The 72089-nt window shown below is 30.0% G+C and overlaps 2 protein-coding genes and 1 long non-coding RNA gene across 4 annotated transcripts; 2 read left to right on the top strand and 1 right to left on the bottom strand.

The window, feature by feature from the left end:
- Positions 1-1698: 1698 nt before the first annotated feature.
- On the bottom strand, positions 1699-7280 carry LOC114309998 (uncharacterized). Of its 2 annotated transcripts, XR_014335754.1 has the most exons (6): positions 7073-7280; positions 5401-5511; positions 3845-3924; positions 3036-3170; positions 2524-2687; positions 1699-1982 (listed from the first exon to the last, which is right to left on the bottom strand). It is a non-coding gene; the product is annotated as an uncharacterized LOC114309998 (long non-coding RNA). The 2 variants fall into 2 exon arrangements; XR_014335751.1 differs by lacking the exon at positions 2524-2687.
- A 22697-nt stretch (positions 7281-29977) lies between these two features.
- LOC114310033 (ethylene-responsive transcription factor 2) lies at positions 29978-30995 on the top strand. The gene has a single exon (XM_028255941.2). The coding sequence runs from the start codon at positions 30112-30114 to the stop codon at positions 30859-30861; it is 750 nt and encodes a 249-aa protein (XP_028111742.2). The 5' UTR covers positions 29978-30111; the 3' UTR covers positions 30862-30995.
- Positions 30996-45736: 14741 nt separating this feature from the next.
- On the top strand, positions 45737-46159 carry LOC114309999 (oleosin Cor a 13-like). The gene has a single exon (XM_028255880.2). It carries the CDS (start codon positions 45737-45739, stop codon positions 46157-46159), a length of 423 nt encoding a protein of 140 aa, XP_028111681.1.
- Positions 46160-72089: the final 25930 nt, after the last annotated feature.

Here is a 72089-nt window from a genome sequence, read left to right as displayed (position 1 = left end):
GAGCTCTCCAGAAACGTTGGCAGTAGCCTGATATTGATCCATGCATGGCGACGACGATGATGAGCGGTGGCAGTGGTAATGAGCAGCAGCGGTGGAGATGACTAGAGGAAGTGGCATTGTATAGTGGCGATGACTGGAGGAGGTAATGAGAAGCACCATGGCTGAGTCGCGCGAGAGTCCTTGGAAAGAGATGTATCACCGTTAGAGAGAGATGTACCGGTGTTGCAGTGGGAAATAAGACACAGAGAGAGAGAGAGAGAGAGAGGGTGGGTGTTTTGAAATTTGAAAATTGGGAGTGAGACTGAAAGACAAAGAGATGAGAGTTTATAGAGAGTTTGATGAGCGTAGGTGTTTTGAAATTTGAAAATTGGAAGTGATACTGAAAGAAAAAAAAAAGAAAAAAAAAAGGAGATGATGATGGGTGGTTGCAAAATTGAGCGTGGGAAATTTTGAAATTAGCATAGGTGTTTGTTAGACTTTCTGAAATTTTGAAAATTTGAAATTAGGATGGGTGGTTGCAAAAAGAGGAGATAAGGATGGGTGTGTTTTGAAATTTAAAATGTGAAAAAGTGAGGTGCGACAGATGAGGATGGATGGTTGCAAAGTTTTTGGCTCTAGGGCGGGAAGTCCAGGTACAGTGAGAAGAAGGTTTTCATCTCAGCTATCCATCTAAATACAGAAATGAATCATGATCATTAAAATGTCCTAGTAGGACAATTGTCTCTAGGATAAATTCAAAAACCCTCTTCCCTTATTATATAGATATATATGTATATATATACAAATGGGTTTGCATTTGTATATGTATTTACCCACTTTTTTTTTATTTTATTTTTTTCCTTTCTACTTTTCCTCCCCTCATTATCTTATATTCTCTTATTCTTTTCTCACTACAAGTAATGTCACTTTTGGCTACCAAAATATTGGTCGCCAAAAGTCAGAAATTTGGTCGCTGAAACGATTTAGCGACTAAAAGGTTTTGTCGCCAAGTTCATTGCCTATACCCTGTCGGCGATAGTATTGGCGACTAAACTTTATTTGGTCGCCGAAAGTGTAACATTTGCCTACTAAACTTCTTTTGGTCGGCAAATGTTAGCTTTTCGCCACTAAAACCAGTAGTCGCCGAATGTGACTTTTGGCTACTAACATTCGTGTGGTCGGGGAAGGTGTTACTTTTTACTACGAAAGAATTAGTCACCGAAAGTGAACATTTGGCTACGAATCCGTACTTAGTCGGCAAACGTGACATTTCGGCCACTAATTTTTTAGTCACTAAAAGTTCTACATGAAAATTTTAACCAACTATTAGAGACTAAATATTTTGGTCACCAATAGAATACATTACTTTTTGCCACCAAATGTTTTAGTCGCCAAATGATATCCTTTTTTTTCCTTGACTAAAAAATTTAGTGGCCAATAGTTTATTTCTCTCACTCTCAATTGTTTTAGCTACTAACTATTTAGTAGCAAAAAATTTTTTGGTTATGTTTTTGCTACTAAATTATTTGTCACCAAAATATTTGATTACATATTTGGCTACCAAAATATTTGGTGGCCAAATACTTTTTTTTTTTTTTTCAAAAAAATTATAAACAACCTGTATCCATTTTTTGTACAACCTATATCCTGTATAACCAATATAATCCATCAACGCTAAATATATTATCAACCATTCAAGCATTCAACAATGTGCACACATTTTAGTTCCAACCATCCAAAACATTAATATTGAACGTCCAATTCTATATATAATACAAATTCCATACGAACCAAGTCTAATCCAACGTCAATAATTTCATTTCATACATAATACAGGACTAACCAAAACCATTCATTTCATTTCTATATATAATACAAGTCATTAGTTTGTATGTCCAAAACCATCATATCCACATTTGTATGTCCAAAACCATATCCACATTTGTTTTCCCTACCGTACTTGTCAAAAAAAATCATATCCACATTTGTATGTCCAAAACCATCTGCAAATTAAAAAAATGTCACTAGTTTGGTGCCTATAAAGGCACTTCTGGACGACATATAGCAACTGTATTAATTTTAAACATGAAAAGACAAGGAGAGTAATAGCTATTAACTAATGAAAGACACCCAAACATGGAATGGTAGACGAACATCGATTCTATGATATTTTCAACGGTGGTTCGGGGGCTGTTTCGCATTTTCGCCCCTCAAACCCCTTTTTGTCGACTAAATTAATGACATTTTCAACTCTAAATCACCACAAACTGGCATAAATCACCACAAATATTAATAATTTTGACAACAAAAACTTGTAAATCTTCTTACGATAGAGAAATAGTAAATTAATATAAGCTTCCCATTATCCACCTATTTCTCCATCCAGATGCAACATAAAATTTAACAAATAGGAATAATATATGTGTTTAACTTTTGACATCTAACATGGTTTTTAGTATAAATTGCAAAAATTGACAGGAACTAATTATCATGTTTGTCCTGAACAAAAGTAAGGAAATTTACCTATGACGAGAAACTAATTACCATGTTGGTATAAAATTCACTGCTATGAACAACCAATAGTCAGTAGTCCCAAGAATAAGAGCATTTTTCGACCCTAGAAATCGAGCCACCAATGCAGCAACCAAAGAAAAAACCATGAAAGATGAATACAAAATCCCAAGTGAAATCGTCCCTAAATCTTCCTTCTGAAACCAAAATTCAATTCAAATTAATCAAAATATTAGCCTAAAAATAATGAATTCTTCAACGGATTAATTTCACTTCTATCCCTTAAACAATCACCATTTTCTTTATTTCATCTTTAAAATTTCAATTACATTTAGTCCTTCAAATTTCTGATATCTATGGAGAATATCAGAAATGGTTGCAATTTATAGAGTTGGTTATTTAACTGTGCGTGTATTTTTGTCCTTCTTCCTGATAGTTAAGATATTTATAGTTTTCTCTTAACAGTGCTTCTATAAATAATGAATTTTAGCAATGAACTGACACTGGTTCACAATAGATGGTTGAACAGGGCTTTGCAGCATTACCAGTAATGACTCGATGTTGGGAAGACTCTATGCCTGAAGAAGATGACCAAAATGAATCAAGTGAGGTGTGGGTGTCTGGTCGAGCTACCATTGCTAGAGATTTGTCTAATCTTCTACAGCAGGGTTGGCTTAGACCTGCACAGCAAATGGTTAGTCTATAAATGTAGTTAATTGTAGTCTTTGTGAACATGGCTATACAAGAATTTAATAATAATTTCCTTGGTCTTAGTGTATATCTGTACCTGTGAAATTATATATGTTTTTAGGCTCTTTCAAGAATAAATCACTGCAGTTAATGAAAATTCCATGAAATCGCTTGGTTTCTCACCATAGCAAGTTACATGCTCAATACTATCTTTTGAAATCACTTGGTGCTGTGCTTTTTACTCCAACAACCAAACAAAGCATACTAAAAGCAAGTTTTCTCTTCAGCATGGAAAATAATATGATTTGTTTCTGGAAAATCAATTTTTGTGTGCTCCAAGAATGAACAGGATTTTATTGGAAACCATTTTTTTGTAAAATAATCTCTATAATATTGTAGTCTATACACCAAAACTAATGAGTTGCCAAATTCAGTTGCAAGAAAATAAATATAATGCTTCAAAAGAAAACAAATTATAAAATTGTGACTTTCATGTAGAGTAATGTAATCGGATTTATTTCCCGAGTAAGAAAATCCAACACCAGCTGGAGAGTCCAAATATATGATTTTGGAAACCTGGCAGACAAAGATCATCAATTTAGGAGCTTATTTAAGAAATATGGGTAATATAAATGCTATTTGACATTCAAAACAAATTTATAACCTTGGACCAACTATTTGACATCCAGTAATGTAGTTTGGGAAGGCTTCCCTTTGTCTCTCCTATTTCAAAATTGAATGGTCCTGCATAATATGATCTAAAGATTGTTTCACACATTACTTGAATTAAATGAATTGAAGAGAAAAACAATTAATTTTTCAAGAATTAAGTGCTTTCAATAGATGAAAGTAGAAGAGGGTAAACAAAACCATAAAGTCTGAAATTCCATATCTTAAAAACACAGAAATTATCCCAGATCAACGAAAATCTAAACCAAAGCACAGCTATTTTATTTGATTCAAAGGGCCATAGCATCTGAATCCACAAACTGGTTATTTGAAAACTCAAAAAGAGCCCCAAGAATCATAAAGATATGGGAGAGGTTATAGGAAAAGTTATAATTTTTGAGAGAGAAGTTGTATATTTTGTGAGACGAAAATTACGATTTTTGTGATAAAAGTTATGAATTTTGAAGTTATAATGAGCACCTAAAAGTTATGTATAACTAAAGTATGCTTTTTGTGAGAGAAGTTATATATTTTCTGAGAAGCAAAAAAGTTATATTTATAGTGAAGAAAAAAAGTTATACAAAATGAAGTTATGTTTTTTGCATAAGGTGCATACGATCACATCATAGCATTCTCCTAAAGGGATTTCAAGAATTTTCCATCCTATTTTGAAGTATGTGGCTATGGAAACAAAATACACACTTTACATATTTTGAAGTACACAGTATAAAATTTTCATCTGTGCCTCAATCCAAGGAATCCAAGCAGTTTTAGTGATTCACAAGATTAGCAAAAGCTTCAATCAAGTTTTCCTCAACAAACCAAAAAAGACAATATGGAAACCATACAGTAACACAAAGAAATAGGTCCAAGACTCACAAATATAGGAAATAGGTAACCATCAATTTGTGAGTGTTACTTCAAGAGGGAAATAGGTCCCCAAAGAGTCATTAGCATTTGAGATATGAGGTTCAATTCAAATGTATTGTTTTGTTACTGTTGATATAAATTATAATCGTGCAAAGGTAGGCTACAATTACAAGGTGCATTCAAATTTCAATTTTTATCCAAACAACAGAAACTAAATTTGCCAGTAATATATTTCTGTAATTCCACGCTTACCTTAACAACAAGAGTTCCCATCTCTTCATAATGATAGTATTTAATGCGTTTCAACCGTAACGCACTATTAGGTACTTAGCAGCAGTCCCTAATGCTGTGTTTGGTTGGGGTTTTTGGGGTGGGATTTGGAAAAGGAATGAGGAATGTAATCCTATTTATGTTTGGTTATAATAAAAAATATATGGGAAAAGAAAGGGGGTGAGAAATAAATAAAGAAATAGGAGACCTTTTAGGACATCAATTCTATTTTATAACCAACACAACCAAACATAGTTGGGATTTGGAATTCTATTAATTCTTTCTCCTTTTCCTTTCATTTCCATTTCCCTTTCCATTTCCCTTCCCAAATCCCCCAACCAAACACAGCGTAAGAGAATCTAGACTAGCTTGTTGTAGCAACTAAATATCAAGCATGGCGAGTATACTTACATTTATAAGGAAAGGTATAAACGAATTTGAAGAAGACTGCTCGGAAGAATAAGTCTGATTTAGAATAGCAAGAGTAACCAAACGTTGAGTAGGTTTAAGCATCTTCTTGTTCTGTAACAATATGTAGCTTATTAGCAATCACCAAGCAATACCACAACCCAGAAAATTCATCATTCACATTAGGTATCTATGAGGTCGCAAAATTTAATATAAAATTCAGGGAGAAAATGAGGGAGAATAAGGCTTGCATCCAACCAGATGATCAAATTTACTTATGCCAAAAAATAATTTATGATGATATGCCATCTCAATTAGACAGTGAAATGATAAATGCGAAATAACAGAGCTGCAAAGGGTCCAACAAATAAAGATATGAGGAATGGCAATCTTTTCATTTAAAATTACAAATAGATAGCATACTCAACATTTTTTCCCTAATTCATTTGTCTTCTTTTTCACTCACACAGTGTTAAACACAAAGCAAGAAAAGGGCAAGCAAAGAGCAGTCAGATTAGTACGTAGACATCTAGCAATGTTTAAGTGAAACCCTAACCAAAAATAAATTTAAAAAAAAAAATTTAGAAGAAGAAAAAGAACATGAATAAAGTGAAAAAAGAAAGCAAAGATTAGTGAAACCCCAAAATAAAGTTGAGTTGAATTAGAATTTCAATTGATACGAAAGTTATGACTAGCATAAAGAGCAAAATTAGCCCCCTTTCAGTGTTAATAAGCACCCATACTAGAAATTCCCAAAATCTCATAATTCAATTTTCAAAAACCAAACAGTGTGCATATTCGTGTTTGCGTACAAAACCTAACAACAATTCCAAGTTCAATCTCAGAACCCAACACCTCATATGGCCAATAAACAAAGCCCTAACTCTCCAAATTCTTACATCTAAACTCCAATCAGCTAAATTTAGTATCTTACGCTATGTTTGGATTGAGTGATTTGGAGAGAAAATAAAAGAAATGAAGAGATGTGTATTTTTTTATTTGTTTGGATAACTTCAGTGGAGAGAAATAGGAAGAAATGGAGAGAAACCTATTTCTCTTATAAGTCTCATTTTCAATCTTCCCAAAAGTGTGGAGATTGGGAGAGAAAAGAAACCATTATTTTCATAATACCAATTTTGTTCCTATAAAAATAAAGGAAATAAAATGATTGAAAACATAAAAAGGTTATTTTGGTAATATAACATAAAATAATTTATTTTCTTTTCTCTCAATGAAATCTAACTAAACAAGAATGAGAGAAATCGCAATCATTTTTTTTTATTTCTTCCTTATCCAAACAAAAATGAAAGAAATCACAATCATTTCTTTTCTTTTATTTTCTCTTATAACTTAAGTGATCCTTTCTTTTCTTTTCTCACCCAAGTTCCCAAACATTGTGTTATCTTAATCAAGTATGAAAATCTCCATTACAATTGATACATAAAAAAATTATATATATATATATATAGAGAGAGAGAGAGAGAGAGAGTTGCCCTTAAGAGATAGGAGAGGTGAGAGCAAAGAGTGAAATGGAGGGGGCGAGGGAAATTAGAGTTGAAATCCGCCATGATTTCATCGAAGGGCCGTTGATCTCCGGAGTTGAGCAGACCCATCAACGACTTCGAATCTTCTTAAAAAATTTGAAGTATAGGTATAGGTATAACACAAACAATACCTAGTTGAGCAGACCCATCAATTGACGGTGGTGCTCATGTGTGATGGCGGTAATGCTCCCGTACCCGACGACGATGGAGACAAAGGCGAGAGAGAGAGCTGGAGGAGGGCAGAGGCGTGAGAGAGTGAGAAAGAGAGAGAGAGAGTCACAGAGTGAGAGACAGCTGAGCGTGTGGAATTGTATTTTTTATATATAGATTTCTTTCCCGACTAATTTTTGTAGTCACCAATAATAAATAATGACGTTTTTCCGACTAACGACTTTAGTAGCCAATTAAATTTCCCTCCGAAATCTGAAGTCCAATTTTAAAATTTTTTAATTATAATCGCCGACTAAAATTTAGTAGGTAAAAGTAAATTAATACCGACTAAATTATTTTCAGTAGCTAAAGATTATACATTTAGGGACCAAAATTTTTTTAGTCGCCTATAGGGTAATTTTTTAGCGACTAAGTCATTTTTAGTCGCCTATTAAGTAACTTTTTGGCTACTAATTGTATTTTAGTCGCGTATTGCGCTATTTTTAGCGACTAACTGTTGTTTAGTCACTGATTGGGTCATTGTTTAGCTACTAAGTCATTTTTAGTCGCCTATTGAGTAACTTTTTAGCTACTAATTGTATTTTAGTCGCCTATTAGGCTATTTTTAGCGACTAACTGTTTTTTAGTCGCTGATTGGGTCATTTTTTAGCTACTAATTATGTTTTAGTCACCAATAAGTAATATACGGCTACTAAAAAAATTTAGTAGCTAAAATATGAAACATTGCCGACCAGTTCAAATTTTAGTCGCCAAAGGGCTGACTTTTGGCGACTAAATTAATTTTAGTAGCCAAATTTGATCGCTAAAAGTGTAATTTCTTGTAGTGTCTTCTTAATTGTCTTCAACAATTGGATTATAATTCTTGCAAGAGCAATTGCTGGAGTAAAACTTAGTAATCAAAGTGGGATGGGAGTTTCTCTCTCTAAATTTTAGAGAGAGAAGCTACAGAGGACCATTTACTTTATGTTTTTGTCTTTATTCCTTTTTCTTCATTCTTAATGATTGATCGTATTGGTTAGATTTTTTTTGTTCGGAAAGAGAGAATCAGAAGGAAAATGTTTGAGTTTGGATGATGATTATGAGAATATAATTATCAATTTATAACTTTTGTTAACAAAAATTAGTGTACATTTCAATTCAGTAATCACATAAGAGATATGTGATGATTTTCAAATGTCAGGGAGGTAAATCGCACACGGCCGAAACCACAGGAGATAAAGTGAAGTTTGCCCTTTATTTTATTATTATTATTCTTTATTTTTTTTTTAATTAGGTATTAACATGGTATTAATTAAACATTTGGAGTGTCACAATTAGAGTATTTGTTTTCGTCTCTAAATTAATACACACATAATACAAAAAATTAAATTCCATTTTCTTAATCACTTTTAGTTGATACACTTGAGCTAAGACTCAAAAAAAATAAAAAATAAAATAAAAAAAATAAAAAAAAAATTATCATTAAATTGTGTTAAAAAAATTATCATGAAAAAAGTTGTGTAATTAAGATTTAATTGGTGTATCATGGAGTTCATATACAAAATAAAATTATAAGGCACACATTGATATTTCTTTAAAAATAAAAATCAGAGTAAATATATAATATTATAGCTCAAAAATGCCAATTTAGTGGGTCGGATGAGAAAACACTAGAGCAAAAGATTGAAAAATAATTACAGCCAATTTAGTGCGTTGAATGAAAGGACACTTCAGCACAAGATTCACATTTAATTGCCATGAAAGATAATGAGGTTTGTGAAGATCAAGATAATGGGGTTTGTGGGTTGAGTATGACGCCACCAATAGAAGCATTTCTCATCGTACATAAGAAAAAAAAAATTATGAAAGTATTTTGGTGAGAAATTTAGGTATGTTTGGTTTGATTTTGGGAGAGTAATTTTTAAGATAAAAAGTATGAAAATTTATCTGATTTGTCTTTTTTTAGAAATGGTTTTGAAAAATTATTTTGGAAAGAGAGTTTTAAAAAAGTGATTGATTTGATGTGTATGAGAGAGAATGTAATTTTGGAAAGAAGTAAACCAAACAAAATTTTTAGATTTTTTTTGGAAAAATTTGTTTGATTTGATTACTTTTGAAAATTTGTTTGTAGAGAATTTTTCCCCAAATTTTTTCCCAAAATCAAACCAAACAGTTAAAATATATATTTTTTTCTTCTCATTTTTTTTTCCCCCTGGTTATTTGGTTTCATGATCAAATTTTAAGTTCCAACCAAAGCTTTGATTTTCATTTGAATGGATAAATTTGAAGCAAGGAAATTGAGGTCTAAATTTACTAATTTATTAAGAATATAATTTTTTCCCTATCTTCTAGAGTACTAATAGGGGTGTAATTTTAGCCCGGCCCGGCCCGGCTCATTCGGGCTCGGGCCCATGTCGGGCCTTGCGGACTCCTGCTAAAAATTGGGCCCGAGTCTGGCTGGCCCACGGACTAGAAAACTAGGCTCAGGCCTAGGGGTATTCGGGCTTTCGGCGTGTCAGTGGGTCGAGCCCCTGGGCTTGGGCTTTGGGCAGACTTAGGCTAGCCTAAACAATTTTTTTAATTTTTTTCACCAAAATTTTATTATTTTTCATTAAAAATAGCACTGGGCCTCGAGCGGGCCAGACCTCGGGCCAAGCTTTTTAGGCGGGCCTTGGGCGGGCCGATGAGCCGAGCTTCAAAACGTTGGCCCAGACTCAGGCCCAAGGCCTCGGGCCTTAACGGGCTGGGCCCATCTCGGGTCGCCCGCGAGCCACGAGCAAAATTACACCCCTAAGTATCGAATAGTTCAATCCTGCCGTGGATCCATCAAAGACTTCACTTCAATAATGTAATTCGTTAATTGTTTAGGCTCCTATGTATATTTCATCTAATTAAAAAAAAAAATTGATATAATAATTGTAACCATATGATTTAATTATATTTCTAAAATCATATTGATAAAATAATTGTAGTTCACATTTTTCTTAAAAAAGGATTAAAACTATACCTTATAAAACATATCATTCATTTTTTTTAAGACAAATTTAATAAAATTATATGATTATAATATCAAATCATTTTAATTTTTTTTTTTTTTTAATGATCAATACAGATTTAAAAGACCAAGAGATTGAATTATGAAAATACGATCGGTGTTGGTGCACAGGCCATAAATATGGCCCACAAGTGGGTTCATCGTTGTTGGGCCAGAAAAGTGACAGAGCCCATTAACCAAAAAAAAAGGTGTCGTTTACACCAATACTTTGAAGCTCTAATTTTTGAATTATAAAGCCAACTCTTATGAGCTGACAGTAAGTCTCACCTATTATGATGTGATGTTTTAGTCTTAATTTTTTTTTTCTCTCTCCTCATCATGTCATTAGTACTTCATTAGAGTATCAAAATTAATACTCTAAATCATTGTTGTATCATTTATGAGTGACGGAGCACCATGTTCAATAACCACATTTTTATTTTACATTTGGTTTATGACATCAGTTGTCACTAACAACACGTCACTTATCTCCATTTCTAATAAAAAATTGTTAGAGATTCAAAAAAAATAAAATTATAAACTTTTTTACATATATATTGATATGAGAGTGAGTCCTATATGGTGTAAGTCTTACAACATATGAGTATTGTATAAAAAATTTGATATTTTTTAGAGCATCTAATATTGTTCTTTTTAAATGACAACTCGCATGATAAATAAATAAATGAAATTCCTTCAGTATTGTGTCTTGTATATACTTTATTACGTATTTTTTTGGATACAGGTTATATAGTTTGGTAGCAAATATTATGTAATTTTTTGACAAAATTACGAGAATTTACAATATATTTGTAGTAATATTATATATTTTTTGTATAATATTATCATAAAAATGTGTGTTTTCAATTTAAATTATAAATTGTCAAAACTGTATTAAAAAATTGCGTAACATTTGTCACAAAAATTCATAACATATATCAAAAAAATACATATAAAATTACATATAATACATTCCCTATCATCCCTAAATAATATTACAATATTATATAAAAGATGAATAATAAGTGGTAGGCATGTAAGTGGGAAAGTCTTATATGCAACTTTGCTCATATGTAATCAAAGGATATTTCCTTGTTCCAACCAACCGCATGATATATATGGGCGACTTTATCATCCATTAATTAATTAATTAATTAATTTTTATTTTTATTTTTAAATGAATTAAGGATGTTTCTTACCACCTGCATGTGGTGCAAATCACTGTCACTTTCTTATAGTGATGCAAAATTCCGTGACTAATAAAAATTCTCCATTTTTTTTTTAATAAACCTCTAGAGGGTTTTATCATTCATTTTAGCAGTATTTACACACAAATTTTAATTTATGAATTTATATTTCATTAAGTCTTAATTAAAATTTTTTAGATTTTCAAGTTCCATTAAATATTTAATAGTCAGAATTGCCCTTCAAATAATAATTGTTCATCATTTATGATTATCTATAAAGGAACATGATGATTTGACATTTATTTTGATTTTCAAAACTTTAAAATATCAACTTTCAAATTGAAAAAACTAAAAAAAAAATTATGTAAGTTTTTTTTCTTTTTTGAAAAAACTGAATTATTTTTTGTGCAAAACTAAAAATTTTGTGTTTATAAAGGAACATGATAATGGAACATTGATGTGCAAAAAAAAAAAAAAAAAACTTTAAAATGAAAAAACTAATAATGTTCTCAGTTAAAAAAAAAACTGATAATATTCTCGATTTTATTGGATAGTTAAATCAAACTAATAAGTAGAATGATAAAAATATTTAATCTCATGCTTTGATTTTTTTTATCAGTTAGTGAAACAATTATCTGAAACATTACTATGCAAAATTAATAATGTTCTTAGTTTTAAAAAATAGAAAAAACTAATAATATTCTCAGTTTTACTAAATACGACTTATTAATTCAAAAAATCTTAAATAGAACCTGAGCTACCATAACATTTATAAATAAGACTTTTAGATAATTAATTCTTGATTTTAATTAGAATTTTTTTTATTCAACTCCTTAGATAATATTTTGTATTAGCTTAAGGGAAAACAATTTTACAGCTAGTGCAGATCCACCAACAAAGCACAAAAGCAATTTTGGACCAAAATTCCCTTACAATTATATTCACAATTTATTATATTCGTTGTTACGTGGTAGTGAAATTGTACTGTGAGAATTTTCAAATTTTCCCACTAAAAATTGTAAATTTAAGGACTGATTTAAAAAAGAAAAAAAGAAAAAAGAAAAGGTTTCTAATTTCAAATTTAGGACTAATAAATTCAAATTTAGGACTTTAAAATGACAAATTTTAATTGTTTTTTGTTTTAAAATAAAATATTTTATAACATCTATGAAAATTCTATTTAAGCGCTAGAAATTATAAAATTGATCAAATACAAAATTAGATCCTTGATTTCAAATTTAAGAGTAAAAAGTACAAATTTACAGCTCCAAAAAAAAAAAATGAAATTGCACAAGGTTAGTGAAATTTCACTAACTATAGTAGTTTCATTAATTTTATTCAAAAATATTTCACTGAGTATCACAAATGGTAAAAAAGAGAATAGATTGAGGAGAAAAACATGCAAAATAGATAACAATAGTCAATTTTTGTCAACTAATAACATAATAATCAACAAATAAATAAATAAAATAACATAGAAAATGAAAAACTTCATTGAAAGTAAGTAACGTCTAGATCTAAACTAGTAAGATGCATCAAAGAGAGAGATAGAATTGGTGCTTGACAGATCGGTGATGATAATGATTATTTCGAATGAATAAATCACATCTAACACTAAACGATAGAAGAGACTAAGAGATCTATGGCAGTAGCAACGATTTTGAGTGTAAATAATAGAAGTAGTGGCAGCGGCAATGAATGTAATTGAGGTGGTGATAGATGTTGAAACAGCGCCAATAAACACAGCTGAGAGAGAGAGAATGTAGAGTGATGGAGAGTTCTAGGGTTTCAAAGGCTATAAGGTTAGTTTTGACCATTTATGTTAAATTTTGTTCTTATTCTTTGTGTCCTCAAACTAGCAATTAAATTTTTATTGTCCTCAAACTCTTATACAAATATATAAGATCTGTCCTTAATTTTTTTTTTAATTATTAATATATTAGTGACATATAAAATGACGAATATTTTATGATATATAAATAAATATAATTATTGTAGCATTATTGAAACAAAATGTTAACTGCAAATTTTTGTGCTTGTGTTTTGAAAAAAAAAATATTATGAAAATTTTAATTAAGAAAATATTACACTGATGTAACAGAATTTTAATGTGAGATTACAATAAAATCCAATGATGAATTATAATAAAAAAAAATTAAGATCAAAACATAATACATAATTAAGAGAGAGAAACTCCAAAATCTATGAAAAGAATTCCTATTATTTTTTTTTTAAAAAAAACAAAAGCTTGAAAGGTCTGTCACTAGGGTTATAAAAATGGCCTGGCTCGGTTCCCCAGAGCTTGGGCTCAAGTGCAAGCTTGGGCCAGCCTACCGTCAAGTCTAATGAGCTCCCACAAAAAATCAAGTCAACCCACTCACACAAAATATCGGCACAAGACCAAGCCTAGCCCCAGGGGGTACTCGGGCCTCAGGCGGGCTAACGAGGCGGGACTCGGGGTGGTAGATTGGCCCGAGCTTGGGCTGGACCTAATCATTTTTTTAAAGTTTTTTATCAAAATAATTTGAAACTGACATTGGGCTTCAGGTGGACCTAGTATGTCAGATCTTTGAGTGGGTCTTTGAGCTGGACCCGTGGACCAAGCTAGAAAACACACATTCCAAGCTCAGGCCTGGGGTCTAGATTGAGCTCGGGCTTAGACAAACTAGGCTTAACCTGGCTACAAACGGATTTCAAACCGACAGTCATTTTCAGATCCTATTTGTCGCATCATTTTTAAAACAATTTTGATATAATTTTTATGTTTATATAACATTGTACTGAATGGTTCTGTATCAAGAGTTCAGTCTCCCTTCAGAAGACTCAATGAGTCAATCTTCTATTGAAAAATAGAGAACCAATGAACGACTCGTGTTAAAATGAGATTTAGGAGGGTTTAGAGTTACTTCTTTTTAATATTTCTTAAGAAATTAAAAGAAATTAGTATATTTAAAAATTTGATTTTTAGATAAAAATAATTTGATATGACATTTGATTTTTTTAAACCGGTTTAATAAATTTTTTGACTTTTTAACCTTTTAAACAAAATTAATTTCTTTAACACCTTAAAACACACAATTATTACACGTTTCATAATTTAAAAACTAGTGGGAGATTTTATAAATTAAAAAAAAATTATTATAATTATTTTGAAATAATTTAATATTTTGTCTTGTGGTATACATAAAATTTATAAATTAACTTTTATAAATATAACTTTTTGAATTATTAGTTTAAAAAAATTAAAAAATATATATATAAATCTATTTAGTGAAATTTTGATAATTTGGATTAAAAAAAAGTTAAATCTGATTAAATAAGATTAAATCAGTTATGACATACCTCTTCTTGTTATGAAAATATACAAATATAAAAGTTATAATTAAGACAAATGTGCAATTTTATTATTAAATGTGAAGTGAAGTGATATTTAACAATCATTAATGTAATGTTTCCATTATTAATCCAATAATGTAAGTTACATTTATTTTGATTTCAATTTCATAACTAAAAATACAATACATATATAATACACACATGAATTTCTAGTATTTAATAATAAGAAGGTTTCAAAATATTTTCAAACTTTCATCATTTTCTTTTAATTTATTTTTTATCTAATTTGATTTTAAATTTGAATACAAATTTTGATTTGATATGAATTACTTTAACTTTTTCATTAAATTTTTAACAATTTTTAAAATAAATTCATTCTTATCCCAATTTTTTTTTTCTTTTCACCAATTTTGGTGGAAAAAAAACAATATAACTTTCAACATTTCACCTTTTTAATTTTTATCAAATTATAATTTGATAAAAAAAAATATTACGGGTTAAAGATTCTCTTAATTGGAATTATAATGAAATAACATCATGAAATAGTTAAAGTTTGAGTATGTGATTGGTTGAAATGTATAATTTAATTAATTTTCTTCTCATATTTGTATAAAAAATTGGCACTTATGACTACATCATTATAATTCAGATTATGAAAAAAAAATTGAGGTGTTAAACATTTTCCATTTATAAATATCTTACATATTAAAAACATAATAAAAAAAATTGTAGGTTTTGGGTATGTGTTTATCAATTTTGTTTTATGGATATAAACAATTGATGTTCCAATTTAAAAATTAAAAATTAAAAAAAATAGATTGGATTTTTTAAAGATAAAAGAAGTCATTTAACTCTTCTATGTACTATTTAAGATGGACTATTTAATCACATAAAAAATAGAAATTATATTTAGAGATTATCCCTATATATTATGCTATTATATACAACTATAATTGTAACAAATTAACTATAATATATATGAAAAGTTATATTAATCTTTTATTTTAAATTAATTGAATTATAATTAAACTAACAAATAGCAGTAATAGTATAATGGGATAGAAAGATGATACAAATAAATAACACAATTAGGGGTGGGCGTGGGTCGATTGCTGCCACGGAACCTCCAATCCACCATCCGTCTGCCAAATTGGCAGATTGGAGAAAATCAATCCGCATCCGTCTGCCAATCCGGTGGATGTGGATTAAGCGGATTGGCAGTTTGGCAGATGGATACGAATTTGTGTGGCGGTTTGAAATTTTATAAATTTTCAACATAATTCAACTTGTGCACTTCCTCAAAAAAAAAAAAAAAAAAAAAGAAGAACAAAGTATTACAGTCAATGACTTAAAAAAGTATTACAATTACTGCATGCCTCATCCAAAGAAAGAAAGTTTGAAACTTTAGAATATCACAATCACTGCATGCCTCATCCACATATTACAATCACAGCATGCATTATCCACATAAAATATTACAATCTGTGGTTCTTAAAATATAAAAACAATTCAAACTATCAAAACCATGAACAGAACAATAGTAGAGATTGTATGTCTCTGTATTGTTACATTTATATATGTTAACAAAAATCAACTAGCATATATCATATTTTCTATTTATTACTTTTAGAGTTAGATTTAAAAATCAAAAAATATGGATAAATAATACGTTTATTTTTTTCAATTCAAAAAATATATTCAAGTTGAAAACTTTATTTAACAAAATATTGGAACTTTTTTTCAATTGAAAACACAAAGTTTTATAAATTACTAAAGGTGCTCGTGGTTTGGCGGTTCGGTTGCGGCCAAAAGAACCTTAAATCCGCTATCCGTCCGCCAAATTGGCGAATTGGAGAAAATCAATCCGCAACCGTCCGCTTATCATCACACATCAGTTCGGTCGGTTTTGACGGATCGGTATATCTGCTGTTCATCCCTAAACACAATGATATTTAAAAGTTTTAAATTTACCTAATGTTATAGTAAAATCTTGAATTCTTAATAAATTTTTACATTTTCTATAAAATAAAATGACAATAAAAAATAAAAATTTTTGATACCCATTTGTTTTACTTCAATTTTATGGTCTTCATTGAAGAAAACAAAATCTAATTAAAATCCTTGGCACAAAACGACATAGATACTTCGATTGTAACCATAATCACTAATAATTCTTCTCTACCATGCAAATATGTAAACAAACACATAAACCTTACTAAAACCAAAACTAACACTAAAACCAAACTAACAGCAGAGAAAGAGAATCATACATGAAAAAAAATGAAATTAAAAAATAAATAAATTTATGGAATAAGATAATGTTATCTCCAACAACTTAGACCTCACTTAACCCAATCTGTTAGCTCATCCGCTAGTGCCCGCGAAGTCTAAGAGTTGGGTAACTAATCGGATTATTCTTTAAATAAGACTTAAAAATTTATTAATTTGTCCCATTAAATAATTTAAATTTTTGATAGATGTACATAAAAAAAAAAAATAGATAATTATATCACTAAATCATAATTCAAATTTATATATTGTCATAGTTTTTTGAGATCCATATATAAATTCTTAACTTTTTTTTATTTTTTTATTTTTTGTGTGGTTTCTATTTTGTTTGTTTGTTTGTTTTTTTTTTTCAATTTATTTAAAATGGAATTGTGGGTTTCTATTTTTTTAATTTAATTTATCTATGGTTCCTATCTGTTTTTAATTATTATTATAGGTAAGTTATGATGTGAGTTAGATATGTGATAGATGTGTGTGTTTTATTAATTTAAAGTATGATAGTGGGAGATATTTTCAAATTAGACTTGTTTAAATAAACTACAAAGATTTTTAAATTTAAAAATTTAAAAAGAAAAAATAAAATACACATAAACAATGAGATTTTTTCTTTGTTGTTCATTTTCAATAGGGTCATGCTTAGAGTTGTCATTAAAATTTGAGAAAATATTTATTCATTAAACTTTTTATATAAAATATGGGTAAATTATACTTAGTACCCTTATACTTTTATTAAAATAGTTTCTTCACTTACAATTTTAATGGTCAATTTTTTACACTTTAAGTCAAGTTACAATCTGACCATTCTATTCATCTACTGTTAACAAAGTTGATGGCATTTGTCATTTGAAATATATATGAGATTTTTGTTATCTCATTAGTACCGTTACACTTTCATTAAAATTTTAGGCTCTATTTGGTAGAGCTTTGAAACTTTAGTTTCACCCTTTGGTTTGCACGTAGTATTTGTTTACGGTTTTCAAAAATTAATTTCACACTCATTTTTGAAAACTCTGACCAAGGCAGAAAAATTTAGGCTAACCGGTCATCCTCCCGGACGTCCGGCCGATCGTCCTCCCAGATATCCTGCCGGTTGACCGGCCGATTGACCAGAACAGTTCATTTATTTATTTTTTTATTTTTTTATAATTGCCACTTGTTATTTTTCATATTTTAAATAAAAAATTTTGAAATTTTTTGAAATTTTTTTATGAGTTTTGAATAGAATTTTGAGTTGTATGTTTGGTTACGAGTTGTAAGTTTTTATATCAAATATCATATGTCACATCAAAAATTTTCCACTCAATTCAAAACTCTTTTTAAAACTCGTTCGCTAAATAAATTTTTCACACTAAAATCATAATTTCAAAACTTACAAACTCAAAAAAACAACTCTATTCTCAAATCATATTTAAAAAACTCTACCAAACACAACCTTACTTTTTTTTAGCAAAAGTTCATTTTAGTATTTTCATTTTCAATTTTCGTTAGTTTTATTAACTATAGGTGAAATTAGAACTTGATTTGAAGTGTAGGAATTGACTATTATAATTGAAAATGATGGATTAAAGTGAGATATTGATAAATATAGAGGGCATTAGGGTTCGTTTGAAAATTAATTATTTTAATTAATATTTTGACTTTTTACTAAATAATATATTTAAAAAAATAATATAAAAATTTATAATAACTTTTCAACTAATTTAACGCCCAAAGTGTAATTTATCCATGAAACATTAAAGTTAGGGAAGTGATTGAGACCCCCTCCAATCACCACCCCCATCACCCTTACACACACGTGGCGGGTGGTGATTGGAGGAGAAGGAAAAAAAGAAAAAAAAAAAAGAAAAATTAACCAATCAAAGAGAGATGTGGTTAAAAAAAGTGTCTCCTTGAGAAGGTCTAACTCATTTTCCTTAAAGTTAAATGTAATGAGCACCCATTGAAAGGGGGTAGCATTTTACTAATTCATAGAATATAATCTTCTTTTTATATTCAAGAGTGTGTTCGATCAAAAATATATAAGAGTGTGTGCCTCGTGACATGGCTCATCGGCTGACGGTGATATGTCAGCAACCAAGTGACAAAATAAATAAATAAATAAATATCACACAAACTAATAATTAATAGGGTTTGGTTTCCCTCCAATCCGTGAGCGAATTAGAGAGTGTTGCAGGTCTCATTTTGATAACTAAATTGTTCAATATGTAAAATTTATCGAGTACTATATATTTGTAAAAAATCACGTTGATCGGATATCGATAGCTACGCAATCAAATCAGTTTTATATAAAAAATGAACGGTAAAAAAATAAACGGTTGATAGAAATCAGATCCGATGAAACAATATAATTTTTTACAAGCTTATAGTACTCGATAAATTTTACACATTGACAGTTTGAATTATCGAAATGGGACCCGTGGTAGGCTCCCATGACCCCAACGACACCCTCCAGTCCAATCACTGGACTAGAGGAAAACCAATCCCTAATTAATAATATTAAAAATAATAATCAACCGGTCTTATTGATTAGACTTATTTACTTATAATCTTGAGTGAATGCTTTTATATTTTATTTATTTATATTTGTTTTATGTATTTGCTTGCTATTTTAATAATAAAAAAATTTTGAGACTTATAAATGTATTTTGTGTTTGTGAAATGATCATTTGATATTGATAACAATTCTAAAATATATGAAAGTGGTAAGTTGGACATTTCGACTTTGGTTTTGTGAATTTTGATTTACTTTTAATTATGCATTAATTTTATATTGAAATATAATGTGAAAAATATAAATAGTTAAATTATATTTTTTTTAAAAATATTTTTACATTGATAAATTTATCAATAAAAATTGGTGTATGACTTTTTGATAAATAACATTAGGCATTGTTTAATACTAGTGTTTGTATAAATAAGTTAAAAAATTTAAAATGGTAAAAAATTAAAAAAAATTGAATTAATAAAAAATATTGTGACAATAGTAAAGACTGTTGATATAGAACAGAAAATTCGTACAAAATTTTCATATATAGCAATATGGCTAAATGTGCATTTTTCACTTTAAAATAAAATACTCATAAAGATGAATTTATTTATAAGAATGGCATTAACACATCATTAATTCTTGTAAAGTTATTTGTATAAACTTATGTATAAACAGAATTTTCCAATAATAAATTGTGTCTTTGTATTCTTCATTTTCTTGTATTTTTTTCTTATGCCTCATGGGCAGGCAGGCCTGAGGCAAGGCAGGCAAGGCCACTTCTAAAAAATAGGGTCTCAACATGCAAAAATGTTAGCATCACTCCTCAAAATAATTTGAATCTTAAGTTATGTTTGTTTAATTATTTTAATCTATGTTTGATTTATTGAAATGATTTGATTTATTAAAATGAAGTTGAATCAAATCATCATTCCATTATAATGTTTACCCTCACATTTAGCTTACCCAAAAATAATACAAACCAAATATTATTCACCATTATGAGTAAATAATCATTCTATAAAGAGATAAAAAATTAATCATTCTATTCAATTCAATTTTGTTTCGATGAATGAAACAATGCATTATAGTATTACTATTTTAAAAATGAAGTTTAATTTACTACATCAAGAAAAAAATATAAATAAATTAATGATATTAACAATTGAAATTATTTAAAATGTATATCAATAATTATGATTTACGTCAATCTCAATAACTATTATTTATGATATATGTTAGGGAAATTACATTAACGGTCTCTATAGTTTGAATATTGTATCACTTTGATCCCTGATTTTTTTAATTATGATACATTTAATCCTGAATTTTGAATCTTATTTCAAATAAGGACAATTGAAAATATCATTCCCCAATTTCAAGGGTAAAGTCATCAATTTGATAAAATATAAACTAATTTGACAAAAATAAATGTCAAAAAAGAATATTTTTGATTTTTTAAAAATTTTGTATACCCACTAAAGATAAGGTTATGTAAAATTGATAAATCTTTTAGACATTTATTTATTTTTTATCAAATTTATTTTTTTATGTGTTTGGATGATAATTATGTAATGGGTAGTTGTTTTATTTTCATTAAATTAGTTTATATTTTTCTAAAAGTCAAATATGGCGACAATTTTGATATCATTATTAAACCTAGGGGTGTGCGCGGTGCGGGTCGGTGCGGTTTGAGAGAAAAATAGAAACCGTATGGCGGGTGGCAGATTGATAAAAGTGTCACTAGAATTTGCCATTTTTCTTATCAAAAACCGGCTGTTTGGTTGGCAAATAATGGCGGATTTGCCTTGGCGGTTCGGGCGGATTGGCGGTTTATAAAAAATATAATTCAAATTACAAAACTTAAATCAAAGAGTAAAAAAAAGACGAGAGACATCGTGATGTTAAGCATCTTGCGAAGGTTTCTTCTGATGCAGCAAGTGTAGCAACAACATGATAATATCAACGACTATGCTATCAGTTCATTACAAGTATCTGTGGAAGCTGCAATGATCAAATACAATACATAAAATTCCCCTCGAGCATTAATGTAATACTATATTCTAAGGTATAGAACAACAAGCAAACTTAAGTAAAAAAGAATTTTTAGAATCCTATAAAACATGATTTAATAGCGGTGCGGGTCGGTGCGGTTTGGAAGAAAAATAGAAACCGGCGGATTGATAAAAGTGTCACTAGAATTTGCCATTTTTTTTACCAAAAACCGGCGGTTCGATTGAAAAATAATAATGAATTTGCCTTGGCGGTGCGGTTCGGTGCGGTTTTGGCGGTTTCGGCGGTTTTGGCGGTATTATGCACACCCCTAATTAAACCAATCCATTAAATCAAACAATCCAAAACTAAAAATATTTCATATATTAAATATATCGATTACATATTAAAAACCTAATAACCATCCATTACATGATCATCATCTAAACACATAATAAAAATTAATTTGGTAAAATAAATAAATGTCTAAAAGATTTATAAATTTTACATAATTTTATCTTTGGTGGGTAGAAAATATTTTTAAAAATTTTAAAAATATTTGTTTTGACATTTATTTTTGTCAAATTAGTTTATGTTTTATCGAATTGCCGACTTTGCCCTTGAAATTGAGTAATGGTATTTTCAATTGTCCTTATTTGAAATAAGATTCAAAATTCATGATCAAATGTGTCACAATTGAAAAGTCTGATACCAAAATGATACGAACCACAAACTATAAGGACTATTAGTGTAATTAGCCTTTTATGTTAACTATAAAAGACATATAAATTTCTCATAAAACATAATATTATAATTATTGTGAAAAATAAATTATAATTGATTCAATTACTAATACAATAAATTATAATTATAAATAAATTATAATTGGTTTCGTTTGGGAAGTGGGTTGACTTTTTTATTTTTTGACTTTTTTGGCTATTTTAACCTAGACTAAAAAGCTTGGTTTGGGAAGGATTTTTTTACTTTTTTGACTTTTTTGTGAGAGAATAGTGTAATGATTATGGGTTGGATGTGATATTTTATTTTTTGTGACTAAAATAGCCTATTTTATTTTTTGTGGCTAAAATAGCCAAAAAAACCTCAAATCCATCTTCCCAAACGGAGCTAAAATTAGATTTCTCACTTAATAGTTTGAGTGATTTTCATGGGTAAAAAATAGTAATTTTAGTTTTTAATTTATACAACAAATTGTGTAGGTACAAGGGGAAAATAAATCATTACTATTTTATCAATATATATATATATATATATATATATTTTATAAGTATGTATAAAAGTCTGGCCTCATTTTTTGTATTCACCATGGGCGCCAAAAAAGTCAGGGCCGGCCCTGCTCATGGCACTTCATAAGCCATTTATTTTACAATAATACTACAAATTCAAATTTAACTATTTAAAAATTATTCAAAATTATCAATTATAATTTAAATTTATTCTATACATGAACTCTATACATCATAAAATAAAATAAAATAAAAACACTTAATTTCCACCATATCCACTGAAAATTTTCTGGGTGGATATTTCTGAGCTTGCAGACTTTATTTTATTCCAATGATTTATTATGCAATCCAATCTTGTTTGGTGTACTTTCTTAGAAACTAGGGAGAATTTTATTATACACATTTTATATTATATGTATTTTTAATTATGTTATTTTTTTAATTATGATTATTTTTTTTTTTGGTTATGATATTATTTTGTGATTTTGATTATGACTTTTTTTTTTTAATTATGACTCAGAAATATAAAATTATGTCATTTTCTTATATTATTATAAGATACATATGTGTACCATAGTCTTTTCTATAAATTAAAAGTTAATAATTACTATGGGTTGTTTTGGAAAGTTGGTAAAAAATTAACTTTTGATTTTTTATCAAGTTTTTTGGTTTTTTTGGAAGTGATTTGGAAAGTTGGTAAAAAGTTGACTTTTTGCTTTTTAGTTTAACTAGCCTATCACCCGTGCTATGCACGAGATAATTATAAATATTTATATTTGTTTTAGATTTTTTTTAATATATAAATTATGTTTTTTTAAGATTTTTTATAAAAATAATTTAACAATCTTATCACTAATCATAGTGTATGAGAGATGTTGAAAACGGTGCTGTAGTAACTATACACAGATTGTATCTATAATTATTTGTATGAGGGGATTTTAAATGCTGATCAAGGGATTTTGACCAAATCAATAAATGTAGGCATGTGGAAAGACATGTTGATTGAAAAAAGTTCATAAATATTGATAAGGAGATTTTGACCAAATCAATAAATGCTGAGTTTTTTTTTTTAATAAAAAATTTAAAAATTCAAATTGAGATTATTTAGAGCCATTGAACAAACTACAATCACTTACAATTTTTTTTCAAAAAACACAGTGAGTTAAAAAAATCAATTACAATTTTTTTTTTCAAAATACAATCTAATCATTATCAATAATTGGTATTTTAAAAACCATATCAGAAAAAAAATCAAATCAAATCAAATCACAAATATTTTTATGCTATTTAACTACAATCATATTTTTTTCATAAATAATTGTAAAGAAAAACTATTAAAACAGTAAATAAAAGATTAAATCACATTAAAAAAAAGAACCATTGAACAAACTATAATCGCATCACATTTTTCTCATAATAAAATAAATAAATAAATAAATAAATAAAAGAACCATTGACTAACCGCAATCACATTTAAAAAAAACATTGAATTAACTACAATCACATTTTTTTTCTTTGTGAGTGTTTATGTTTATCTAACTTCAATCATATTAAAAATAAAATTAAAATAGTAAATAAAAAGATTAAATAACATAAAAAAAAAATCCATTGAACTAACTACAACAATCATATTAAAAAAAAGAGCTATTGAAACAAACTACAATCACATCATATTACAATCACATTTTTTTTTCTTTGTGAGTGTTTATGTTTATTTAACTTCAATCATATTAAAAATAAAATTAAAATAGTAAATAAAAGATTAAATAACATTAAAAAAAAACCATTGAACTAACTACAACAATCATATTAAAAAAAAGAGCCATTGAACAAACTACAATCACACCACATTTTTCCCATAATAAAATAAATAAATGAAAAAAAAAGAACTATTAAACTAACTACAATCACATTTTAAAAAAAAAAAAATCATTCAACTAATTATAATCACATTTTTCTCTTTGTGAAGATTTATATTTATCTAACTTCAATCATATTAAAAAATAAAATTATAATTTTTTATTCGCTAGACAAATCACAAATATTTTTATGCGCTATCTAACTACAATATTAAAACAGCAAACAAAAGGAAAAGTCAAGAAAGAAAAAACAAAAGAAGACTTACTGTTTGCATACGTGGTTACTGAAGTTGAAAGTGTGGAAGTGAGAAGTCAAGAAGGAGAAAACAAAAATGAGACTCACTATTTGCAATAGGTATGTGAAAAGTTAAGAAAAATGTGTGTATTAGAAAAATTAAAAAGACTTGGAAGAATTTAATAAATGCTAAATTTTTTTTTTCAAAAAAAATAAAAAAAAATTAAGAAATTAAGATTTAGATATTGAAACTCCCACAAAATTTGTGGGTTAGAGATAGATATAAATAAATAGATAGAGATATTTATATTTGTTTTAAATTTTTTTTAATATACAAATTATTTGTTTTGGAAAATGTACTGCAATAATTATGAGAGAAGTCAAAAAATCTTGTGGGTTGAGAGAAATTAATAAATGCTGAGGTTTTTTTTTTTTTTAAAAAAACAAAAAATTAGAAAATTAGGATTGGCATATTGAAGCTCCCACAAGCTTTGGGGGTTAAAAACTCCCTTTTGCTTAATATATAGTATAGATATAGATAGATAGATAGATACATCTTTTTATTTTTATTTTTATTTTTGTGTAGTTTCTATTCGGGTATTTTTTTTCAATTTATTTAAGATAGAGTTGTGGGTATCTTTTTTTTTTAATTTAATTTATCTGTGGTTTCCATTTTTTTTAATTATTATTATTTAGGTAAGTTATGATGTGAGTTAGATATGTGATAGGCATGCGAGTTTTATTGATTTAAAGTTTATTCAAATAAGATTTAAAGTTTATTTAGATAAACTTTAAAGATTTTTTTTTTAGTTTTTTTTGTTATGTTATAATATAATATATAAAATATAGGTAGATATCTACAACTTTAATAAAAAATATTATCTGATTTTTTGGAGAAGAGAAAAGGAATGCAAGTTTTAATATTTTTTTTTTGAAAATTTGTGAGAGAGATTAGGAGGGAGAGATTATGAAATATTTTTATTTTGTAAATTAAAAATAAATAAATCAGTCAATAGTTTTTTTAATCTATTTTGTAAATTAAAAATCAATAATTTTAGAAAATTGATTAATTTGTCCCATTAAGTGATTTAAAATTTTTGCTATTTTTTTTTTCAAAAAAAAAATTAAGAAATTAAGGTTTAGATATTGAAACTCTCACAAAACTTGTGGGTTAGAGATAGATATAAATAAATAGATAGATATAGATAGAGATATTTATATTTGTTTTAAATTTTTTTTAATATACAAATTATTTGTTTTGGAAAAGGTGCTGCAATAATTATGAGAGAAGTCAAAAAATATTGTAGGTTGAGAGAAATTAATAAATGCTGAGATTATTTTTTTTAAAAAAAATAAAAAATTAGAAAATTAGGATTGGCATATTGGAGCTCCCACAAGCTTTGGGGGTTAAAAACTCCCTTTTGCTTAATATATAGTACTAGCATATCACCCGTGCTATGCACAGATTGTGTTTACAATTATCTATATATGTGAATTGTGATTTTTAAATTTTTTTTTTATTTTTTAATGTCTTTTTTTTTCCCCTTTTTATATTATATTAAAGTTTAATATTTTGATAACAATCATATGTATTAGAGTTTTCAAGGAATTAAATGTCTTTTTATTATTATATTATATTAAAGTTTAATATTGATAATAATCATATGTGTTTGACTTTTTAAATTTTTTTTATATATGTGAATTACGATTTTTAAATGTCTTTTTTTTTTTTTTAAAATGCCTTCTTTTTTTCCTTTTTTATATTATATTAAAGTTTAATATTTTGATAATAATCATATGTGTTAGACTTTTCAATGAATTAAATGTCTTTTTTTTATTATATTATATTAAAGTTTAATATTTTGATAATAATCATATGTATTGGACTTTTCAAGAATTTTTTTTATGCTTGTTCTTAATGCATTAAAGTGTTATTATAAGGGTTAATAATCATATGTGTTGGGACTTTTCAAAAAATTCATATGTGTTGGATTTCAAAGAATTTTTTTTATGTTTGTTTTTAATACATTAAAGTGTTATTATGAAGGTAGGACTTGGGAGTTGGGATAAGTTAATAAATGTTAAGGTTTCTTTTTAAAAAAAAATCAAAAAATCAGAAAAATCAGATTGGGAGATTGGAGCTCCCACAAGGCTTGGGGTTAAAAACCCCCTTTTGCTTAATATATAGTAAGTATAGATAGATATAGATAGATAGATAGATAGATAGATAGATAGATATATCTTTTTGTTTTTATTTTTATTTTTGTGTGGTTTCTATTCGAGTATTTTTTTTTCAATTTATTTAAGATGGAGTTGTGGGTATCTTTTTTTTTTTAATTTAATTTATCTGTGGCTTTCATTTGTTTTTAATTATTATTATTTAGGTAAATTATGATGTGAGTTAGATATGTGATAGGCATGCGAGTTTTATTGATTTAAAGTTTATTTAGATAAGATTTAAAGATTTTTTTTTTAGTTTTTTTTGTTATGTTATAATATAATATATAAAATATAGGTAGATATCTACAACTTTAATAAAAAAATATTATTTGATTTTTTGGGGAAGAGAAAAGGAATGCAAGTTTTAATATTTTTTTTGAAAAGTTGTGAGAGAGATTAGGAAATATTTTGGTTATTAAATAAATAAATCAGTCAATAGTTTTTTTAATTTATTTTGTAAATTAAAAATAAATAAATCAGTCAATAATTTTTTTAATCTATTTTGTAAATTAAAAATCAATAATTTTGGAAAATTGATTAATTTGTCCCATTAAATGATTTAAAATTTTGATAAATATACATAAAAAAATACATAATTATATTATTAAATCATAATTTAAATTTAGATGTTATATCTTTTTGAGATCTATAGCTAAATTCTTATTTTTTAAATTTTTTTTTGTGTGTAACTATAGTGTATGGGAGAAATTGAAAATGGTGTTGCAATAATTATGAGAGAAGTCAAAAGAGATTGTGGGTTGGGAGAAGTCAATAAATGCTGTGGTTGGGTTGGGAGAAGTCAATAAATGCTAAGTTTTTTTTTTTAAATCAAAAAATTAGAAAATTAGGATTAGGAGATTGGAGCTCCCACTGGTAGGAATGGCAACGGGGCGGGGCGGGGCCGGGGATCACCCTCCCCGTCCCCGATCCCCGATGGCAGAACTTCCCCCCGTCCCCGTCCCCGTCCCCGACGGGGAACCCACCCCCACCCCCACCCCCGCCTCCTAACGGGGATCGGGTTTCCCCGACCCCGAAAATCCCCGGCTAAAAAACAACATCAACAAATCTCAACAACATCTCAGTCAGTCAACTCAAAAAGCAACTTAAGAAGATCAAAAAAAAAAAAAAAAAAAAAATCTGTCATAGATATATATATATATATATATAACAATCATAAAAAAAAATTATATATATGTAACAATCAGATCTATTCAACAATCAGATCTATTTTTCTTATTCAGATCTGTTTCTGTTCTTCATGAATCACGATCTGACGGACGGAGGGCTTCACGGACGGAGTGCTTCACGGACGGAGGGAAAGGGAGAGTGTTGACGATCTGATGGAAAGCTTCACGATCTGATGGAGGAGGGCTTCGCCGTGAAGCCTTCACGGACGGAGGGATCTGACGATGGAACGCTTCACGGACGGAGGGAGATGGAGAGGGAGAGGGAGAGGAGAGGGAGGGAGAGAGATGAGACAGAGTCTGAGATCGCTTCACGGACGGAGGGAGATGTAGAGGGAGAGTGAGAGGAGAGGGAGGGAGAGAGATGAGACAGTCTGAGATTTGAGGGAGAGAGAGATGAGAGCCACGGTCGGTGAGAGAGAGAGACACAGGAAATGAGAGGAAATGAAATGGGAGAGTTGACATCAAAATTAATATAATACAACTAATATTTAATAATACAACTAATCATCAGTGTCGGGGAGGAATCGGGGAAATTCCGGGGCGGGGCCGGGCCGGGGCCGGGGCTGACGAGCCTATCCCCGTCCCCGGCCCGAAATTGATCGGGGAGTGATTTTTTAATACCATCCCCGTCCCCGTGGGGATATTTTTCGAGGAAAAACCACTTATTTCGGGGTCGGGGGATCGGGTCCCCGTCGGGCCGGGTTTAAATTGCCATCTCTATCCACTGGGGTTAAAAACCCCATTTTGCTTAATATATAGTATAGATAGATATGTATTTATAGTGTCAAATCAAATTACAATGACCAAAATGCCTTTACTCAACATAAGAGATTTATTTTATTTTTTTTTTTCACAAGCCCTAATTTGTAATTTTAAGACTGCGTATTTTGCACTTTTCCAAAGGATTTTGTTACGTTTTTGACAGTCATATTTTTGGACATTTTATCCAAAAACGTGACTTTTTACTACCTTTCAAAAAATAGCACTATATAAAGTAAAAGCTAAAACACCATTGCTCTTATTTTTCAATAATAAATTGTTTAAACTTATTTAAATTATTTTTGTCTCATAAATTATTAAAACAAAAACTATGTTAAATACTCTGACATAATTTGTTAAAATTTAAGAAAATGTATAAACAATCCCATTAGGTACAAGAATTCATTGAAAGAGAATCTATTAAATACTCAGACATAGTTTGTCAAAATTTAAGAAATGTATAAACAATCCCATTATGTACAACAATTCATTAAAAAAAAATTATATTTTTTAGACAACAGGTGCCGCATTAATCACTGCAGAAAAAGTGTGACATTAATTAATTTGTACGGAGAATTATTTTGAGTAATGTTAGAGACTCTAAATATTCTATTAAAAGTTTTACCAAAGAGTAATATTAGAGGTCCAAAAATTCTACCAAAAGTTTTACCAAATGTCTCACATGGGTGGGACCCACATTGTGTGGGTCTCACACCCATATAAAACATTTGGTAAACATTTGTGGGTCCCACACCCATATGAGACATTTGGTAAAACTTTTGGTAGAATTTTTGGGGCCTCTAGCATTTTTGTTTACCAAATGTTTTATATGAGTGTGAGACACACACAATGTGGGTCCCATGTGGATCCCACACCGTGTAAGACATTTGATAAAATTTTTAGTAGAATTTTTTAAACTTCTAGCATTTTTGAATTATTTTTCAATAAAAAATTGCAGTTTTTAGACACGTGAATTGCCCACTTGTAAACAAGCAATTTCACAGAACCAACATATAAAGTTATAATTAGAAAACTGACACACATTCCACAGGTGCATGAATCTCTTTTCTCCCTCCTCCACACTATAAATTCCCCCAAACCTCTCTCCCCCAAATTCTACTATCTCACACACTCTCTCTCTCTCTCTCCAACAAAACCAAAACCCATATCTACAAACCCAAAATCACACTGACATGTACAGTCACGACTGTGCGCCGGCGAGTTTTCAGGCGACCCATTCCGGTGATCTACCTTTGTATCGCCGGAGCTCAAGCTTCAGTAGTCTTATTCCATGCTTGACTGAAACATGGGGTGACTTGCCGTTAAAAGTTGACGACTCCGAAGATATGGTAATTTATGGGTTCCTACGTGACGCCGTTAATGTGGGCTGGACCCCGTTTAATTTAACGGTGACGGACGTTAAGTCCGAGTTTGAGCCGAGAGATGAACCGGAGCCAGCTACGACTACTACGTCATTGGCGGCGGCTCAATTGGTGGCGCCACCTCTGGAGGCTGCGGTGGTGCCGCGGAAGGGGAAGCATTATAGGGGAGTGAGGCAGCGGCCGTGGGGGAAGTTTGCGGCGGAGATAAGGGACCCGGCGAAGAATGGCGCCAGGGTTTGGCTTGGGACGTATGAGACGGCTGAGGAAGCCGCGCTGGCTTACGACAGAGCGGCTTATAGGATGCGTGGCTCGCGGGCTTTGTTGAATTTTCCTCACCGAATTGGCTCTGATGAGCCTGAGCCGGTTAGGATAACGGCTAAGAGGAGGTCGGCTGAGCCATCTGCGTCAGGTTCGTCGGAGAGTGGCTCGCCCAAGAGGTGGAAGAAAGGGTTGACGGCTCCTGAACAGGCTGAGTTGGAAATGGAGAGCCAATCAAATGTGTTTGAAGTTAGGAATCAGATGAGACAATTGCCAGTTGGCGAACAACTATTGGTTAGCTAGTTTTTCTCGTGGTGCACTGTGTCGTAGGGTGGGGTTTTAGAGGAAGATAGGTGCTTGTTTGGCTGTATGCAATATCATTAACATGTAAAGCACCATTTTGTTTAGAGGGAAAAAATTCCCATGCTTTGAAACCATTCCAATTTTGTGAGGTTTACGCAAAGTTAGAAGCCAAGCTTGAATGGGGAAAGATTAATTCATTAACATTATCAAGAATCATCTATTTTGAAATTAGAGATTAAGGCCATATTTTGAATTAGAGATTAACTAACTTCCTCTTCATCGGACTTGGTGTTACACTTGTATACAAAATATTGCAGTGACTGTTGTGCGGCTCGCAAGACTCATTTTGGGTCTTATTTTGATAATTTAAACAGTTCATTTTGAAAAAAAAATTTACATAGAATATACTTGTAAAAAATTAAATTGATTGGATATTAATAACTGTTTCATCAAATCACATCTGTATATAAAAAAATGAACATGTATATATCAAACTAAATACAAATGTAATTTGATGAAGAGATTATTAATAATCGATCAACTTAATTTTTTTACACTTCTCGATATTCTCTAAAAGTTGAACAATTTCAATTATCAAAACATGACTGAAATGAGTTTCACAAACTGTACAACAGTCACCATTATGTATTACGGAGAACAGTTACACCAAATCCTTCTTCATCTATCTTATTTTGGTACTTATCATGACTTTCAATGGGTAGGTTTACAATTATTAATGGTACTTATCATGACTTTCAATGGGTAGGTTTACAATTATTAACTTTTTTTTCCACAGTAATTAAGGGGTGGCTTGGATGCACCAAGAAAACAACAAAATAATTTAATTACAGTAAAATAAATGATAGGACGATCGTATCAATTGCAAATAGGGTTAGCGTACTGGTGTGACTAAAACTTGGTTATTCTTCTTTTTCTTTTTTTCTTTTTCATTTCAATGTATCATAATGCAATATGATGAAGTATAATAATCAACAATTAAAACATAAATCACAATTAATAAACTTTCAAAATAGGAGAGAAAGATTCAAAACAAATATATAAAAATAAATAAATAAATAATAGCAACACGCATGGAGGTAAAGGAATTGAATCCAAGCGGTTTGGCTTAATTCTATTAATAAAAATTTCGCTTTAACTGGAATAATAAAGTGAGGTCAAGTGTACAACACTTTCCAATTGAGATCAATTAGAACTTGTATGTGTCTTATCTTGCAAAATTTGCTATTGGTATTTGGGACTACTACATGATCCTGTTGCAACCATCATACCTGAAAAGCTTTAGATTGGTAAAAAAATTATAAAAAAAAAAAAAAGAAAAGAAAAGAAGACCATAACTACAATTTTAAAGATATACTATTTTTTTTTTCTTAAAATAACAAATTTAATAAAGTTGTGTCTATGAATACCGAATTAATATAATTTTTTTTTAATTTTATTTAATGAACGATTTATACATAAAACTCTACAAAATGAACAAATTAAATAGTTAGAATATGAAATTAACAAATGAACAATTCAAAATAAATACGCAGTGAAGCCCATGAATTCGCAACAGATTTGGGGTGGTTGTTGTGTCCCTAACACAACAGCCACTGTTGTGCAGCTAAATGGACCCATTTCGGGATCCATTTTGATGATTCGAACCATTTATATTTTTAAATATATTAAGTAGAACATAATTACAAAAAATCAAATTAATTGAATATTGTTAACTTTTTCATTTACTCACATTTGTATTCATTTTAACATTTTAAATCACAATTGTCATGTATTTTTGTAGATACAAATGTGACTGAATGAAAATGTTAACAATATCCGATTAACTTTATTTTTTATAGGTGTATTTTATTCGCTATACTCTTAAAGATGAATGGTTCGAATTATCAAAATAATCTCATTTAGCTACACAGCAGTAACTGCTATACTAAAGCACAACAGCCACCCCCAATCCCTTTGCAACACCCCAGAAATTTAATAATGGACAGAATAGAATCCCTTTTCCTCTTAAAAGTATTTAGTGTACAGTTGTTTTAAAATCACAATCGAAAATTAAAAAACATTCACTTTATTTGATTTTAATTTCCTATATTCAATTTTCTATAAACTAAGTTTTTTCTTTTTTTTCATATATACATTTTTTGTTTTTAGGTAATTTTTTAATATTTTAAGTAAAGTTTTTACTTTTTAGATACACATAATATAAATATAATTAAAAAGTATAATATTTGTGAAATTATTTTTTAAAAAATTCACTAAATACCAAAATCACAACAAAAAAAAAAATGAAAATTTAGTTTGTTTTCATATTCTTGTATATTTATTGATTTTTTAAAATATTTTATATAAATATTTTACTTTTTAGGTACGTTTTATGTTAGGTGCATTTAAAAATTAAAAAATTTGCTTAAAATATTAAAAAAAATTAAAAACAAAAAGACACGAAAATTGAAAAATTCAATTCTCAAAAAATTGAATTCAAAAAACTAGAACCAAATAAGGTTTTTTTTTTAATAAAGAAAACAAAAGAGAGCATGAAAAATTAAGAGAAAATAACATAACGGAATAAATTTTCAAAAAAATAAATAAATATCAAATTAATAAAAAAGTATTCATAAATTTCATATGGGGAATGTTGATCTATTTAGTACTAATAGTTTTCTTATGAACCGGTTAATCTTTTTTGTTTTGAAAAGTTATATTTATTTGATTTATTGCCATTTTAATTTAAGCAAATGCTCTTTTGTGATTTATTTTTAAAATTTTTTGATTCGTTTCTGGGATGAGAATGAAAAGATGAGGTGTAAAAAATTATTTTTGGGGGAATTGGTGGATGAAGTGTTGGTTGTCGAGCATTGAAATATATATTTCTATTAGTGTGATTTTCTGGTGTTACATTGAAATGTTACATTAGAGTGCTACATTTAGAAAAAGTACACTAATTAGTTTTTATGTGTTGTAATGATTGAAGTATTCTGTTTGGAAAAAATACACTAATGTTGTGTTTGGTTGTAGGATTTGCAGAGGAATTTGAAAAAGAAAATGGAAAAGGTAGGTGAAATGTGAATAAAATATACCTACATTTCACCTAGTTTCACACATCTTTTTTTTTTTTTTTTTTTTTTTTTCAAATCCCTCCCCAAATCCTCTAACTAAACACAACATAAGGAGTTTTTTTTGAAAATGTTATGTTGTTACGTTTTAAAAAAATATACTAAGAATTTTTGTTAGTGTTTTACATTAGAATATTACGTTTGACAAAAGTACGCTAAGGAGGTTTTTTGAAATGTTATGTTGTTACATCTGAGAATAATATACTAAGGAGTTTTTAATATATTACATTAGAATGTTATGTTCGAGAAAAGTATAATAATAAATTTTTTGTATTACATAGATTGTAGTGTTACGTATAAAAAATATATATTAAGAATTTTTTTTTCGAATGTTACGTTGTTACGTTTGAGAAAAGTATAATAAGAAATTTTTTAACGTGTTAAATTAGAATGTTACGTTTGAGAAAAGTATACTAATGTGTTTTTTTTTAAAATGTTATGTTTAATAATTTTAATATTATGAGACAATTCACATTTGTCTCTCAATACATAACCCAAGCGCATTTATAGTTGGACCTTTACGTAATTCACAATAGGATGAGACTTTTGGGTCTATAAAAAAATAGAGAACTAAACAATTTATAACATCATTATTTAAAATTTATTAATGTTTTACTCTAATTTTTTTTTATACATAGTATTAATAATTAAATTTGTATTTTTTTATTTATAAATTTATACTTTTTATTTGTGACTATTCACATGTAATAATTTCAAAAATCGAACATATTGTTGTATGAATGGAATGAAAAGCATCAAATCATAGTTCACATCAAAAGTAACACAATTTTCCATGAAACGTTCCTTTCACATTCTAAAAGACAATTTTCCATGAAACGTTCCTTTCACATTCTAAAAGTCAGTCAGTCAGTCTTCTTGTAGTGGTTGGCATCTTCTCAGCCATTAGGTGGAAAAGGGAAGTGGAAAGGGTTTTCGCTTATCTCCGGCCTAAATCGGACTGAGGAGGTAATATATAAATTTTATAAGGGCAAATTACGTATACCTTTTTTGAAATTTAATTAAATTATAGATATTTTTTTGAAATTTTAGAAATTATAGATATACTTTTGAGATTTATATTTTCATAATAAATTGTTCCCTGAAATTTATATTTTCATAACAAATTGTCCCCTGAAGTTTATATTTTCATAACAATTTACTTCCTAATTTATTATGCAAATAGTATCTCAGGAGGTATCTGTAATTTCTCAAACCTCAGGAGGTATCTGTAATTTTGCTAAACCTCGAGGGGAGTATATGTAATTTGCCCAAATTATAAGGATAAATTATAAATATATTTTTTGAAATTTTATTAAAATATAAATTGTTTTATGTAGTTTTGAAAATTATATTATATTTTTTGAGATTTTTAATTTTATAATAAATTGTATTTTTTATTAATAAATTATTAAATTAATTAACAATTTTTAATGATGTTAAAAATATGTTTTAATTAATAATTTAGGTAATTTTATTATTTTATAAAAAGCAATTATGAATTTTATTTTATCAGTTAATTTTGTTAAATAAAAATTTCTAATAAGGGAGTATTTGTAATTTTTCAAACCACATGGACTAATCTGTATTTTAAACAAACCTCAGAAGTTATATTTCTAATTTACCTAAATCATAATTATACTAATAGATATTTTAAAAGATAATTTTAAAAATTAATATTTTAAAATGTAATAATTATACTATTAAAAAAATTAAATTTTTTTAAAATAAACTATTATTTTGAGACAAAAAGAATAACTTAACATAGAAATATATATCATGAAAACTCCAATTTTTCGGTTGGGAGTTTTATGAACTTTTTGTTCGTGCGCCTCTTTGTTTAGTTTTGAATTTTAAAAACGAGAAACATTAAGGATACTAATTACTTTCTTTGATTTCAGTTTTTAAAATTTACTTTTTAAAAAATTTTATTTTTTTGTTTTCACTAATTTTTTTTAATATTTTAAGAATTTTTTTAATTTTTAGACATATTTAACATAAATACGCTTAAAAATTATAATATTTGTTAAAAAAATCTGTAAAAAAATTCATTAAATACTAAAAATATATAAAAAAATTAAAAAATTAAAAAATTCAATACATTTTTCGTATTTTTGTGTATTTATTAATTTTTTAAAATATTTTTTCACAAATATTTCACTATTTAGATACATCTAAATAAGGTACATCTAACAAAGAAAAAAAAATTTCTTCAAATTTTAAAGAATATTACTAAAAATAAAAAAAATAAAAAAATTTAAGGGTAAATTACATTTACCTCCCCTGAGGTTTCTGACAAATACAGGGACCTCCCTTGTGGTTTGAATAATTACAGTAACCTCCCCTACTTTACCTGACAATGTCAAGATTCTCCCAAAATTTAACCGCCGTTTATGCACCTAGCCGACCCTGCTGATGTCATCAACTGTAAACACAAAAATACCTAAAATGCCCTCAAGTGCCTATAATGCCTGTAATGTAAATACTAAAGTGCCCAATGTAAACACTTAATTTTATTTTTTTATTTTAAATATATATTTTTTATTTAAATATTTTATTTTATTTTGTAAATATTTTAATATTTTAATTTTAATATTTTAAACTCAAAATATAATTTCACACTCAAATCGTAACTAAATACATAACTCAAAACTCAATTCAAAAATTATTTTCAAACCTCATAACCAAACACATAACTCGAAACTCCACATTATTTTCAAAACTATACACTCAAATCATAACAAAAAAATTAAAATATTTAAAAATATATTTATAAAATAAAAAATAAAATTTTTAAAATTTGTTAATATTTAAAAATATATATTTAACATAAGTTTGTATTTTTTTTAAGTTTGTGTTTGGTTATGAGTTTTGAAAATAATTTTTGAATTGACCAACACAATCATAAAACTCAATTCAAAATTATTTTCAAACATCATAACAAAACACATAACTCGAACTCCACATTATTTTCAAAACTCTACACTCAAATCATAACAAAACACATAAATTTTTTTTAAAATATTTAAAAATATATTTACAAAATAAAATAAAATATTTAAAATAAAATAAAAAAATTTAAAATTAATATTTAAAAAATATATTTAACATAAGTTTGTATTTTTTTAAGTTTGTGTTTGGTTATGAGTTTTGAAAATAATTTTTGAATTGACCAACACAACCATAAAACTCAATTCAAAAAATATTTTCAAACATTATACCCAAACACATAACTCGAAATTCCACACTATTTTCAAATCTCTACACTCAAATCATAACAAAACACATAAAAAAATTAAAATATTTAAAAATATATTTATAAAATAAAATAAAATAAAAAAATTTAAAAATTTTAATATTTAAAAAATATAGTTAACATAAGTTTGTATTTTTTTAAGTTTGTACTTGGTTATGAGTTTTGCAAATAATTTTTGAATTGACCAACAAAACCATAAAACTCAATTCAAAAATTATTTTCAAACATTATACCCAAACACATAACTCGAAACTCTACACTATTTTCAAAACTCTATATTTGGTTAAGACTCTATGAGTTTTAAAAAGATTTTTGAAAATTTCTAATTGGAATTGTAATTCTAAAAGAAAACCAAACATGTTTCTAAAAAAAATATTTTTTCGGAACATGTTTGTACTCAAAACTCAATTCAAAAATTATTTTCAAAAACTCATAACCAAACACAAATTTAAAACTCAATTCAAAACTCAAAACCAAACTTTTTCCAAAACTCTATTTTAAAAGAAAAAATTTAAAAAATATATTTTATTTTTTAAAATTATTTTTAGAGTCATGATTTGAGTGTGGAGTTGTATTTTGAGTTATGAGTTTTGAAAAGAAAAAATTTATTTTGTTATAAGTTTTGAAATTTTTCGAACTTATTTTTTTAGGGTAAATATTTTATATTTTAAATATTTTTTATTTATTTTAATGTGCATTATATTTCATACATTTATGTGTTGTATTTTTTAATATTTTAAATATATTTTTTAAATATTAAAAATTTTTTAAAAAATTATTTTTTATTTTAAATGTGTCATTTTTAATATAAATATTTTTAAATTATTTTATTTTATGGTTGTGTTGGTCAAAGCAAAAGGTTTTTTTGTCTTTTACTTTATGGCAGTGATGTTTGTCTTGAAGAAAAGGGTTTTTCGTCTTTTTGCAGGTACAAGCAAGGGTAATATGGTCATTTTATATAAAATACTAACGTCGTTTGTGCAAAATAGACAGAATGGGGGAATCTTGACATTGTCAGGTAAAGTAGGGGAGGTTACTGTAATTATTCAAACCACAGGGGAGGTCCCTATATTTGTCAGAAACCTCAGGGGAGGTAAATGTAATTTACCCAAAATTTAATTTTCAGAAAACTGAATTCAAAAAACTCAAATCAAACACATTGATAAAACTTATGTGTCTGATAGTTGATCCCACTAAAATTTATAAGTGTGTTAGTAAGATTGTTAATAAAAGTATTATCTCTAGCATTGTTGTTTTGAATTTTAAAAAATATATATATATATATTATTTTTATTAAAATTTTAAAATAATTTAATTATTTTTTTTTAGATCCATTTAATCTAGATATAAAATTTGTGAACAAAAAATTAATTTTTTTTTAATATTTATTGAATTCTCTTTCTAAAAATATTTTACTTTTTTGTAAGTATATTTAGATTGAGTGCATTAAAAAAATTGATTAGAATATATATAAACAAAATCACCAAAAATAACAAAACACAGAGAAGAGAAATTGAATTGACCGAACAACTTGATGAATTGACCCAACAAAATTTTTAAAAATTTTTTAGTGCGTGGAAATTTTATATATGTGTGATAAACACATTCACTACACTAAAAGTTCCCAGGATAGACCGCATGAGTAGAGAAGAATTGGAAATTTATGGGGTGTGTGATGATGGCTGTAGGAAAGTCGGTAGGAATTAGGATCCTCTACTTGTACTTTCTTCCTGTTTCTCTATTTGTAATGGTGGAGATGCACTCTAAAATGATCAAACGGTTTAGATTTGACTATTTTTTTTTATAAAAAAACAAAATTATTTTAAATTTTTTTTATTATTTTAAATCGGTAGATTTGGACTGTTGGACCATCTTAAGATGCATTTCACCATTACAAATAGAGAGACAATGAGAGGATCTGGACTCAATGGACGGAACCATTTCCTTTCCTTTCCTTTCCTTTTCTTTGTTTTCCTAATGGGGACCATCTCCGGTCTATTATTAGATTGGATCATCTAATTCGGCTTATGAAATTTATTTTTGAATTATATTTCGATAATTTGAACAGTACACATTTTAAAATTTATTGAGGACATAATTTGATAATTTAACTTTTTATAAAAATAATATTAATAAATTTTAAAATATAAATAATTGAATTAGATGGTCCAATCCGATAATGGACCAGAGGCCGTCCACTACCCATTGGAAAAACAAAGAAAAGTAAAGGAAAGGAAATGGTTCCATCAACTTTCCTATCCATCATCAGACACTCATTTCCAATTCTTCTCTACTCATGCAGTCTATTCTGGAAATTTTTACTGTAATGAATGTGTCTATCACACATACATAAAATTTCCACACACTAAAAAAAATTAAAAATATTTTGTTGGGTCAAAGTCAATTCATCAAGTTTTTCGGTCAATTCAATTTCTCTTCTTTGTGTTTTGTCATTTTTGGTGATTTTTTTTTAAATATGTATTGTAATCAATTTTTTAATGCAATCAATCTAAATATACTTAGAAAAAAAGTAAAATATTTTTTAAAAAAGAATTCGATAAATATTAAAAAAAATTAAATTTTTTTCACAAATTTTATATTTAGATTAAATGGATCTAAAAAAAAATTTGATTAAATTATTTTAAAATTTAATAAAAATAAATTTTTTATTTATTTTAAATTAAAAAAAAAAACAATGCTAGAGATACTACCACTTTTATTAACAATCTTACTAACACACTCATAAATTTTGGTGGGATCAATTATCAGTGAGACACATAAGTTTCATGAGTGTATTAGTAAAATTGTTAATAAAAATATTTACTGTGTTTGGTTATAGTTTTCTAGAAATTTAGTTTTTTTTTGTTTTTCATGTTTTTTTTTTTTGTTTTTAATGAATATTTTTAAAATTTCAATCAATTTTATTACTTTGTTAGATGCACCTTACTTAGATATATCTAAATACTAAAATATTTTAAAAAATTAATAAATATACAAAAATACTAAAAATGCACTGAATTTTTGAATTTTATTTTTGGTATTTAGTGTTTTTTTTAAAGGTTTTTGTTTCACAAATATTATATTTTTTTAAGTGTATTTATGTTAGGTGTGTCTAAAAATTAAAAAAAATTACTTAAAACATTAAAAAAATTTAGTGAAAACAAAAAAATACAGAAAACAAAAAATTAAAATTTTCTACAAAGTAAATTCTGAAAATTTAAACCAAACAGAGTGATTAGTATCCCTAACATTTCTCGTTTCTAAAATTCAAAACGTATAATCAGAAAATTATCTAGAATGTTAAATCTAAATATGATATTCGTAGAGTTGATTATCACAAATGATATAATTAGATCATTTTCAATTATAAATAATAAAAAAAAATTAGTAATAACCAAACACTATATAAAGTACAACCAAAAACTTTTGAATAAATCATATGATACACGGGTGATTATTCGGTAGTTTGAGAGTATGGTCTCGTGTGCTCTATGATAGTGTGAATGGTAGAGAAAGTGAAATATTAATTATTTATATTAGATAATTAAAAAATATGAGAAGAAATAATAAATGATAATTGTTTAGAGGATATGATCACGAAAACTATTGTATAATTTTCATGATACACACCCAAAAGGGGCTTGGGTATGTCATTAGTGGTCTATTTTCATGATACACACCCAAAACTCTTGTCATGTCATTAGTGGTCTATTAAGAGTAATGTTAGAGACTCCAACTAATCTATCAAATGTTTTACCAAACCTTTTACATAGGTGTAGGACCCACACACATGTGGGTTTGTATAGATCCCACATCCATGTAAGAAGTTTGGTAAAATATTTAATAGATTGTTTGAGATCTCTAACATTTTTCCTCCGTTAAAACATCAAAATTAATACTCTGAATCATTGTTATTTATTTAAATGGGATATATTCATGAATGAACATGATGCTTTGATTGTAAATTTTAAATAATTTTCTGATTGTATTTTCTTCCTACATAGACCCACTGTTTTAAAAATTCACTCCCAAGTTACGCTCTAGTCTCAATGGAAACGTGATTTTATTGAGGTATGACATTTAATTAATTTAAATTTTTTTTTATAGATAATCTGAAATCTTACATTATGAACAGTTTAAATTATTAAATTAAATTCGAGGCACACTTTTTTATTGTGAGTTATAAATACTAATTAGTTTAATTTTTTCATAAATAATCTAAAATCTTACAATATGAATGGTTTATACTATTAAATTAAATTTGAGACACACCCTTACAAACTCATAACACGGTACTATACCTTATGGCCATGTTTGATTCACAACACTAATAGTGAGGTATTAATAATCCTATCAAATTAGTGTGGTATTAACTATCCCACCCCTACCCCATTATTAATAATCCTACAAATTTGTTGGATTAATTATCCATTGGATTAATAATCCTAAACCAAAATGTCAAAACAAACATAGGATAATTGGGCCCACGGATTAATAATCCCAATCCCATGCTTTAATCCTTCCAATCAAACATGCCCTATAGAGACAGCACTAACCCAGTCCTAGCTCAACATGTTACCATCACTATAGTGAATGTTACTAATGCCATTTTTCTAAAACTTCCAATTCTTCAACTCATGTGCGGTCTATCTTGGGAATTTAGTGAATGTGTCTCACACATAAGCGCCGTGCTTCGCATGATAGTCTATGCCTATAGTTCAAGTAATCTCAAATTACTTAATTTGAAATTTACATTAATCTAAAAGGATCTTTAATATTTGATCACTAATTACTGATGTTTTTCTATTGCGCACTACTTGTAGCTTGTTATTTTTCCCGTTCAGCAATAACTGTGAGTGTTACCGATAAAAACATCTCATATTTGCAAATATTACATCAGCAAAACTATGGGAAGGTTAGGGTCCCTACAAAACAAATAGTATATAAGCAAAATAATAATAAAAATTCATAGTGCATATTGTGCAAAACTTCAAGGAGGTTATGAATTTTTTTTTTTTTTTTCTTCTAATTGTAATATATGTATTAAGTTATATTTTGAAAAAATGAATTGATTTTTTTCAACATGTCATTCTAACAAATAATTGATCAAACCCAAATTCCCACAATTTTTTCCAAGAAAGATTGTATTAAAAATAGTGAAAAACAACAAATAGAAAAGGAAGAAACATAATATAAGTAGGATGGGATAAGGCTAGATATCTATGTAAGGGGAGGATTTTTCAACATTTGGTTGGTTGGTAGGAAGCCAATAGATGCAACACTAATCGTCATTGTCAATGAACCAAATCACTTCAAGAAAAAACACTTTTCGTGACCAATATTTTGGTCGCGAAAAGTACCATATTTGGTCGTTAAAACCTTTTCGCGGCCAAAATATGTTGGTCGCGAGTTGGTCGCTAAAGTCTCGTCACAGATAGTTTTCTGCGATCAAAAAAGCCTTTGGTCACTAAAAGTGACTATTCGCGACCAACTTTTTTGGTCGCGGAAAGTCCAATTCATATTAGCAAAAGTAAACTTTTAGCGACCAAAGATAAGTTGGTCGCCAAAAGTTAGCGCCTTGACCCAAAAAAAATAATTCTTTTGTGCTACCTGAAACTTAAACTCCTGACCAAGGAGTTACCATGCACCCAATCCACTCTACCAATAACATGCTTCTTGTTCATATTTGACAAAAAATATATATTACTTATAAAAATTGGGTTATTTATTATTTTATAAAACTTTTAATGCCTAAACAGAAAAATAGCATGTAATTACAGTAGTATCATTTTTTAAAAAATTTATCCCGCCATAACTTTCCACGGCCAACTTTTTTTTGGTCGCCAAAGGGTAATCTTTTGCGACCAAAAAAGCCTTTGGTCACCAATAGTATACTTTCCGCGACCAACTTTTTTTTTTGATCGTCAAAAGGTGATCTTCTGCAACCAAAAAAGCCTTTGATCGCCAATAGTATACTTTCCGCGACCAACTTTTTTTTTTTGTCGCCAAAGGGTAATCTTCCGCGACCAAAAAAACCTTTGGTCGCCAATAGTATACTTTCCGCGGCTAACTTTTTTTTTTGGTCGCCAAAGGGTATACTTTCTGCGACCAACTTTTTTTTTGGTCGCCAAAAGGTGATCTTCCGCGACCAAAAAAGCCTTTGGTTGCCAATAGGTATACTTTTCGCTACCAACTTTTTTTTTGGTCGCCAAAAGGTGATTTTCCGCGACCAAAAAATTGTGGTCGCCAAAAGTTAAATTTTAGTCGCAGAAAGTGGACTATTTGCGACAAAAAAAAATAGGTGGTCGCTAAAAGTGTTTTTTCTTGTAGTGAATGTTGAAAAATAATGATTTTTCGACAGCTTTAATTCGAAATTAAAGTGAGACCCAACTGTTGATTGAGGTGGGTCTGAGTAGTTTTGTATTCTCTTAAGTGAGAAGATTGTTATATAAAAATAATGAGCCGAAACTATTGAGTTGTGAATGAGAATTGTCTCATAAAGTGGGCATCAATAAAGTTGTGTTTAGATTTGGACTTAATCTTAGTTTGGACTGGGTTAGGCTTGTACTTGTGCATTTGTTGGGTTTGGTCTTGGACTTGGACTTGGATTTAATCTTGAGTTTGGGCTAAGTTATGTTGTGTTGGGCTTAGCTTGTGCATGTGTTTGCGAATTGGGCTTGGATTGGGTTGTGACCCAACATTAATAACCATTTTGTGACCCATCTAATTGGTTTATTCAACCATCATTATATACATATTTATTTATATATATTAAGCACATGAGAGGTTTAGACCTTTGTAACTCTCATCTTTTGATGATGGAGTTGATGGCCATATTAGTAGCCATTGAATATATTTCAAAACTTGTTAAGCTTTGAAACAAACTTTTAACAATTTATTATCTAACTCAACCCAACCCAACTCAACTTATTTACTATCCTAAAAATAGGAACAATGCGAAATACTATTTTATTGAATGTTCTTTGTTTATACCAAAAAAAAGTTGGGCATACCCTAGATCTAAAGGAAAAGGGACATGGAATCACCCCCCGAACACCCCACCACATAAGGTTTGGCCTCATAATCACAATTATGGAGTTTGGATAACATGCCACTCTGACACAACGCCATAGGTGATTTCAATTAGTTAAAAATCTAACTTTATGTAGTTAAAGATTGCTCCCAAACTTGGACGATGCAAAAATTGTGTTTGGGCTTGGCTTTGGGTTGGGGCAGAACTTCGCCCAATCCGAAACCTTCTTGTTAGTTTTCTGGGACGGGTGAGTGTATGCCTGGGTCTGGCCCATAATAAACACAATTATACCGATCCAGTGTCTTAGGTGAACAACCCCCCCCAACACAAAAAAAAATCGAAAAATAAAGGATTGAGATTCTCTCAAATTGAAATCAACTATCATATTGGGATTCGTGAGATCATCTATGGATACAGTAGGACCTATCATGAGTCTCATTTCGATAATTCAAAACGTTTATTTTGTTAATCACTTTGTGTATATCATCTACACAAAAAATTTGATCGATCCGGCAATCGTAATCTATTAATTTATCAAATTTGTCATAAAAAAATAAATTGTTTATTTTTAAAAATACAATTATCATTAATTTTTTTAGTGACAAACGCAATAAATTAAAAAGATTACAATTATTAAATTGACTTAATTTTTGGAATGAATGATATATACAAAGTGATCGACAAAATAAACGGGTCGGAATTGAAATAGGATCCACAGTAGGCCTCATGGGCCCGAATAGCATAAAGGCAATCCTTCTCTTTTTAAAAAATATACCATTTATTTTATTTTTTTTAAGATAAACATAATAAATTAAAAGGGTTACAATAATTAAATTGATCAATATATACGAAATATTTTACAAAATAAAGTTTAAATTATCAAAATAAGATTTATAGAAGTCTGATTGGCTCTAATATGATAGTCAAGTTCAAATTTAAAACTGAATGAAAACTAAACCTAAAATGCAATATTATGAAAAAGCGTTTGACACAATTTGTGTGGCCCATTTCAGACGAATTCCTACCATGTGATGTACTCTGATCACAAAACTGCATCTACTTTGAACCACAGGATGATTGATCCATGACTGCTGATTCATCAATTCCAAGCTCGGCTTCACATCTAATTCCATGCTCTCCACCACACACGATCACAATCACCACCTCAAATAAATCCACACCAACCTCCATCTCTCTCCTCTCAACACCTCCAAAATCCGACAAAACACTACGTGTCACAAAACCACGCCACGTCATTGCATGCAACCCATGCATGACAACTCTAACAAACACGTGACACCACCCTTCTCAACACGTACCACCCCTTCTCTTCCTTCCCCACCTACATATATACATATCATCTAAATCCCAATATCACAAATACATTTATATATATTTCAATAATTTCAAATCAACTATCGTCTGATCAGTTTTCCACCGTCCGATTTCTTCTCAAAAATGGCCGAGCAATTCCAACAGCGATACCAGCAGCAGAACCAGCCGCAGGCTCACCAGATGGTGAAGGCTGCAACGGCCGTCACCGCTGGCGGGTCCCTGCTGGTTCTGTCTGGTTTGACTCTGGCCGGGAACGTGATCGCACTGGCCTTGGCCACACCTTTGTTGGTGATTTTCAGTCCGGTTCTGGTCCCGGCCACAATAACGGCGTGTCTTTTGATCATGGGGTTCTTGGCGTCGGGAGGGTTCGGGGTGGCGGGAATCAGCGTGCTGTCGTGGATTTACAGGTACGTGACGGGCAAGCACCCGCCCGGTGCGGACCAGCTGGACCAGGCGAGGACGAAGCTGGCGAGCAAGGCGAGGGAGACGAAGGACAGGGCTGAGCAGTTTGGGCAGCAGCACATCAGTGGTTCACAAGCTTCTTGAAATAAGCTTGTTTTGAATGTGTTTGTGTTTTATCTAAGTCTTCTTTCTTGTTGTTTTTGTGTTCATAATAAGGTTTCTTGAAATAAGCTTGTTTTGAATGTGTTTTATTTAAGTCTTCTTTCTTGTTGTTTTTGTGTTCACAATAAGGTTTCTTGAAATAAGTTTGTTTTGAATGTGTTTTGTTTAAGTCTTCTTTCTTGTTGTTTTTGTGTTCATAATAAGGTTGTTTTGAATGTTCTCTGTTCTTGAAGCTTTTTGTTTTTGTTTTTTGTTTTTTAAATTTTTATTTTAATTTTAATCTTGAAGTGCGTAATATGAGATTTCACTCTTTCTAGAGAATTTAGGGCCTTTCTTTCCTAAAAGTATTTGCAAAATTGTCATGAATTATGAATCATGAAAATTTATCCTGAATTTTATCCTAAAAATGAGTTTTGGTTTTGGGTGGTGTAAATTTAAAATTATTGGGGGTGTACTACAACAAATTAAAGTTTAGGGACTAAATTTTTTTATCTCTAAAATTTTATTCTTAGAAAATATTTGGAGACTAATTTCATGTTTTAAAAGTCTTCTTGAATTTTTTTTTTTTTTTATTATTTAGTGACCAAATTGTGGAGACGTCAACAATTAATGTATTTTTAGGACAAAACAATGTCTTACCTTTTTTTAGACAAAAAAAAAAAAAAAAAAAAATTGATTCAAAAGATAGTAATTTATCATTAAGTTTTGTTTGTTTAGTCATAAAATATTTTTTGGAGAAAATATTTTTTTTATGTTTGGTGGTGATGGTGGTGGTGATAATGATAAAACGAAGGTGGAGGTGGAGATCATTGCATGGTTGTGGGGCAGCACAGCGGCAACGATAGCGATGGTGATGGTGACCGTGGCTGTGATGATGGTGGTGTGATGGTGGAAGTGAGAGTAGTAGTGGTAGTGTGGTGATGTGGTAAAATTTTAGCTCGGGAAATGTTTTTGCCTTTTAAAAGTGAAAAATATTTTCTGTCTGTATAGATTTATTTTTTGTTGATCATAAAAAATGTTTTTCGTTGATTTTTTTTTTTTTCATTGTATCAAATATTAGAAATTATAAAAATGGAGCATAAGTGTTTAATTTCATTTGAATTAGCATCTTAATTTGAGAGAATGTTATTTCATTTTTAAAAATATTAGGGTTTGGATTTTTTTGAATTGACCATCTTAGAGTTTGGATTTTTTTGAATTGACCATCTTAATTTGAGAAAATGTTTGGATTTAACAGATTTATTTTGGACCTCATTTTGATAATTCGAATTGTTTATTTTCTAATACAATATTTATTTAAGAAAATTAAAATGATTAGGTATTAATAATTATATATTTAAATTTATATTAAAACAATAAATAGTTATTTTTAAAATTTAAATTGTGGTTTATTTTTTTAAAAAAATTAATGTGATTCAAATATATAATTTTTTTGATTATTTTAATTTTTTATATAAATATTTTATTTAATAAATTTGGAAAAATGATTGGTTTTGATCACTTAAATTGGTCTTAAAATGGATCCATTAAATTTAAAATTCTCACAAATTGAATGGCCAATTGAATCTATTTTCAAAAATATAATTATGATAATTTTGATAATAAAAGTGATTCTATCATTAAAATTTTAGTTTTTCGTCGTGTGTGTATCACATTCATAATGGATGTATATTATTATTATTATTATTATTATTTTTGGATTAATTTTTTGGATTTGTAACGTTGAGAATGAGATGCTCTATAACACTTTATGCAATAATTAAAATTAGAGCTTTTTACATTTCATTTTATGGATTTATATTTTGTTAAGTCTTAATTAAAAAAAATTTGACTTTTAATTTTTGTTAAATTTTTAATAGTCAGAATTATTTTTCAAATAATTATTATAATATTTTAAAACATGATGATGATGATGTGATATGTATTTTAATTTTAAAATTTTAAAACCTTATAATTTTTATAATATATTTTTCTTTTAATATTTTTGTTTTAATGAAATTCATATTATTAGAATCAACACAATGAGATCTTTCAAGTAAGATTAATTTTAAATATAAAATTATGTAAAAATATGTTTTTTTATTATAAATTTATAATTTAGACTATTTTTAATAGTGAGTTTTTTTTAACTTCTTGAATTTCTTAGAATTAATAATATTTGCTTGGTTTAATTTTTTTATTATAAAATATATGGAGTTGGTTGAATTTAACTGATTTTTTTTATATACAAAATTGAATAAAAAAAAACATATTTAACATAGGGAAGTTAAACTAAAAAAATATATTTTATTTAAAAATTGAAAAATTAGATTGTAGTTTTGAAATTTATCTAAAATATATCATTCTTAACACTAAGAATTTTTTCAGTTTCAATAAACTTCTAAATTTAAAAAATTGAGAAATAAGTCAGTTTACAATTACTTTCAATTTCTAATCATAATTTAAAATTTTGAACAAATAAAGTATTTTTCTCGCAAACAAATATACATAAATAATTTGATAAATATCACAATTATGGATGAGAAATTTTTTAGTTGATTAAACAATTATATGGAATATTTCTAAAAAAAAAAATCAGTTTTAAAATAGAAAACATTTTTAATGTTCTCAATTAAAAAAGAAACTTTAAAAATATTAATTTTATTAATATATATATATATATATATATATATGAAATAAAAGTTATGAAAATTTTAAATTGTGAAACAACGAAATAAAAATACGTTGGTATTGACAGCTTGAGTTAGGGGAAGTTTTTTTTTTTTTGATCAGCAAAGAAAAATTTCATTAACAGCATGAAATTAAAGGTACAGGCAGATGACATGCATCGAGAGAGATTCGGAAAGTACAGAATACCCCTACTACTGCTACTCGCATCCATACAACCAACCCCTTGGCCTCACGATTTTTTTTTTTTTTTTTTTTTTTTTTTCAAACAAAAAAGTTAAGAAGAACTTAACTATAAAACAAAAAAATAAAAATAAAATGAAGACTCCCCACAAGCTGGTGCTCAAAAGAGCTGTGATTGATGGAAGTTGTGGAATTTACAATTTTGTGTTGGGATACAGAATATAATATTATTAATAGATAGCATTGTCATATGGTGTATTTTTTAAACATTTAATAATTTTTTTTTAGCTCTTAATAAGTTGACGTTTTTTAATTCCTTCCGTCTGTTATAAGGGTTTACTAGTCATATATATAAAAATATTTTGAAAATAAGATCTTATTAATTAAAAACATGAAGTTGAATTTAATGGAATATTAACCTTACAAATAAGAGTTTTGAATAATTACCTCTTAAAATTATTGTAATAATGGTTGTGTTTTAAACTTTTAATATGGATAAAATTTATTTTACACTATAGGTACGTTTGTTTTGACAGACTGGATAAGGAGGATTGTAATCTATTGAACTATTAGTCTTGGGATACATTGTTCGAGACTATTTGGTTAGACTAAATTTGTATCATATGTTTGTTTAGTCATGGAATTAGATGTCTAAATTAGACTATTTTTAGTTATCCAATGTGTTTGTTTGGGATATTAAAAATATGTCAAATAAATTTTTATTTAATCTAGCTAAAAATAATTAAAATATTAAAAATATGTTTAATATTGCTATTACTTAGTAAATAATTGAAAATAATAAAATGGTCATTTGAGCATTTATCCTTTTCCATAATATCTCAAACAAATATAAGATTCAATAGAATAATCGTATGACTAAACAAACATAGGATACAAATCCAGTCTAACCAAATAATTTGGAGATAATATATCCCAGAACTAACAGTCTGATAGATTCTAATCCTCTATTATCTAATCTGTCCAAATAAACACACCCTAGAGTTTAAATGTAGGCATAGAAAGATATAATCTAGGTTTGGGGCTATAGTCTTTCTAAAGTAAAAGGGTCCAAACCTCTTCGGTATAAATAATTTTTGGAGTCAGTCTGTAGGGTTTTGTCTTGATTTTAATTGGAACCTCAACAAATGATCAGCGATGAAATTAGTTTACCAAATTAGTCAATGCAATTAATCAAATATTGAGTTATAAAATAAAATAAAAAAAGATATTATTATTAATTTTTTCGTCAAAAGTAACGAAAAGTTTCACTCCTTATTAAGTGTGGGTAATTCAAAAATTCCAAGTCTAAATTCAAAAATTATATCAAATATCAAATTAGTCTCATGTATATGTTCAATTTAGGGAAAATTAAGTTTGCTTAAAATATGGATTATTTCATGTGATTTAAAAAAAATTACAAATGTCCCCCTGTTAGAATTTTTTATAAAAATAAATTTCTTAACAATTTTTCTATACAATGATAAAATTACTTGAATTAATTGAAATAAATTTCTTATATCATAAAAAATTATTAATTGACTTGATGATTTATTCATAAAAAAAAATATGAAATTAGAAATTTTAAGAGGCAGGATGTAATTTCTAGAACTATAGGGGACAAATCGAATTTTAAGCAAATCTCAGATATTTTATTTGTATTTTACCCTTTAATTTATAATCTTATTAAATGAGAAATTGAGTTAAAAATTAAAATTAGATTGAGCTAATTTTATGGTAATAAATTAAGGTATTTAGCTTAATTATGATTTAATTTGTTAAATATATATACATACAAATATGTTTGTGTGGTTAATTTAAAATTTTATTAACCAAGAAGTTGAGTAAAAATAAAAAATTAGATTATTGTAATTTTATGTTAATAATTTAGGGCATTTAGATAATTTATAATTTAATTTGTTAAATATGCTATTAAGATAGAAAACTATATGTAATATAAATATTTAAAAAAAAAAGAAAGAAAAGAATATGGCATCGGAGCATTCAAGTAATATTGTCTCTGTAGTTTTTATTTTATTTTATTTTTTTCGGCAAAAGAGAAGCTTTATTGATGTAAGAATCTAGTACAACGTACAAAACAAAATACATCAAAAAGAAAAGAGACGTGCAAAAGTATCACAATGAGCTAAATCATCCCAACTAGGTTGACACCAAAAAGTCCATCCTATCATTTGCTAGCACCCCAGAGTTGGTGAGGAGCTAATGAGAAAACAGACCAAACACTAACTGCTGAGTAACCAAAGCAAGCACACCAACGACAGATCACAGAACAGACCAAAATAAAAGCCAACTAATCAAACAGAACAAAGTAGACCAACATAACAAACCAATAGCACAGCTTAGTAGACCAACAGACCACAACCTAAGCAGCCAAGAAGCAAAAGGCAGTAGAAGTAGAATTAGTATAGCAGACCTCCTCATAAGCTAAGTTACACGGACGCGGGTACGAGGATCGGGTGTGGGTGCGTATCTAGGGGTCGGATACTTCAAAATTAAAAATTAAAGATACGTGGATATGTATCCAAATTTGAATACGGGTACGGGGATACGTTAAATATATATATATATATATATATTTTAAATATAGTTATTAAGATGAGTTATATTATATAAATAACAAATAATTATTTTACATATATGTGTTTATTTATTTTTATTAATATATATAAGTATATATTATCTTATAAATATCTTATATGTTATACAATAATTATTATATAATATCTATATAATTTATATAATATCTATTGTATTATATAATTTTTTTTAGATGAATAATATTACATATTATTATATTAATGTAATTTATACTATATATATTATATATTAATGTAAATGTAATACTTGAATAATAATTTATAAAAATTATTATTATATATGATAAATTATATAAATTATATATATGATAAATTATATAAATTATATTATATATATTATATATGATCACTATATATGATCATTAAATCAGAGGCGAAGAGACAGAACAGATTGAGAGACGAGAGAGAGAGAGAGTAGCAGAGACGAGACGAAGAGGGAGAGAGAAGCAGAAACGAAGAGAGAGACGAAGACGATCGAGCTCGAGGTCGAGATCGACAGTGATCGAAGCCCTAGACGAAGACGATCGAAGCCCTAGACGAAGACGATCGTGATCAATAGTGAGAGCCCTAATCGTGATCGATGATCGAAGCCAACAGTGACCAGTGACCAGGTTTTCTTCCTTTCTTCTCTTCCATTTCTTTGCTGTCTGTAAAATGCCGTGTCCGAGAGAGATGAGGTGAATCCGACACAGATCTCACACCCGCACCCGTGTCGTGTCGTGTCGACACGGGTACTTCGCCCCAAAGTGACGAGTCCATGTAACATAGCTCATAAGCCCAACAGACCTCCACCAATGCAAACTTAGAACTTGAATAACTTCTAATCCTCAATAATACCTCAGTAGCAGAATTAGCACAGAATTAGCAGAATCAGTAGCCCAGATCAGTCACTGGCCTCAGCAACTAGACAAAGCCATCCAGACCCAAATTAGACACTAACCTCAGCAACCTAATGCTAATGCACACTCTACCACCAAACCTGAGGCAAATTTGACTCAAGAGACCGAAGATAACACCTCAACAACAAAAGCACAACAAGAGTTATCCATAACTTAGCATATCAGACCAATAACCAGCAAATCAGTCAAACAGGGCACCTCCTACAGCCAGCAAATCAGTTAAGCTACTAAGCCTGTTTATCAACCACCAAAACTTGTAGCTAACTGCTTCCATACAGAATCTGGACCAAAAGCAGTAGCAACACCACAAAGCAACAGCATACCTCACAGTAGACTCAAAAGTAGCGGAGCATACCTGATAGCAGACTCAACCACCAACAACTTTCGTTCAACCTCCATTTCTAATGCAATACCTCACTTTCTGGAAATTAAATACCAAATCATTTATAGAAAACTCCAGCTGAATTGGCGATGCTTTGAGCCACATAGCTAATCTGACCTTCACTAGTTCACACAAATCTGCCAAATTTGCCTGAGAACCAGAAAATACACAAGCATTTCTATGCTGCTAAGTGGACCAGAGAGTAGCCAAAGGGAGAACCATCTAGATTTTCTTCTCTAGCTTCTTCATTCTCCAACCAGACCACCATTGCAACATCACAGAACCTGGTAAGACCTATTGCAAGTCCCACCATCTTACTATACTAAACCACAACAACCAAATAAAAGGACATAAAAGTAATAGATATTCCACTGTTTCAACCTTATCATGGCAGAAAACACAAGCAAGATTAGCACTCTTAGTTAAGATTCCAATTCTATGGAGAAAGCTGGAAGTTTTAACCTTACCAAGCCAAGCCAACCAACCACCCCAAAAATTACAATTTGGGAGGAGCAAAATTGTTTCAAATTAATTCAGCCATTGGCACTACAAGCCCCATAAGTGATTCACACCATTTATATACTGATGCAATAGTAGACAGCTCAGATGGGTCAGCACTCCATTTTAGCTTATCAGTTCTGTTATGACATATTGGTAGTGCATTGCTAAGCAAATTGAATAATTTGAGAGCTTCATCCTCCTCCCATACCAGCAAAGATCTTCTAAACCCAAGATTTCATCCACCATCATCTACCCTTCTCGCGAAAAACTCACTTACCATTCCATTTTTGTCATTAGATAAAGAAAAAAGCCTTGGGAATTCAATTATTAAGCATACATTACCAACCCACTTGTCTCTCCAGAATTGAACTCTTCTCCCATCCCCCAAAACAATCTGTGAGTTATTAATATAAAAATTTTGCAACTCTGGAACGGACACTACAACATTGATTATACCAGACTAGATCTTAGATCGTCTGCCCATTAATTCTAATACCCATCTTCCATCCATTGCCGTATAATTTGTACATATCACTGCCTTCCAAAGAGTGTGATTCTTAGCTCTAAACCTCCACCACCATTTTAACAAGAGACATTGATTCAGCGTTATAATCCTCCATAAGCCTAAACCACCTAATTTCTTACTCTTAACAAGCACCTCCCATCGGACCATATGCACTTTTCGTCTGAGGTCTGATCCGCCCCAATGGAAAGCTGATTGCATTCGTTCAATCTCTTTAGCCACCTGTAGACACCCCATTTTTGACCGACCTTAAGAATCAGACGTCACCAGTTGAGCGCTCGGTGATGTTGCATATTGTGCTCGTTCTGAGGTTTCAGAGTCTCGGCTGCGAGCCTTGTCTCCGGACTTCGGGGCTCTTTTGTGCTTTGCCTCGGTTTGCGAACCAGGTCCTGTTTTCTCTGTTTTCTCTTCCTGAAGGGAGGGAGAGGTCTCGTAGATCATCTCTCAGTGGCCGTAGGCTACGTTTCGTGGTCGTAGGCCATTTTTTCCATTTGGAGCCCGGTTTCCGGTTTTTAGAGCTGTCGGCCGTGTGCCTCGGTTCGGGACTGCTTAACTACCTCCGATTGCTTCGGTTTTTGGCACACATCTTATTTCCTCCCTTTAGAGGGACACTGTGGCCCGGGAGACCACCTTCGTGGTCACACACCACTTCCAGTGCCTAACAGCCTGTTTTCGGGGCCCCAAACCGAGCGTTTTGGCCTCCGAACCTTCGTTTCGCATCCGTCTTGGTCCATTTTTGGTAGGGACCCTGTTTTCATTGTTAGGAAGGTGGTAGGATGGTGGTAGGCCACCTTTTCCCCTGAAAAACTAGTTTTCTCATTTTCTCTCTCTAAAAGCCGATTTTTCTGACCGAAAGCTGGTTTTTCCCACTTTTAAGCACATTTTCTGGCTTTTCATACCACCATTGTGTTGTGCTCATCTGGGAGGCCACCAATAAGAGTAGGCCGGCCAGAAATTCATCTTGACCCTTTTAAACCTTTCTTAAAAGCTAGCTTTTCTCTCTCCTGATTCACATTTTCTGGTTTTTCATTACACAGCTGTGTTGCACTCATCTGGGAGGCCACCTTTTTGGGGTGGCCAGCCAAAAATTGTTGTTGACCTTTTTTGACCCCTGGTCGGCCGACCAGGGGGAGTGGCCGGCCGGCCAGCCACTTGAACTGACCGACCTGCTTCTTGCTTTTGCTCTCTCTGAGTGTAATCTAGCTGTGCCAGCTGGAGACCATTTGGTGCATCATCCATACACGTGTATGGAGGATACTTGGGGTCTCTTGGAGATATTTTGGAGCCTCTCCTCTATAAAGGAGAGGCTTGGCTTCATGTTGAGGGTTTGAGCATTTTTTGTGAAGATATATATCCTCCATCCTCCATAGTCACTATTCCAAGCTCCAAAACCCTAGTTTTCTTAGCCTTTTTGCACTACAACCCCTAGCACCACACCCCCATCATCCATTCGAGCACTTTGGGACTGACTTTGAAGGGTTGAAGGTTCACCAACTTGGTCCACAAGCTCCAACTTTGCTGCTCTTCAAGGGTAAGTGCCTATTTCCCTTAAACTTGCTTTTTTTTGCTCCATTGATTAGCCTTACTTTCAAGTATTTCTGGACTTTGTCATAAACTAGAAAGTGTCATATTTTGAGATCCTCTTGAATATTGATTAAGGACACTTCTCTTCTTGAGGCCTCCTACACCCTTGTATGCTTTATCCCTCTTTGTAGGCTTATTTTGCATCATATCTTGGCCTTACTTGTGAGCATTTTCGAGATTTGTCATAAACTAGAAAAAGTTTCCTTTTGAGCTTATAAACATGTTTGGTTAAGATACTTTTTCTGTTTGGGGTCATCTACCCCCTTTCATGTCCTATTTCCTCATGTTTTGAGCTATGCATGTGAGCACTTGCATTGGCCTTGATTTGGCCTTTTAGGCACTGAAATCCAGCAGATTTTCAGTGGCCTTGATGTGTCTTTGAGCTCCAAAATCATAGAGTGGTGACCGTCTCACCCCTCATTCTCTTTACTGGCATTGTTGGCCTTTCAAAGGGACCCTATTTTTCATGCATTGAAGTCATGTTTCAGGCCTCATTCTGAGGGTTTTAAGGTCTACCTAAGCTCTTTCAAGAGCCAATTTTTCCATATTTTATGTCTATGATGCATGTATAGAGCAACCCCATTCAAGGCCTTTCAAAGGGGCCTTTATTTGCATGTTTCCGAGACTGATTTCAGGGCCTATCTGATAGGTTTTAGGGCTGTCATAATCCATTATAGAGTTGTTTTTGCCATGCTAAGTGTTCTTGTTGTATGTGCTTAATAACCCCTTGTATGGCCCTCTAAAGGAACTCATCATTTTTGCATGCATTGGTTGCATTTCAGTGATTATTTAGGCATATTTTGACATGTTTTATTCACTGTTTTTGGCTGGTTTGATGAGTTCTCATATGCTTCATATACATGCCATGTAAACCATGCTTACTAGCCAAATTTGCATGCTATTTTAGTCCATCATGTTAGCACTTTTTGGCTATGCTCTAAACTAGAAGTGTGCATGTTTTGGGACTGCCTTGGCTCTGTCTTTATACTTCATGGCTAAATAATGCTTGCTTTGCATAGTTACAATTCAATAGATGTGCCTAACTTTGAGTTTCAGGGCTTATTTCATGCATCGGGTGCCATATTTCCATGTTTCGGGATCATTTAGCATCATGTTTCAGTGCTGAAAATTACATGTTTGTATGCCATCTTTCATCCCTTGCCATGCTTTGGTAGAGTGGCATTTGATGCCTCAGGTTCGGTCCTCGGGATTCGTGCATGTGTGCACGCATTTCGGTTGTTTCATTTTCATCTAATGGCCACTGATGTGAGTGTGGCTGAGGTCCATTCATGTTGGTGTAAGTCCATCGTGCATTGCGTATGCTAGGTTGCATCTTAGAGCATTGTGTATGCCATGTTATATCATGCACATTATGTATGCCATTTTAGTATAGAGCATTGCATATGCTAGGTTGCATGTTAGTCGCATTGTGCATGCCATTCCATTTGCATGGTGCTTGGAATAGGGTTTAGTCCAAGCACGGGAAACGAGGAGCGTTTCGTACTCCAAGTGACGAAACGTGCCTCGATTCCCGGTCCCCGACGTTCTTGACTATCTATGATAGAATTGTTGGCTTCATATGTTCATATCTGCATTCATTTCATATTAAAGCATGCAATTCGGTCTCTCAGCCATTATGCATCGAGATGTATGATTGGTGGCTCGAGAACCGAGGGCCACACTCCCCAGAGCTTGTGCAAGGATGAGGAGGAGCGGTTGCGCACACATATGTTGAAAATGCATTACTTTCTCTCTTTCTTGCCTTTGTTGCAGAAAAACCAGAGTCCAGAGGCAGAAAGTGGTCGGCCGACCAGGTTTTCTGGTAGGCCGATCACCTTTTTTGGTTTTCACCATGAGGGGTGGTCAGCAGGTGTTTCCCAAGCCAAGAGCTGGTCGGCAGCCCTCCCTAGGTGGAGTTTCAGCCTCCTGGAGCTTTGTGTAAGTTTCTGAAATCAGCTGCAAACAATGGCGGGACAAGGCATCGTGATGGAATTTACCGACAAAGCGCATTGAGCATGCATGTATTCATTGTCATCCAAAACAGAGCCGGGGCAGTCCATTTGCATGCCAATTTATAGCTTACTTAGCTAATTTGTTAGTTAGTTAGCGGACGTGTAATAATTAGCTGTAATTCGTTATTCATTTCGGACTGTATTATTTATTCGGACCCTCCGAACGAGGGCACAATTGTAATAAGTGTGCGTGCGTGTTATGTATGTCTTCCAACCCCACATCTTTCTCCATTTTATTTACCTGCTTATGATGGTTAGATTAGGGCATGTTTCAATTAGCATACTTATGCTTGCATGTTTGCATCATTCATCTGTTTTGCATGCACCGGGCTCGGCGCATCATACTAACTGCATTGTATTTCAATTCCGAGTTGAATACTTGTTAGTTGTAGCATTTCACATGCCATCCTTAGAATAGCCGAGCCTACTATAGTTGCATTTTGCATGTGTTGCATTAGGCATTTCTGTATAGTTAGGATCATGCATGGATTTCTAACATAGCTTTTGTTTTGGCTTGGAGTACTCGGTAAGTTTTATGCTTTAGCATCCTTACATGCGTGTGAGTGACTGCCATGATAGCATGCTTACCATAAGGCTATGTGCTTATGTGATATAACTACCTGAATGCCTGTGGATGAAGGTTTGGTTATTTGAATTGGAACAATTCATTAAATGCGAGTTTTAAGCCCACTTGAGAGTGGCAAGACCATGTTTTCTAAGCCCACCTGAAGGTGGCAAAATCTGCATTTTAAGCCTACTTACGAGTAGCAAACCATTTTCAAAACAAACATGAAATGTTTTATTCCAATTCAGGCGACCCAGTCTATACTTGTATGCTGTGCGCATCACGTAGTAAATCTAGGCTAATAACCGGAATAAGAACGCATAATGTTTTCAAAACTCGATATCATGGTTAGCAGAGGCCGATCTTTGATCGGGTGAGCGGGGGTGCTCACGAAGTGACCTTCCCCAATCGTACCCAAGTTCTCGAGCCGAGGCAACTTTGGTGATGACAGACACGTGGCCTTAGGCAACGAGTCAGGGTTTCCTAAATTTTCCAAAATAAAATATTTAGGTGGCGACTCTGTTTCTGGCAAAGTAGTCCATGTTTGTCACTTCTTTCAAAAAATCTATTTTCAAAAACAATTTGCCGGATTTGGACTCTTTGATGATTCATCGGTCTTGCATTACACCCCGCGAGATTAGATACAGGACCGTGACAATTGAGTCCGAACTGTAGTGAGGCCCAAGGGCACACCTACACCACCCCAACAGGTATACGAAACAATAATAGATAGTATATAGGTAGATTAGTCAAAACAGATTTGATTAGAGTTAGTCTCCCAACGAAAAAAAGTAACCTTCTCTTCCATGAAGCCAATTTCTGTTTGAACTTGTCAAGAACAGGTTTCCAAGTACTTCTCTTGCTTGGATTAGCCCCCAATGGAAGTCCCAAATAACTTAAAGGTAGCTTTGGTGCAAATAATTTAAAGTAGAGGCAAGCTCGTGCAACAGGCCATCATCCACCCTAATTCCATAGATGACGCTCTTGTGATAATTAATTTTCAGACCTAATGAGATCTCAAAACATCTTAGAATTCTTTTGATATTACTCACCTCCATCCTTTCCACTTCACAGAATAAAATTGTATCATCCGCAAATTGTAAATGTGTTATTCTTAATCCATTAGCACCCACCTCTGCTCCTTTAATTAGGCCTAACTCCTTTGTCGCTCAGCAGAATATAGAGTCCCTCTGCCACAATATTGAATAGAAATGGTGACAACAGATCACCATGACAAAGACCCCTTTGAGGACAAAATTCAGATGTTGGTGACCCATTTACCAAAATAGAGATCTTAGTAGTTAAGACACATGCTTTCATCAACCTTACCCATCTAGTTCCAAAGCCAAACTTTGATAACTTGTCAAATAAAAACTCCTAATTAATAGAATCATAGGCCTTTTCAAAATCCAATTTAAGTGCCAAGACTTTTCTATTAGATCTCCTCCACCCATCAACTATCTCATTCGCTATCAGAATACCATCTAGTATATTCTTTCCCCCCAAAAAGGCTGATTGAACCTCACTAATAATCTTGGGCGTCGCCTTTTTCATTCTATTAACTAGCACCTTTGCTAAAATCTTATATAACTAGCCAATCAAACTAATGGGCCTATACTCATTTAAACAAGAAGGGCTATGAATTTTTGGGATTAAAGCTATAAAAGAGCTATTAATCCCACCAACAAGACTAGCATTCTGATGGAATTCCCTCATAAACTGTAGCACATCCACTTCACAATTTTCCATCAATTTTTAAAGAATGACATGTTGAATCCATCAGGTCCAGTGGCCTTATTACCATCACAACACCTAATAATAGTCTTAACTTCCACCTCTATAAATTCTGCCTCCAACTGATCCACCACTTGAGCTCCACCAATACTCTTGAAAGGGCCAGACAATTTGGGTCTGACTTTCCAAGATTTAGAGAATTGCCTCATGAAATGGGCCTTAACTGCTACCTCAAGTTCCAAAGGCTCCTCAATCATAGAGCCATTCACAACAATTGAACACAGAGAGTTCTTACTATTTCTACTGCAAGCCATAATGCGAAAGTACCTAGTGTTTTTATCCCCTTTAGATACCCAGTTTAGTCGAGATTTTTGTAGCCAAATCCACTCCAACATTTTGCTTAACTTCCATGCTTCTCCCATCAATTCCTTTCTTTTAATCAATTCTGCCCAAGCAATGGTCTTTCCTCAGCTAACAAATCAAGGGCATGGGCCTCTTCTTCAACCCTCTTAAGCTTCAATTCAACCTTACCAAACACCACTCCATTCCACTGTTTTAGTGCTTGTTTAAGTGCTTTAAACTTCATAAGACACTTGTATCCTGCCCATCCTTCCACTACAAATTTTGACCAACTTTGCTGGACAAAGGCTAGGAAAGTGGGGTGTAATAGCCAGGCATTGAGGAACCTAAAAGGCTTAGGACCCCGATCCCTATCATCCTCCATTAAGATGATAGAACAGTGATCAAACAACATTCCAGGAAGACCCCATAATTTGAAGGTAAAATTTTGCACCCACTCATAAATAAGTAAGAATCTATCAATTCTGCTCCATCTCTCTCTTGCTTATGAATTGCACCAAGTAAACTTTCTCCCTAGCATAGGCATATCTATCAACTCAAGTTGTTCAATCATATTATTAAAATCCCTCATCCCTCGATCCCTTCTCGAATACCCAATTCTTTTAGAAATACTCCTAATTTCATTAAAGTCACCCCCCATGCACCGTGGCCCCAAGAAACTGGATTTCAACCTTACTAAAGAATCCCAAAGCTCTTTTCTTTTAACCACCTCATTAGAGCCACAAACATTAATAATAACACAATCAAAACTAAAAAAAAAATTGTACCTGATAGCAGGATAAAGTTGTGATTATTGTAACAAGCCTTTAATTGAAACACCTCTGGATTCCAAATGCATAACAACCCACCAGATCTACCAATTACATCTATTACCATAAAATCAAAATTATCCCCAGGCCACATAGTCCTAACCACTTCAGAACCAATTGATGCCTTCTTGGTTTCTTAGAGTAGAGCAATATCCACTTTTCTTTTTACAAGACTTTTCTTTATTTTTCTCTTTTTTTCAGGTCTTCCAATTCCCCTCACATTCCATGATTGTATCTTCATTAGCACAATAAATAACTCTTGAGCAGCTGAGATTAATAATCTAGTCAACATCCCATTCCATTTGCCAAACTCTTTGCGTATCTTGGGCTTTAAGATATTCTAATTTGCTAAGCACCTCCTCTTCTTTTCCTTCACAGTCCAGACCAAGAGCCTTGTCGATTTGAAGTGATGCTTCTGCCTTCAACATCATTAACTGTCCTCTACTGGTTCCACTTGCCATTGATCGTGAAATTGCAGCTACAGCCGACTTAAAGAATGCTCCCTTCATCAAGTTCAATGAAGATTCCCCCAATTTGTTGATAACACCGATCTTCCCTTTCATCTGTTTCTTCTGCACTTGTTTTCTTTTAACTGTTTTACCTTTCTTCTTCAATACCTCCTTCCTTGTTGGACGTAGGTTTGGTGATTAAGTATGGCCTGTAAATTCAATATGAGCTTGAGAAGTGCTACAACCAATTTGAGGTAGCCCAACATCTCTTTGGGCTGACCCACCTAGCCCACCAGTTGGTTGGGCCCTATTAAGATCCACTTCTATTTGAATTCCACTCATGTTGCCTTTTGAGCCACTCGAACTTTTGATAAAACCAGGAGTGTAGACTACACCATCCACCCTACGCCTGACAGCATCATTACCATACTCGGAACTCGTCCCTAACCCTGCAGAGTCACTCACACATGCGCCACTTTCCTCTTACCTTTCCTTCATCATTTATGTCTCAGCCACCACAGATACATCTCTCAATTGATCATCTCTATCCAACTCCTCTGCAATAGGCCGTGATAAATCTTTACCCACTTCGGCCTCATCACTTCTTAGGTCTAATTTCTTGCCTACGTGGATCTCCACCTCATCATCTTCTCCCTCAAGCCTGCTATTTTTATCAATAATCTGATCCTCTGCAATCGCCACTGAGAATTTTTTCTCACCAGCCTTCTATTTAGTGGATTGAGAAGCACTTTGATCAGTCACTAGTTTAGATACTATGATTTGTTCCTCACAGACACTCATTGGGTAGAGTATACCCTTACACTCCAGATTAATGGTTTGGTTGTTAGAGTCCATAATTTTTGTGGCTATCTACACTTTTCCACAGTGTAGCGACTGTACACGTTGAGTATCATCATCCATGCCAATCACAACTCCCCAGTTCTTATCGATGCTACTAAAGGTGTTATAACTCCATAATTTTAATGGAACTTCATAACAACTTCTTGCTCAATAGTCAACCTTTGTCTCCATTCAAGGATTGATTTGCACCACTCATTGAACCAATCTTTCATTATCGAAAGTTTTTCCTTCGTGGCTTCAACTGATTGAAATGAAAGAACCATGTCCCGTTCACCTCCTAGTCTCACTATTACATCCCTGAAGCCTCTCCTAACCAGTTACTTCCTAAAGTTGTCGGCTGAGGAGGATGAATGTAACCTTGCTACTACACTTTCGTACAGCCAACCATTACCTTCCTCGTATGCCTTAATGGTTACGATTTCTGTAACACCCTGCCTTTTATTACTCAAATTTCATTACCTAACCATTATTATAGATTTAATTTAAGAGATAACATATGGAAACTCTTTATATTTACAAGAACACATAAATAAAGATTCTCTCATCCGAATACAATATGAATGCAACAGGAGTTATAATTAAATAAATTGCCCGTAGACTTATATCTTTTAAATTAAGAGAAAGGGTTTAACCATTTTACATTAATGACATTCCTCCCATAAATAAAAGGCCTCGTGGCCAACAGGTAAAAAAAAGATCCATGACCTTGAAACACTTCTCGACGTTCACTTGAAAAAAAGATTAGCTACGTGGGATGAACATAAAATCCAGTAGGGATATCAACATGATCCTAAACAATAACAACATACAGATAGCTATAATCATGAATGCTTAGTCTCATATTATACAAATAATGTGATGGTTTATACAGAAATATACGTATATAAGAACTTTTCTCAAAATCATTCATTTCATTTAATAACGTAAGCAATTCACTTTTCTTTCTTCTTGTTACCTTTTTCCAAAAATTCATATGACAATAATAAATTCCTGAAAACGATTTCACCATGCACATTACGGTTTCTCCCACTTTCTAAACTTACACTTGATTTGTCTTTTCAAAACATGTTCACAAGTATCTGATATCCTGCACATTATTCACAATCTCAATACAGTACTTACGTCCATTTTCAACACATTCATATATATATATATATATATACATGTATACCTTTAGTATAAAAGGAAACAACAAGCAACCAACAACTATTTACTCAACAAGTTAGGCAACTCGGCCTTCCAGAATCATAACCATCATAACCCATAATATACCCAGATACACTGAGATAATAATGATAAATAAGTTCTGCTCTACCTGCCTTAAGCATGGTAAGCCAAGGATACACCTTTCCACAATGAAATGCCAATTTACCAGACATAGGCTGGAAGGTAATGGTACCTTTACCAAGTTCTCCAGGCGCTAGCTGGAAGGTACTGGTACCTCTCATTCTAAGCGTAGCCAATTCTCCAAGCGCTAGCTAGAAGGTAATAATACCTCTCATTCTCAACACAGTATACGTTACCAATCATCACAACATGACAAAGTACGACCAACAAGTGTAATGCATAGACACAAACTATTCAACAAAGTACAATCAATACAAGTGTAATGCATACACATAACTATTCAACACAACAATGTCATCCTCCGCCGATGACCAAGGACAAAACCTCTAAATGTATGTATTCAACACACGTATTATAATAATTCAACTCTCATGAGATTTTAAATCCAACAACAACAATAGTAAAATAACTAAGAACAAAACCTCTAAATGTGTGTATTCAACACATGTATTATAATAATCTAACTCTCATAAGATTTTAAATCCAACAACAACAACAGTAAAACAAAATATTCATAATCCAACCACAATAATTTCTGCAATTCACATAGTGTTATCATTTCATTCTTCAGCTGGTGCAACACCACTGCCTCTCACCACCTCCGCAAATAACCTTTTCCTTTGGTATCCAACATTAGACATGTGCTTGTTCTCCTTATGCATCTGTAGTTGTGGTATTTGTACCGACCTATGCTTTGGCTCATACTCCTTTCCAAACACTGCCATTTTGACTTTCAGTGCTCTATCATCACACCAAAGCCCGTTTGCTTTTTGTATTTTCATATCCGCTGCTATAGAGCAGTTGTATCGTACAAAGCCAAAGTGAGATCGTGTCAACTTTCTTCTTTTAGTAGAAATAAACACATCCATGACTACTCCATAGTTGGAAAAGATTGAATATAGTCCTTTTGTCCCCATGGTTTCTGGTAGATTGCCCACAAATATAGAGCGAACTATTGCTTCTTCCCTTCTGCTCCACACTCCCCTGTTTTCATGTCTACATACCACTAGCTGCCATCCTCCTTCTTGACCGTGTTGTTTTCCTGCTCTTCTGTTCTCCATGGATCTTCCGTTCTCCATGGATCTTCCTCCTTAAGTTCTAGGAGTGACTTTGTTCTTAGGGATGGGTTGTCTCTGTAGTTAACAACGTTAATTTTGTATTTTAATTCAAAACAAATATTTTGTCAATATTTAAACCATAAAAGTAAAGTGTTATGAGGTAAAATCACATGTTGATAAAGTACCTTTTTTACTTAAACAAGCAATTTAAATTATAATTGATTTTGTTTTGAATTTAAAATATTTTACGATTATTGTGAGTGATTATTGTAGAAATTTCTATTCAAACTTTTAATGAGGTTTAAAATAAAATCTTAATGGGAGGTTTTTGTTTTAGGGGTAGGGGGTGTGTAGGAATTTCTCTCTTTTTTTTTTCTTTTTTTTTCTTTTCTTGATTTTAATTTTTATTTTTGGGTAAATTACAAGCTCACCCTTGAAGTTTGCTTAAAATACGGATTATCCCTTGTAATTTTGAAAATTACAAATAATCCATTTTCAAAAAAAATTATTTAACAGAATTAATAGAACAAATAAAATTTATAATTGATCTCCTCTACAACAATAAAATTACCTGAATTTTCTATTGAAATATGTTTTTGACATCATTAAAAATTATTAATTAACTTGATAATTTATTAATAAAATTGGAAATTTGTTATGTAATTGAAAGTTGAAGGGACGAGATAAAGTTTTTAAAATTATTAAAAATAATGTATATTTTAAATAAATTTCAGAGAATCTATTTATAATTTACCCTTTATTTTTTGTGTGCCTTCTCTCTCTTTGGGTAAGGGATGGGGATGAATTTCTCTTCTTCCTCTCTCTCTCTCTCTCTCTCTCTCTCTCTCTCTCTCTCTCTCTTTTAATTTTTTTTTTTTTGGTTATGTAATACATTATCTCTCTTGTATTTGATCTTTTACCTTGCAATGAAAGGCCTTTATATTTGTAAAAAATATAATATTTAAATAATGTTTTTTAATTTTTTGTATGCAAATTTTATTTTTGTTTTTACTAGAAATAAAAAAAATTGAAGTTTATTTACAAATTTTATTATTAGGGACTAATTTATATTTTTCTGGATAAATTATAATGCTCCCAAATAATTTACGTAAAGACAAGTCCAAATACTCCATTCAAACATAATAATCTCAACCCAAGCGATCAAATCTCTATATTGGTATTCTATTCATGTGAGAGATTAACAAAAAAGATCCACATACAATACATATTCAATTTCATAAAGTTGAATCTGTAACATGTGAGCCAACATGTACAAGGAAATAAAATAAAAGAATGTTTCACGGGTTATTAGTTCTAAGGCTTAAGCCTGATTATACAAGAGACGGTTATCAAACCCCTACAAATAATACCTCCCATGCCTATAGCTTGGTGGGATCACCACAAATTTTTCTGCACAAATCTACTACGGGTGAGTACAAAACCCAGTAGAGAAATCTCAATAAAGTATATATGTTTAAACAGTTTTATATATATGAATGCAATGCCATGTCGTACTCCAGAACCACAAGTTTTTTTTGTTATTTTGAAAACACATACAACGTTTTTTCCGAAAGATTCATTATTTCAATGAAGTTCAAATAATAACACAGGGTGATAAATAAGACTCAGGTAATTCTTAGGGTATTACCTATCTCCCATTTTACCGACTTCCCGAAAGACATGTGGTACTTCCTCCACACGTGTTTTCGATTTTTGACACTAAACACTCATGCCAACTTGTACGGGAAAGAAATACACCTTCTCGTATAATCCTGTTGACCAAGTCTGCGCTCCTCCGTACGGCGTCGCTTTATCACCTGAAAACACAAACGTGAGCTAGCCGGCAGGTGTGTGCCGAAAACCTATCCGATGCCTAAGTCAGCAAACTTGACAAATAGACAAAGCTCTGTGAATTCAGAAAGCAAAGTTGTGTGTTACCTCCCCAAAGGTGATGTTAGTGAGCTTTTATAGGTTTCGAGTGGCACAATCCTAGTAGGACTTCTACTCCTCCATGTAGAGTCCCCCTAGGATTCATACTCCTGAAAGATAATGCTTATCCTTCAACACCCCCCTCACTGCTTAAACCAAGTGAGATGGTTTTTACCATGGCCGAACTACCATATGACCGAAATAAAACTGGCTATGCTGAGCCACAGAGTATGCCGAACTATCCTTAGTTCGGTGTCTCCTTTTACTCCTTCCTTATCTCGGTTCTCTCCTGTTCAACCCATGGTGTGTTTAGACCGAGCTACCGTGTAACAAGGTTTTGTCCGTTCTAACCACAATACATCACGACTGAACTACCTCCGAGACCGGCGTAACTCCAAGTTTTTTTTGTTATTTTGAAAACACATACAACGTTTTTTCCGAAAGATTCATTATTTCAATGAAGTTCAAACAATAGCACAGGGTGATAAATAAGACTCAGGTAATTCTTAGGGTATTACCTATCTCCCATTTTACCGACTTCCCGAAAGACATGTGGTACTTCCTCCACACGTGTTTTCGATTTTTGACACTAAACACTCAAGCCAACTTAAACATTACCAACTGCATTCCTAAACAGACTTGCCAAATGTATTTACCCCAAAACATTTAAAGATTAACAATTGTTTTCTCAAAATAGTAAATCATTTTTTTTTTCAAAACATAGCCATAATAACAATATTCAAAGCTATGGAAATGAATGAAATATAATGCAATTAAATAGATCATTGAATAATTTTTCCACAATTCTCTACATTCATTCAATGTGAGATGCAACATGTATATCGCCATTTCTCAAATCATAACCAAAATCTATATTCATGTGATATATAATACCATTCCATATTCACAATCAACATTTATTTCTCTTTTATAATCCAAGCATATAATAAAGGAATTGGGGTGGCTGCTGTGCAGCCATTTGGGCCCTTTTCGGGGTCCATTTTGCTAATCCGAACCGTTCAGATTTTAGAATACATCAAGTAGAACATACCTGTAAAAAATCAAGTTAATCGGATATCGTTTACCCATTCATCCACACACATTTGTATCTACAAAAATAAATAACAATTGTAATTTAAAGTATTAAAATGAATAAAAATATGAGTGGATGAATGGGTAAACGATATCTGATTAACTTGATTTTTTATAGATATGTTCTACTTAATTTATTGTAAAATATGAACTGTTCGGATTATCAAAATAGACCCCGAAAAAAGCCCAAATGGCTGCACAGCAGTGGCTGCTGTACACCCCCGCACAGCAGCCACACCAATTCGTATAATAAATCATGCAATCATAGCTATATATTTATACTATATATATAAACAAATGTAGTGGAGTATGAGGATTATCTAAACTCTTAATACTAAATTTTTATGGATTTTCTCTCCTATGTGTCACTTTTTAAGTCTCCCCTCCCACTTTTCTTAATTTTTAATCATTTGTCAATTATCTAAATCTCAAAAGTCAAAAGGATTATATATTTAAATAAAATGATAAATATTTAAATATGAGCAACAAAGAGGTAGAGATAAAAATATAAAATAAATAAAATAAAAAGATAACTATTCAAATTTCAACTACAAAATAATATAAAGAGTCAAATAAAAGATAAAAAAAATAAATAAATAAAAAATATTACGAGTCAATTAATTATAAAAATAAAAATTTAACTATTTATATATGAACAATTAAAAAAAATTTAAATAAAAAAATATTACGAGTCAAATGATTTTTAAAATAAAAAGGTAATTATGTACATATGAATAACAAATAAATATAGATGAAAAAATATACAAAAATAAAAATATAACTATTTAATGAAAATTCAAATAAAAGATAAAAAAATATTTAAATAAAAAAAAGAATAAGATTGGGATATAAATATCCCAAAAGATGATAATTTTTTTAACGATCTATATTTATCTTTTGTTAGTTTGTTATAGAATTTCTATATATTTCAACTTAATCTTTTTAAAGTTTATCTTTAAGTGGAACTTAGTATTTTATCTTTTAAAATCATCAATTACTTATCCATACAAATTTTAAACATGATAGAATTCCATATATATCTTTTGTTTAAACATAATCTAAAATAAATAAAATAAAAAGATAACTATTCAAATTTCAACTACAAAATAATATAAAGAGTCAAATAAAAGATAAAAATAAATAATATTACGAGTCAATTAATTATAAAAATAAAAAAGTTAACTATTTATATATGAACAATGAAAAAAAATTAAATAAAAAAATATTACGAGTCAAATGATTTTTAAAATAAAAAGGTAATTATGTATATATGAATAACAAATAAATATAGATGAAAAATATACAAAAATAAAAATATAACTATTTAATGAAAATTCAAATAAAAGATAACAAAATATTTAAATAAAAAAAAGAGAATAAGATTGGGATATAAATATCCGAAAAAGATGATAATTTTTTTAATGATCTATATTTATCTTTTGTTAGTTTGTTATAGAATTTCTATATATTTCAACTTAATCTTTTTAAAGTTTATCTTTAAGTGAAACTTAATATTTTATCTTTTAAAATCATCAATTACTTATCCATACAAATTTTAAACATGATAGAATTCCATGTATATCTTTTGTTTAAACATAATCTTTTTAATATAAAAACAAGTTCATGCAAAAGAAACCATGAGCAGAAAATTGGGGGGAAAACAATCAACATTGAACCATTTCTGATCCCTTTTCGGTGCCTAAAAATCTTAAATATTTGCTTTACATTTGAAATGTGTACTTGCATGAGTTTTTGCATTTGTAAGAAAGTGAGTTCATATAAATGAACATTATTTTTTTTTTAAATTTTTTTTGTTACAATCTGCATTTTTCCTTATTTCTTTCTTTTTGTTAATAATTTGTCATTTAATTGAGATTTTATTCCTTTTTTATATTTATAAAAGCACTGCTATTATTAATTTGTAACTCTCTCACTAATTGATTATTTGTGTTTAATTTTTTTTTTTTTTTGGAGTAGATGTTAGATTGAAAATGAAGAATCAAAATTTATTGGATATGGGTTATACTTTAAATGTATTCATTAGTTGATTTTTTATTGTTGATTATCCTATTGAAATAATTCATGATTAAATTTATTTTTAGTAACTCATTTCCTTTGAGAACTAAATCACAAATTTCATCTTCATTTAAATTTTTTATATATTTATTTAGATTCAGAGTTTGAGCAAATGGAAGATATCTGCTATTTAAAATGTTAATTTTTTTTTTGAATAATTTAAATATTTATATTCTTTATGTTTGTCAATTCAAGTATAATGCATTTTCAAACATTTTTTTAATTTTTTTTATAATTATTCCAAATCTATTTGTGTTTAATGAATCAATATAACGAAAAAACAAATAGCATGTAAAAAATTTTAACCACCCACTAACTAAATATAATGGGAATTAAAATTAATTTTATTTTAATTTATTATATTATATGAGATGATTACTGTAATATCTACTATTGATTAAGCAAAATTAGTGTTACTTTTATTTAATATATTAGTCATTTTGATTAATTATAATATGCCTTTGTTACTCTACTTTTGATTTTTTGAAGTAATTCTTAGATAAATTAGCTATTATATATGTGATGATTTACTAATGTATGATACTTTTTTAAAATTTTCAATAATGTGAAATATTAAATATTTTTAATGATGTGAAGTAAAACTTATATACACAAACCAAATAAAAATATTAAGAAATATAAACAAATAGCAAATTTTGTTTTAGTAATTATTGACTTTCTAAAATCCTGTGCATCGCACGGGTGACCACTAGTTATATAAGGAAAATAAAGTTTTTAACTCACAAGTCTTGTGGGAACTCCAATATCCCAATCTTAATTTTCTAATTTTTTGAATTAGAAAAACAAAACCTTAACATTTATTAATTTCTCCCAACCCACAAATATTTTTGACTTCTCCCATACCTACTGCTACACCATTTTCAACTTCTTCCATACACTATGATTAGTAATGGGATTGTTAAATTATTTTTATAAAAATCTAAAAAAAATAATTTACATATTAAAAAAATATCTAAAACAAAATATAAATTCTTATTAAATCTATCTGTCTATATATTATATAAGTAAAAGAGGGTTTCTAATCACAAGTCTTGTGGGAGCTCCAATATCTCAAACTAAAATTACTAATTTTTTGATTTTAAATAATTAAAAAAATCCTCTATAACTCTCATTCAAGAATATATATATATATATATAGATATTTAATATCTCTTAATTTATGATTTTCAAATGGAAAGTATATCAAATATATAAAATAAAAAATAAAAAGTACACTAATCTATTTCAAAATTCAAATTTAAGGGGCACTAACTATGGAAAGCATTCTATTAATTTAAATTTAAAATTATAATGATTTATCCCATAATATATAAGTTTTAAATAAAATAGTCAGAATTGCCCTTAAAATAATAATTGTTCATCATTTATGATCATCTATAAAAAAAATGATGATTTGACATTTATTTTGATTTTCAAAACTTTAACATATCAACTTTCAAATTGAAAAAACTTTTAAAAAAAATTATGTGCAAAAAAAAAACACTTTTTTTTGTTGAGAAAATTGGAAAAACGGAATTATTTTTTTGTGCAAAATTAAAAATTCTGTGTCTATAAAGGAGCATGATGATGGAACATTGATGTGCAAAACTAGAAAAGAAAACCTTTGAAATGAAAAAAAAAAAATGATAATATTCTTAGTTTTGAAACTGGAAAAAACTATTAATGCTATCGATTTTATTAGGTAGTTGAATCAAACTAATAAGTAGAAGGGCAAAACGTTTAATCTCATGCTTATTTTTTTTTTCCATCAGTTAGTGAAACAATTATCTGGAACATTACTATGCAAAATTGATAATATTCTTGATTTTAAAAATTGAGAAAAAATGATAATATTTTCAATTTTATTAAATAGGACTTATTGGTACAAAAAATCTTAGATAGGACCTGAGTTATCATAACATTTGTAAATAAGACTTTTAGGTAATTAACTCTTCTTTTTTCACTTTTTTTTATTTTGTTTAATTTTTTGTTAATACGTGTTACAATATGATTGATCTATAAATTAATTTTATTTTCTTAAAATAAAATTTCAAAAATGGATTCTTACTTAAACTATGTTACTATAATTAGAATGAAATGAATATTCATTCTTTAAATTTTGCATTCTTTATTAAATTATAAAATAAAATTTAAATTTAAATTTTTTTTCAAATTATATTACTACAATTAGAATAAGATCAATATTCACATGTGTCATAATATTATTGGTTTAAATATAATTTGTATTAAATACATGTGTTCAAAT

This window comes from Camellia sinensis, chromosome 1, assembly GCF_055761805.1.
Source record: "Camellia sinensis isolate YWXY chromosome 1, ASM5576180v1, whole genome shotgun sequence".
NCBI lineage: Eukaryota > Viridiplantae > Streptophyta > Magnoliopsida > Ericales > Theaceae > Camellia > Camellia sinensis.
The sequence above is the reverse complement of the archived record's forward strand: the minus strand, read 5'-3'. Positions and strand labels throughout refer to the sequence as shown.

Bases quoted from the DNA above. Each gene is read 5' to 3' on its own strand.
- LOC114310033 (XM_028255941.2), top strand. From the start codon at position 30,112: ATGTACAGTCACGACTGTGCGCCGGCGAGTTTTCAGGCGACCCATTCC.
- LOC114309999 (XM_028255880.2), top strand. From the start codon at position 45,737: ATGGCCGAGCAATTCCAACAGCGATACCAGCAGCAGAACCAGCCGCAG.